Genomic DNA, 72089 nt, shown 5'->3' on the forward strand with positions numbered 1-72089 from the left:
ATTGCATTCTCACTTTCACAAAGTGATTTTTCTTCTTAAGAATTTCTCAGGCAAATTTTTTCCATCACCCTTTATATAGCATCACCTATAAACTCTTTTCCTATTTGGTTGAGGTAATGATTTACTTAGGGTGAAAGTTTATTCCAAAAATAAACTTCATGAAATATTTTATATGGAAATTCGAAATTCTATCTAATTGGCATCGTGACTGCCGAAATCAAGTCCAATTCCAATTGGAATACAAGTATCAATTAATATATTATATTAAAAAATACCAATCCCATTCTTAATGGGTTTGAATCAACCTCACGTCCTTCCTTAGACTTATTGGCAATCCAATCCTAAATTGTTTTTTCCAAATAAGTCTTCATCATTAATATATTATATACATCCTATATATATAAATAAATATTAATTTTATATTTTATATATATATATATATATATATATATATATATATATAAATTTTTTAATCAAGAGATAATTTAATTTTCTATTCCAATATTAATTTGTTCACAATATTAATTATATCCTCTGTGCTAGCAAAAAATATAATAATATTTTATTTGGACTAATAATTAAATTTGTTTGACTAATTAAATTCTTTAATTTAATTATCAAATAATAAAGTAATTAATCCTTTAGCAAAGATCAGAACACTCATTAGTGTGCGACCCCATAGGTTCAATACTAAACCGGTAGTAAATTGATCACATCAATATACTAATCAAGGGTGGCGTCTAGCAACACTTCTTAACGACCGGATAGAATGAAGTATACAATTTACTCTCAAGAACCAGTAAAAGAATAATATAGTAATTCCTTCTGTCCTTATAGCTCTTGGTCACCCTAGGATATGGTTCAACTGTCAAATCTTAATAGGCGACCAACTATGTGTTCATGTCAAATATAATCAACCATTGAATGACCTAAGAAACTATTTTCTTCTTTCATTCAATTACCTTGGCCAAGGTCTTAGTTTGGTTGTTTATAATTCATGATAATGTGGAGCTTAAACTCATTACCAAGAGTTGACAGATTCCATCTTGATCAATCACTAATTCTACAAGTATTTAATCATACCCAATATCTTTTCAACTATCGCCCTAGGACCATAGGTTTTTAGTATCAAAGCACAATAAATAACTTGTCAATTACTATGACGATTTCAGGTCAAAGGAAATTTTTGCATCACATTCTTCAAGAGAATATCCTACTGACAGTTTATGGTAATTCTAACCGTTAGGATTATCCAATGAGTCAGTTTAATGATCATATCTCTATATGCATCTTCTATCTATGTGGTTTAGTTAATGAGATCAACAAATCTTTATCCAATAAAGACGATCACATAAATATTGATCTAACCAGATTACTAATGTTCAAATTAATAATCTTATGATCAAAAATAAATTTAGATTAAATTATAAAAAACTTCACTCTCATTATCACGATCTCCATCACAATGTCAAGTCACAAAATTTAATCAAGGACCTTATCAAGTTAATCAGACAATTAATAATAACTATGATAAAAGAATATCAGATGTCATATATTTTTATATCAAATAACGTTTACAAAAATATGTTCAAATCATCAAATGTGAGGTTGGATCTAGGGCATATCTACTATATCCCTAACACTATTTTACGCTTATTTATGTCTTAAGATATAATCTCTTTTCATTGAATATTTATGTGTTATTTCCATCTTCAAGAACAATTATTATAAAGGGTAAAATGAGAAAAAGAATATAATTTATTTTGTCTTTAACTTCTAAAATGATAAATAATTTGAGACAATTATTTCTAGAAAGTACGACATATAATTTGAGATATAGGGAGTAACTATATGTGTTTGAAATAGTAAGTCAAATTTTTTAACATCTTCAGATTTAATTGAGAATAATCTTTCGATTTTTGTGCACAAAACTTACTAATATTAGTCCGGATCTTATCATTCTCGAACCAGTCGAATTGGTGAACAGTTTATTACAAGTTTCCAACTATATCATTTCCACCAAAAGTTACCGAATTTCGTATCTTATTGTATGAAGTGTGGCAAGAATGTAAACAAAGCCCGTGACTTTTAGAGGCCCATTAACTCAAACTCAAACGACGATACCACAATAAAGCCCGTTATATTGTCTTACTGGTTCATTGATAAGTAATGATTTCATGTAGAAATGACATCAGGTAGTCACTTAAAGGTCTGCTATTTAGAAATTAGTCAGTGCGTCCTTAATTTCAGTATTTCCGTATTATTTTTCAGGATAAAATACCCTGAATTTTTCTGAAGTTATGATTTTTAGTTTCAAATTTTCGGATAAAATAAATACTGGTTAATCTCTAAATAGCATCCCTGAGAATGGCTATCCGTGAATTTGCCCCATGATTCATTGGAATAATACAGATATAACTTTCCCTGCATTTCGAGGCATTCGCACAAATGGCCTTTTTCTTAATTTATTTAAATTTTGTCCCAGTTAGTCATTGGGTTACATTGTGTGCAAAAAGAAGAAGAAAATCCAACTTCTTCTAAAGACAAATTTAATCACTAAACGAATGGAGGTATCTAAATTTAAGGAGTGGCCTTAAAAAAGCCTTATTGGCAAAATCCAACCAATTCCTGTTCCTCTAGCAAAGAACCCCAAGAAATTGAATTGCCTTCTGTCTCCCTAAGTGCTCTCCCTTAATGGCTACATTAACATTTGACATCTCCCAACCAAAAAATAGAAAAGTTTCTTCTCTATACTAAGCAAATTTTCATTCGCCCCTCTTTCAATTAATTAGTTCAAGATTTATTTGGAAGTCTCTCAAACAACATACTCCCTTATTTATTTGAAAAATGACATTCAACAGATGCTCTCAAAATAATAGTTGAATTTTTTTTTTGTATATATATACATTTTGTATGTTATATACAAAAATTATATAAATTTTATATACTTTTTCGGCTACCAAATATAAATAATTTGATAAAATAAACAACAACAACAACAACAACAACCCAGTATAATCCCACTAGTGGGGTCTGGGGAGGGTAGTGTGTACGCAGACCTTACCCCTACCCTGGGGTAGAGAGGCTGTTTCCAATAGACCCTCGGCATCCTTCCCTCCAAGAACTCCCCACCTTGCTCTTGGGGTGATTCGAACTCACAACTTCTTGGTTGGAAGTGGAGGGTGCTTACCATCAGAGCAACACACCTTGTCGGGCAAGTAACTTTTAAATGATTAAAAAAAAAACATAAATAACTTTGATGTCCAATTATCCAAAATTAAGCGACCATCTATATCGGGCAAATAAATTAAGCTGCATGCAGCCAACACAAACTAGTGTCGATAGGTAATACTTAATTTGCTTGGAAGAGAAGGGCATTATGTGTTAGGTTTTTTCTCCACCCTACTTCTTTTTTTATTTTGCGGGGTATTTTAACAAAAGAAGTTTGAGACAACATACAATAAATTGAGAAATAATCCTTCAATTCTAATATATGAAGTATGTCCCTTAATTTACCACTTCGCACTTGTTCTATATTGAGATACTATTAAACTATGTTTTAGGCCATGGTATATATAAAAAGAATTATAATGCGAGCTCGAGTCTCTTTTTTTCCCTCAACAGAAATGTCTCGCTAGTTTTTTAATTTACTGTAAAGAATGGTTAGTGATTGATTAGTAATTTAGTAATAGTGTGAATAACACTTGACATCAAGATTTGCAATTTAGAGGGTGAATTGGTAAATGAAGTTGGACTTTTCTGATAAGTCTAAACCTTTGAGTTGAACAAGGAAAATTGGAAAATCTTGTGCAAGAGATATCTATGGATTGGCCGGCCTCAACAGTAGTATCTTGGGCAGCTACTATAGGATGATAATCGCTTCTACGGGTGTACAAAGAAAATCGATAAATCGTACCAAATCGATAATTCGAGTTAAACCGGAAAAAAAACCGATGTGGTTTGTTATTGGAAAATAAAATCCGACCATAATTAGTTTGGTTTGGTTTTAACTAAAAAGGTCAAACCGAAACCAAACAAACCCAATAATACATTTAAATAATTTTTAAAAATATTTTATACATATAAATATTTATTGTAATGTAATTTATAAATATTTCTTAAATTTTTTTACAGTTTTATCTTTTAACGTATTATTTTAAGTTTAGACTTAACATTCTTGAATGGTAAATAAATTTTATAGCTCATAAATGTAGTAACTCAAACAAAGTTCAAATCAATACTAATGCTAACAAAAGAATTCAATTCAATACTAGGAATGACGAAAGTGTTGAATAATTATTTTAGTTTTACATTGTTTATAATGAAAATGCATAACTTAGTTTATATTTTTCTTTAATGCTTAGTTATATAATTAATATTAGTACTTATTAGCTATACTTATTTTAGCATGGCCTATATAGTATTTTTAGATTATGTTAATTTTTATTATGGCTTATTAATTAGCAATATTTGTTTTATGTAATTTTATTATTTTATCTTTGTTATTGAATATTTTAATATAATGTTATGACTTATCTCATATTATTGTGTTAGTTTCTTGGAAAACACATTATATAATTATATTTTACTATGACTTAAGAAATATTTGGAGCACAAGTTACATATTTTATGCTATGAAGACTTTATCGGAAAAAGATAGAAAACCCGAAAACCCAGAGAAAAACCGAGATTGAAAAACCCGACTTTGTTGGTTTGGTTTGGTTTGGTTTATAAATTTAAAATTCCGACACCATTATTTGGTTTGATAATTGAAAAATCCGAACAAACCCGACCTATGTACACCCCTAATTGCTTCTATTTTCTTATGAAAAACGTGACTGCAAATAATACGATTTAATATGTATGAAGCATAATTATCGTCAAGTTGTTGTCGGACAAAATTTTCGAATAGATATCCTTCACGAATTATTCGTACTCCCTCCGTTTCACTCCTTCGTTTGGCATTATTTTATCATCAATTTGTGTTGAAAACAATGACACGTCTATATATATATTCTCACGAAGAAATTGAGTTCATTACTCAAATGGTCACTCAACTATTCAAAATTATCTACTAAAATCATTTTTTTGTCGTTTGTAACAGCAAAGTCATTTAACTATGCGTATAACACTCAAAATGTCACTCAACTAGATTTTTCAAACTTATGATTGTGTCACGACCCCAAATTCCCTCCGTAGGAGGTCGTGATGGCACCTAGTCTCTAAGACTAGGTAAGCCTAACAATGCGGAATAATCATAAATATCTGAAATAAATAAACTACAATTCAAATAATTACAACTCCCAAAACTCAGTAGAAATAAGTCACAAGCTTCTAAATATTTATTCTCAATATTTCTATGTATCAAGGTCTAAAGAAAAATAAGGAAGCAACATAAAATGATAGAAGGGAACTCTGGAGTATGCGGACGCTGGCAGATATACCTCGAAGTCTCCTTGCGCAGATAACTCACTGACGTCTAGACTGGTAAGATGTACATGGATCTGCACAAAAAGATGTGCAGAAGTGTAGTATGAGTACACCACAGCAGTACCCAGTAAGTGTCAAGCCTAACCTCGGTAGAGTAGTGACGAGGTCATAATATATCACAATTTGCACCTCAAGTGCCCAATATTTCAATTTTCCAAAAATAAATCAACAACAATATTTTTCAATAATAAAGAGCTCACAGCTCATGCCAAAATAATCCAACAATAATATTTTTCCACAATAAAGAGCTCACGGCTCCATCACAATAAGTACCAAAAATCTTACGAAAATATTCAGGAAAATAATATTTTAAAATATTTAATACGGTGCTTCGATATCAAATTTAGAAATGTCAAATACTTCATATTAATAATACTTAATTTAAAGAAAATCAACCTTCAAATAATGCACAATATAAAAGAAATCAAGTTTCAATTAAACGGGTAAAACAATTAGCAGAAAAAGGTCAAGCAAATTTAAGGTATACAAATCAAATCAATAATGGAGAATATAACAAGATTTAATAATTTAATTAATATGCAACAGTGATCTTCATAATTTGAGCACATAATCCTTCACATTTAGTCCGTGTACACACTCGTCACCTCGTGTACACGACTTTCATCACATTACAATTAATACCAATCCTAGGGAAAGTTTTTCCACACAAGGTTAGACAAGTCACTTACCTCGACTTGCTCCAATTTAACCAAGTAATATGCTTTTTCCTCGATTTTCAGATTCCGGTCGACTCATATCTAGTCATAAATAATTCGATACAGTCAACAAAAAATATAGAATTAATTCTATAAGAAAATACTACATTATTCAATAAAAATCCGAAATTAACTCAAAAAATCTCAGAATCCGGCGAAAGTTACGAAATATGAACGCCCATTCAACCACGAGCCTAACCATACCAAAATGACTAAATTCCAATAACAGTTCGACGCTCAAATCCTCAAATTATCCAAGAGGGTTTTCGAATTTTTTTCAACTTAAATCACCAATTAATTGTTAAAAACGGTGATAGATTCGGGTAACTAACAAAGATTGAGTTAAGAACACTTACCCCAACGTTTTCTCTGAAAATCTCTCAAATATCGCCACAATTCGAGCTCCAAATCGTTAAAAATGGAAAATGGGACGAAGTCTATTTTCTGAACTTAAACATTCTGTCCAGTGGTTTCTTCTTCGCGAACGCGACCTTTGCCTCGCGTTCGCGAAGCACAAAAATGTGCTGCCCAACTTTTCTCTTCGCGAACGCGGCCAACGCTTCGCAAACGCGAAGTTTTGCAAACTCAAACCTTCGCGAACGCATCCCTTATCTCGCGAAGCGTAAAACAAAAGACTGGGGTTCCCAGCTACCTCGCTCTCCTTCGCGAACACGACGCCACTAATGCGTTCGCGATGCACACACAGACCATACCTTCGCGTTCGCGTCCTCCCCTTCACGAACGCGAAGAACAAAACCTCAAACTCAGAAAGCACTCTTCGCGAACGCGTCCTACTCCGCGCGTTTGCGATGCTTCCACTGACCACACCTTCGCGAACGCGAAGAACAAACTTCTGCAACAAAAACCAGAAAAATCTGCTACTTCTCTAAGTCCAAAAATGACCCGTTGAGCTTTCGAAACACACCCGAGGCCCCCTGGACCTCAACCAAACATATCAACAAGTCCTAAAATACCATATGAACTTAGTCGAATCTTTAAATCACATCCAACAACACTAAAAACACGAATCACATATAGATTCAAGGCTAATGAACTTTGAAATTTTTAATTTCTACAAACAACACCGGAACCTATCAAATCAAGTCCGATTGACCTTAAATTTTGTACGCAAGTCATAAATGACATAACGGAGCTATGAAGATTTTCAGAATCAGATTCGACCCCGATATCAAAAAGTCAACCCCTCGGTCAAACTTCCCAAAAATTCAACTTTCGGCATTTCAAGCCTAATACGGACTTCCAAATAAAATTCCGATCACGCTCCGAAGTCCAAAATCACCTTACGGAGGTGTTGAAATCATCAAAATTCTATTCCGGGGTCGTTTGTACATAATTCGACATCCAGTCACTATTTGAACTTAAACTTCTAAATTTTTCATCAAAATTCCATATCTCGGGCTAGGGACCTCGGAATTTGATTCCGGGCATACGCCCAAGTCCCAATTCGCGATACGGACCTACAGAAACTGTCAAAATACTGATCTGAGTCCGTTTGCTCAAAATGTTGATCAAAGTCAACTCAGTTGAGTTTTAAAGCTCTAATTCATATTTTAATCTATTTTCACATAAAAACTTTTCGAAAAAATATACGGACTGTGCATGCAAGTCGAATAATAATAAATAATGCTTTTCGAGGTCTTAGATCACAGAATTAATCATTAAATTTAAAGATGACATTTTGGGTCATCACATTCTCCACCTCTAAAACAAACGTTCATCCTCGAACGGAGTTAGAAAAAGTACCCGAGCTGGTGAATAAGTGTGGATAACGGCTGTGCATATCATGCTCGGCCTCCCAAGTCGCCTCCTCGACTGGATGACCCCTCCACCGAACCTTCACGAAAGCAATATTCTTTGACCTCAACTTTCGAACCTGCCTATCTAAAATAGCCACTGGTTCCTCAACATAAGACAGGTCCTTGTCCAACTGAACCGAACTGAAGTCTAACACATGAGACGGATCGCCGTGATATTTTCGAAGCATAGAAACATGGAATACCGGATGAACCGCAGAGAGACTAGGTGGTAGCGCAAGTCTGTAAGCCATCTCTCCAACTCTTTCAAGAATCTCAAAAGGCCCAATATACCTAGGGCTCAACTTGCCCTTCTTCCCAAACCTCATCACACCCTTCATAGGCGAAACCCGGAGCAATACCCGCTCACCAACCATGAATGCAACATCACTAACCTTCCGATCCGCATAACTCTTCTGTCTAGATTGAGCTGTACGAAGTCGATCCTGAATCAACTTAACCTTTTCCAAGGCATCCTGAACTAAGTCTGTACCCAATAGTCTAGCCTCGCCCGGTTCGAATCAACCCACTGGAGACTGGCACCGCCTACCATACAAAGCCTCATACGGAGCCATATGAATGCTTGACATGTAAATGTTGTTGTAAGCAAACTCCGCAAGTGGTAAGAACTGATCCCAAGCACCCCCAAAATCTATCACACACGCACGAAGCATATCCTCTAGTATCTGAATAGTGCGTTTGGACTGCCCGTCCGTCTGAGGGTGAAATGCTGTACTCAACTCTACCCGAGTACCCAACTCACGTTGTACTGCCCTCCAAAATCGTGAGGTAAACGGTGTACCCCGGTCAGAGATGATAGATACCGGTACACCGTGAAGTTTGACAATCTCACGAATATATACCTAAGACAGCTGCTCTGAAGAGTAAGTAGTAATCACAGGAATGAAATGAGCTGATTTGGTCAGCCTATCCACAATCACTCAAACTGCGTCAAACTTCCGCTGAATCCGTGGGAGCCCAACAACGAAATCCATAGTGATCCTCTCCCATTTCCATTCTGGAATCTCTAACTTCTGAAGTAATCCACCCGGTCGTTGATGCTCATATTTTACCTGTTGACAATTTAGACACCGAGATACATACCCCACTATGTCTTTCTTCATCCGCCTCCACCAATAGTCTTGTCTCAAATCCCGATACATCTTAGCAGCACCTGGATGAATGGAGTACCGTGAACTGTGAGCCTCCTAGAGAATCAACTCATGCAAGTCGTCCACATTAGGCACACATAGCCTGCCCTGCATCCATAATACATCGTCATCTCCAATAGTGACTTCCTTGGCATCACCGTGTTGAACTGTATCCTTAAGGACAAGCAGATGGGGGTCATCATTCTGGCATTCCCTGATACGATCATAAAGAGAAGACTGAGAAACCACGCAAGCCAAAACTCGACTCGTCTCAGAAACATCCAATCTAACAAATTGGTTGGCCAAGGCCTGAACATCCAAGGCTAAAGGCCTCTCTGCTACCGGTAAATATGCTAAGCTGCCCAAACTCTCCGCCTTACGACTCAAGGCATCGGCCACCACATTAGCCTTCCCAGGATGATAGAGAATGGTGATATCATAATCCTTAAGCAACTCCAACCATCTCCGCTGCCGCAAATTAAGATTCTTCTATTTAAACAGATATTGTAGACTCCGGTGATCGGTGTAGATTTCACAATGGACACCGTACAAATAATGCCGCCAAAATTTTAAGGCATGAATAATAGCTGCTAACTCCAGGTCATGTACAGGATAACTCTTCTCATGCACCTTTAACTGTCTGGACGCGTAGGCAATCACCCTACCGTCTTGCATTAACACTGCGCCGAGACCAATACGCGACGCGTCACAATACATAGTATAAGATCCTGTACCTGTAGGTAATACCAATATTGGGGATGTAGTCAAAGATGTCTTGAGCTTTTGGAAGCTCTCCTCACATTCTTAGGTCCACCTGAACGGAGCACCCTTCTGGGTCAATTTGGTCATAGATGCGGCAATAGAAGAGAAACCCTTTACAAATCGGCGATAATACCCAGCCAAACACAGTATAAGATCCTGTACCTGTAGGTAATACCAATACTGGGGATGTAGTCAAAACTGTCTTGAGCTTTTGGAAGCTCTCCTCACATTCCTAGGTCCACCTGAACGGAGCACCCTTCTGGGTCAATTTGGTCATAGATGCAACAATAGAAGAGAAACCCTTTACAAATCGGCGATAATACCCAGCCAAACCAAGGAAACTCCGGATTTCCGTAACTGAGGACGGTCTGAACCAACTCTGCACTACTTCAATCTTCTTTGGATCCATCTTGATCCCCTCGCACGAAACTATATGACCCAAAAATCCCACTAAATCAAGCCAGAATTTACACTTTGAAAATTTTGCATATAACTTCTTTTCTCTCAAAATCTGAAGCACAGTCCTCAGGTGTTGTTCATGATCCTCCTGACTCTGGGAATACACCAAAATATCGTCAATAAACACAATGGCAAAGGAATCAAGATAGGGCTGAAATACACTATTCATTAAGTACATAAATGCTGCTAGGGCATTGGTCAGCCCAAAAGACATCACAAGGAACTCGTAATGACCGTATCGAGTCTTGAAAGCAGTCTTCGGGATATCTGGATCTCGAATCTTCAACTGATGATAGCCTGAATGCAAGTCAATTTTTGAGAATACCCTGGCACCCTGAAGCTGATCAAATAGGTCATCAATACATGGCAATAGATACCTGTTCTTCACTATAACCTTGTTCAACTGACGGTAATCAATACACATTCGCATAGAACCATCCTTCTTCTTTACAAATAAGACAGGAGCACCCCAAGGCGATACACTAGGCCGAATGAAACCCTTATCAAGCAATTTCTGTAACTGTTCTTTTAATTCTTTCAACTCTGCTGGGGCCATGCGGTATGGTGGAATAGAAATGGGCTGAGTACCCGGTAATAAATCAATACCAAAATCAATATCCCTGTCGGGTGGCATACTCGGAAGATCTGCTGGAAATACATCAGGAAAATCCCTTACTACAGGAACTGACTCTACAGTAGGAGTATCAACACTATCATATTTCACATAGGCTAGATACACAACACACCCCTTCTAAACCATTCGTTGAGCTTTAAGAAATGAAACAACCCTGCTAGGAACATGATCCGAGGTACCTCTCCACTCTAGCCGTGGTAGACCTGACATAGCCAATGTCACCGTCTTGGCGTAACAATCAAGAATAGCGTGATAGGGAGACAACCAGTCCATGCCCAAAATAATATCGAAATCCACCATACTGAGCAATAATAAATCAGCTTTGGTCTCAAAACCACTGATAACAATTAAATACAACCGATACATACGGTCCACAATAATAGATTCACCTACGGGTGTAGATACATAAACAGAAGAACTCAAAGAATCACGGGATACGCCAAAATACGGGGCAAAATAAGATGACACATAAGAATAAGTGGAGCCTGGATCAAATAAGACTGATGCATCTCTATGAAAGACCGGAATAATGCTTGTGATAATAGAATCAGATGCAACAACATCTGTCCTAGCAGGAAGGGCATAATATCTGGACTGGCCTCCCTCTCTAGGGCGACCTCTACCTGCCCGACCTCCACCTCTAGCTGGATGTGCAGGTGGAGTGGCAACTGGTGCAGTAATCATGGCCTGAGAAGCCTGAGGACCCTGTGGAATAGGTGGGGTCTGAGAAATCTGTGGAGGTGCACCCCTCCTAAATCTGGGGCAATCTCTCATAATATGACGAGTGTCACCACACTCAAAATAAGCCTTCGGAGGACGTGGCTGTTGGGACTAGCTCGGGCCTGATCGACTAGACTGCCCGCTGAAAGCACCCCGTACAGGAGGAACAGAAGACACTGGTGGTGCATAATATGGAACCTGAGGTCTAGGAGTAGTCCGAATACCACTGGAAGCTGGAAGTGCTGAATGAATAGGACGGCTCACATAACCTCTACCATGTCGGGCTGCAACTGGGGCACGAGAATTATTATATGTGCCAGAATCTCGTGGTCTCTTAGCTTCCCTCTTTTCCCTCTCCTGAGTCCGCATACCTTCCAATCTCCTAGAAATTGACACCACCTGTTGGTATATGATATCCATCTCTAGCTCTCATGCTATACTGTATCTGATACTAGGGTGAAGACCCTCAATATATCTGCGAACCCGCTCTCGAACAGTAGCAACTAAGGCTGGTGCATGCCTAGCTAAATCACTGAATCGGACCGCATATTCTGACACAGTCATAGAACCCTGGCGCAACTGCTCAAACTCTGAGCGCCATGCATCTCTAAGACTCTGAGGAACATACTCCCTTAAGAACATATCTGAAAATTGAGTCCAAGTGAGTGAAGATGCCTCAGCAGGACTATCCAACTCATATGCCCGCCACCACTGGTAGGCTGCTCCTCTAAACTGGAAGGCCGTGAAAGAAACCCCATTGGAATCCACAATACCCATAGTACGAAGGATACGGTGACATTCCTCCAGAAAACCCTAAGCATCCTCTGAAGCTAAACTGCTGAAAGTGGGAGGGTGGTACTTCTTATACCTCTCGAGCCTGAGTTGCTCTCCCTCTGAAACTGCTGTCATAATCTCAAGCCGAACTAGGACAACTGGCTACACTGGTATAACCTCTGGGGCATGGTCAACTTGGGCCCGTGGTTCTGGAGTACGGGCGGCAGGATTCTGTGCTCCTCCCCCGTCTTGAGATGTGGCAGGAACAAGTTGAATTAACCCTGCCTGAGCTAGAGTGCCAAACATGCTCAAAAACTGGGCACGAGTCTCCTAAAGTGCAAGAGAAGTAACAGGCGTCTCAAGTGCCTGTTGTCCAACTGGAACTACTGGTGGCTCTGGTGCAGCAGCTCGTGTGGGGTACTCTGGCTGCACCACGTGGTCTCCCTCGGCCTCTGGCTCAGCCTCGGCCCCGACCCCGGCCTATTGCGGCTCCAACAGGGGGCGCGAGTGTCTGATCATCAGATCCAGTTGTGTGTGTCCTCACAATCTGTGAGAGAATAGAAAGACAATTGTTTAGAACCTTGAAATCAACAAAGGCGCACGATAAAGAATCAAAGAAGTGAATATTTCCTAACAGTTCCATAGCCTCTCGAAGATAAGTACAGACGTCTTCGTACCGATCCGCAAGACTCTACTAAACCTGCTAGTGACTCATAACACCTATGAACCTAGTGTTCTGATACCAACTTGTCACGACCCCAAATTCTCTCCGTAGGAGGTCGTGATGGCACCTACTCTCTAAGACTAGGTAAGCCTATCGATGCGGAATAATCATAAATATCTGAAATAAATAAACTACAATTCAAATAATTACAACTCGCAAAACCCGGTAGAAATAAGTCATAAGCTTCTAAAATTTATTCTCAATATTTCTATGTATCAAGGTCTAAATAAAAATAAGGAAACAACATAAAATGATAGAAGGAGACTCCGAAGTCTGCAGACGCTGGCAAATATACCTCGAAGTCTCCGTGCGCAGGTAACTTCACTGACGTCTAGACTAGTAAGATGTACCTGAATCTGCACAAAAAGATATATAGAAGCGTAGTATGAGTACACCACAGTGGTACCCAGTAAGTGCCAAGCCTAACCTCAGTAGAGTAGTGACGAGGTTAGGTCAGGCCCTACTGGAGAATAGATAATGACATGGAAAAATGTTTAAACAATTTAATAAGATAAAATGACTATGGAAATAAATCATGTAGTATGTCACATTTAATGACACCAAATAATTGCAAATAATATCTCGTGGAATCAAAACATAATTTCCTTTCAGCTTTATGAAAATCACAACAATTAATCGAAGGCAACTATGGCCATAAATCAATATCAACAAGGGCACTACCGAGGTACCGCCTCATAGTCTCAAATCATAAATAAATTCGCAATATCTCATTTCTTTATATCACCGCGGGAGCCTTCATAATTTATTTAAAGAAAGTATTTTTTTCGAAATAGCATCCCGCGTTTTAGCCACCCTTATCACACCGCATGACTTCTAGTATTCACTCCTACTAGCCACGCGTATCAAGCCACCCTTATCTCACCGCATGCATTTCAATACCAAGGCCTTTTACCACCGCATGCATATCAATATCACAATATATCACAATTTGCACCTCAAGTGCCCAATATTACAATTTTCCAAAAATAAATCAACAACAATATTTTTCAATAATAAAGAGCTCACGGTTCATGCTAAAATAATCCAACAATAATAATTTTTCACAATAAAGAGCTCACGGCTCCATCACAATGAGTACCAAAAATCTTACGAAAATATTCAGGAAAATAATATTTCAAAATTTTTAATACGGCGCTTCGATATGAAATTTAGAAATGTCAAATACTTCATATTAATAATACTTAATTTAAAGAAAATCAACCTTCAAATAATGCACAGTATAAAAGAAATCAAGTTTCAATTAAACAGGTAAAACAATTAGCTGGAAAAGGTCAAGCAAATTTAAGGTATACAAATCAAATCAATAATGGAGAATATAACAAGATTTAATAATTTAATTAATATGCAACAGTGATCTTCATAATTTGAGCACATAATCCTTCACATTTAGTCCGTGTACACACTCGTCACCTCGTGTACACGACTTTCATCACATTACAATTAATATCTATCCTAGGGGAATTTCCCCCACACAAGGTTAGACAAGTCACTTACCTCGACTTGCTCCAATTTAACCAAGTAATATGCTTTTTTCTCGATTTTCCGATTCCGGTCGACTCGTATCTAGTCATAAATAATTCGATACAGTCAAAAATAATTATAAAATTAATTCTATAAGAAAATACTACATTATTCAATAAAAATCCGAAATTAACTCAAAAAATGTCTCGGAATCCGGCGAAACTTACGAAATATGAACGCCCATTCAACCACGAGCCTAACGATACCAAAATGACTAAATTCCAATAAAAGTTCGACCCTCAAATCCTCAAATCTATCCAAGAGGGTTTTCGAATCTTTTCCAACTTAAATCACCAATTAATTGTTAAAAACAGTGATAGATTCGAGTAATCTAACAAAGATTGAGTTAAGAACACTTACCACAACGTTTTCTCTGAAAATCTCTCAAAAATCACCACAATCCGAGCTCCAAATCGTTAAAAATGGAAAATGGGACGAAGTCCATTTTCTGAACTTAAACATTCTGTCCAGTGGTTTCTTCTTTCGCGAACACGACCTTTGCCTCGCGTTCGCGAAGCACAAAAATGTGCTGCCCAACTTTCCTCTTCGCGAACGCGGCCAACGCTTCGCAAACGCGAAGTTTTGCAAACTCAAACCTTCGCGAACGCGTCCCTTATCTCGCGAACGCGTAGAACAAAAGACTGGGGTTCCCAGCTGCCTCGCTCTCCTTCGCGAACACGACGCCACTCATGCATTCGCGATGCAGACACAGACCATACCTTCGCGTTCGCATCTTCCCCTTCACGAACGCGCAGAACAAAACCTCAAACTCTTACTCTTCGCGAACGTGTCCTACTCCTCGCGTTCGCGATGCTTCCACTGACCACACCTTCGCGAACGCGAGATCTTCTTCGCGAATGCGAAGAACAAACTTCTGCAACAAAAACCAAAAAAATCTGCTACTTCTCTAAGTCCAAAAATGGCCTGTTGAGCTTCCGAAACACACCCGAGGCCCCCGGGACCTCAACCAAACATACCAACAAGTCCTAAAACACCATACGAACTTAGTCGAATCTTCAAATCACATCCAACAACACTAAAAATACGAATCACACATAGATTCAAGCCTAATAAAATTAGAAACTTTTAATTTCTACAAACAACATCGGAACCTATCAAATCAAGTCTGATTGACCTCAAATTTTGTACGCAAGTCATAAATGACATAACGGAGCTATGAAGATTTTCAGAATCGGATTTCGACCTCGATATCAAAAAGTCATCCCCTCAGTCAAACTTCCCAAAAATTTAACTTTCGGCATTTCAAGCCTAATTCCACTACGGACTTCCAAATAAAATTCCAATCACGCTCCTAAGTCCAAATTCACCTTACGGAGCTGTTGGAATCATTAAAATTCTATTCCGTGGTCATTTGCACATAATTCGATATCCAGTCACTATTTGAACTTATACTTCTAAATCTTTCATCCAAATTCCATATCTCGGGCTAGGGACCTCAGAATTTGATTCCGGGCATACGCCCAAGTCCCAATTCACGATACGGACCTACCGAAATTATAAAAATACTGATCCGAGTCCGTTTGCTCAAAATATTGACCAAAGTAAACTCAGTTGAGTTTTGAAGCTCTAATTCATATTTTAATCCATTTTCACATAAAAACTTTCTGGAAAAATATACGGATTGTGCACGCAAGTCGAGTAATGATAAATAATTCTTTTTGAGGTCTTAGATTACAGAATTAATCATTAAATTTAAAGATGACATTTTGGGTCATCACATAAATGATGAAGAATATAACAAGATAAAATAATTTAATAAATGCACAACAATGATCTACACAATTTAAAAATATAATCTTCCATATTTAGCCCGTGTATACACTCGTCACCTCGTGTACACGACTTTCAATACATTTCAATAATCACATTCATATTAATTCTAGGGAAAATTTCCCCCACACAAGGTTAGACAAGTCACTTACCTCGACTTGCTCCAATTTAACCAAGTATTATGTTTTTTCCTCGATTTTTCGACTCCGATCGACTCGTATCTAGTCATAATTAATTCGATACAGTCAACAAAAATTATAGAAATCAATTTCATAAGAAAATACTATATTTTTCAATAAAATCCGAAATTAGCTCAAAAATTGCCTGTGGGCCCCACGCCTCAGAATCTGGCGAAACTCACAAAATCCGATAACTCATTCAATTACGAGTCCAACCATACCAGTTTCACTCAAATCCGACTCTGAATCGATACCGAAATCTCAAAAATTTGTTTCTATGAGATTTTCTAAAAGTTTTCAAATTTCAATCTCAAAACACTAATTAAATGGTGAAAACAATGATATATTTGTGTATATATACCAAATCCGAGTTGGAATCACTTACCCAAAATGTCTTTCCTTGAAAATCTGTCAAAAGTCGCCTCTGTTCAAGCTCAAGTTTGTCAAAAATGGCAAATGGGTCGAATGCCTCTGTTTTTATAACTTACAGATATGTCCAGTCCGATCAAGGAGCTCGATCAGGGAGCTCAATCAAGGAGCTCGATCAGGGAAGTTCGATCTTGGGAAGCTCGATCTTGGGAGCTCGATCAGGGGAGATCGATCTTGGGAGCTCAATCTTTGGGAGCTCGATTTTGGGCTAGAATTTTCAGCAGAAAGGAAAAATTGCAGCAGCTCTTTTTAATCCAACTTTTGATCCGTTAACCATCTGAAACTCACCCGAGGCCCTCGGGACCTCAACCAAATATACCAACAAGTCCTAAAACATCATACGAACTTAGTCGAACCTCTAAATCACATCAAATAACGCTAAAACCACGAATCATACCTCAATTCAAGCTTAATGAAACTAAGAATTTTCAACTTCTACATTCGATGTCGGAACCTATCAAATCAAGTCCAATTGACCTCAAATTTTGCACACAAGTCATAAATAACATAACAAAACTGTGAAAATTTTCAAAAGTGGATTCCGACCCCGATATCAAAAAGTCAACTCCCCGGTCAAACTTCCAAACTTTAAATTCCTATTTTAGCTATTTCAAGCCTAATTTCACTACGGACTTCCAAATAAAATTTTGATCACGCTCCTAAGTCCAAAATCATCATACGGAGCTGTTGGAATCATCAAAATTCCATTCCGGGGACATTTGCACATAATTCGATATCCGATCGCTATTTAAATTTAAACTTTTAATCTTTCTTCAAAATTCCATATCTAGGGCTAGGGACCTCGGAATTTGATTCCGGGCATACGCCCAAGTCCCAATTTACAATAAGGACCTACCGGAATTATCAAAATACTGATCTGAGTCTGTTTGCTCAAAATATTGACCAAAGTCAACTCAGTTGAGTTTTAAAACTCCAATTCATAATTTAATCCACTTTTCACATAAAAACTTTCCAGAAAATTTTACGGACTGCGCACTCAAGTCGAGGAATGATAAATAGTGCTTTTTGAGGTCTTAGAACACAGAATTAATTATTAAATTTAAAGATGATATTTTGGGTCATCACAGATTGCCAAATACCTATTTTACCCTCTAAGTTATCAACGTTTTTCTTCTTTTTATTTTTATTTTTAATATTATAATTTTTTCTATTTTTAATTTATATTATGGACTTACCCATATAATACATAAATTTTATTTATAAATTTATAAATAAAAATAGTATTTAAGCATATATAATGTTGGAATAATAAAATATTGAGCATAGTATAAAAAATTAATTAGAACAATTTGTTCGTACTAATAATTTTAATATTAACAACAAAATCTCAAAAATTTATTTACACAATTCAAAATGAAAGAAAATAAAAGTTTTAAAATAGATATTCCACGCACGTAATATAAAAACTAACTATTTAAAATAAAGGTATTGTATATTAATACATTATATATTCTTGAGTATTATGCTCAATTATATTATTATTTTGATATTATATATTCTAAAATATTAATTTTTTATTATTTATTATACAAATAAAAAAATTATTCTATAGGTAAGTCCATAATGTAGATTAAAGAAAGAAAAAATTATAATATTAAAAAAGTTAAAAAAAAGAAGAAGATAAAAGTTAATAATTTAAAGGGTAAAATAGGTATTTGACAATGAAAAGTTTGAGAAATTTAGTTGAGTGACCTTCTGAGTGCTATAAACATAATTAAGTAATTTTTCGTATAATTGAGTGACCATTTAAGTAATGGACTCGAAGAAATTTTTATAGCAACACAAAGACGATAACATACTTAAAATTATATGTTTCAATAGTTTTTCATTCTTTTAAATATCTTTCGAGTCAAATAATGCAATAAATTGAAATAGAGGGAGTAAGGGAACTAGGAAGTTCTTATTTTCCTGGCCAGCCTTGACAGTCCAAAAAGCATCACAGACCAATTAAGTGTTCCTAAAATTTCCAAAAGATAAAGACAGGTCAAATATATTTGAGGGATTTGACATATATTTTGGGTTGGGAAATGATTTCCATGTGGAAAGAAAACTCAGAGGGTAGGTTTATTTTTATAGTACCATGCTAATTATAAAGACATAGACTTCCTAATTCGCCCACTTACTATTATTTTTAGTTCTATATATCTATTTGCTGTGTCAAAATAAAGAGACACACAAAAAGCATGTGTAAGTTTTTTCCCTGTTATAAAGATGAATCTATATATTTAGATAACATTAAGCTAAAAATATATTCTCTCCACACATTGAAGTGAATCAATATAATGGACGTGGCAATATGTACCGACGTATGGATGCTACACATGGCCACCTCCAAAAGACCTCCGTCATCTACTTTTTTAATTTCCTCTTTCAGCCGAGGAAAGCCAAAAGCCAGCTGCCTCTCTACCAAAACTGAACCATCACCTAATCAGTACTCTGCTATTTCATCTTCAGATCAAAATCCCACTAGACGTTCAGGGAATTACCAACCTACTATGTGGGATTTTGAGTATATTCAGTCCATACACAATGATTATGCGGGAAAATAATTTGTTTAGCACATATTCATGTTATTCAATATAATTATATGCATAATTAATTCGTTGTAATATCATTCAAAAGATTACGTAGCTGATCATCAATTGTAAATGTGTTGCGTAGGGAGAGAAGTATATGAAGCGTTTTAACAAACTGAAGGAGGAAATGAAGAAGATGATAATGGCTGAGGGATAACAAGAATTAGAGAAGTTGGAGCTGATTGATAATTTACAAAGGCTTGGAGTTAGTTACCACTTCAAGCATGAAATCATGCAAATTTTGAGCAACATAAACCAGCACACTTCAGCCACAAGAGATTCATTATACGCCACAGCTCTGAAATTTAGACTCTTGAGAGAACATGGTTTTCATATCTCTCAAGGTAATGTTTTTGCCAAATCAATTTCCTTCTTCTTTCATGCATATGATATTTGGTCATTTTATTTAATTTCTTCCTTGTGTTTTAGATATACTGTACGATTTCAAGGATGAGCAGGGTAACCTCAAGCAGAGTCTCTGTAAAGATTCGCAATGTCACATCTACCGAATTATTATATCAAGAATGAATATAATAGGAGTAATCAAGACAATCCGACAGTCGCATTAGTGGGCCATGCACTGAAACTTCCTTTGTATTGGATGATGTTGAGAGTTGAGACAAGTTGGTACCTTAACATTTATGAGAATATTTCAAATGCTAATCCTCTTCTGCTCGAGCTGGCCAAGTTAGACTTCAACATTGTTCAAGCAACACATCAAGAAGATTTGAAAATCCTGTCAAGGTTACTAGATATATATCTTTTAAGTGACTAATCTTTATATATTTATGAGAGTTGTTCTCATTTTGCACCCCTAAGTTATGTCCTCTTCTATGATTCGCACCATATCCTAGTATTATTTTTAATGAATTAAACCTTATTTTCTTGAAAAATAATAATATTATTTTCAAATTATCTGCAAGGTCAAAACAAGAAAAATAGTTATACAGAAGAAAAACGCAGGTGAGAATGTATGAAATCTGGATGGTGAAAATTATATTAACAACAACAACAACCCAATGTAATCTCACAAGTGGGGTCTGGGGAGGGTAGGATGTACACAATCTTACCCCTACCCTGGAAGGGCAGAGAGACTGTTTTCGATAGACCATCGGCTAAGAAAATATAGAAGAAGTACTGATAGCAAATAATAATCATACAAGATATATATTTAGAAAACTAAATCCAAGAATGCAAAAGAGAAGATGACAGGAGTACTGGTACCAAGTAATAACAGTACAAGATATGTCGTGATAATAAACTAAGGGAGTACTGATGGCAAGTAAAAAAAATACATGATATGTGGTAATAATAGACCAAGGATAAAAGGGATACCATACTAACAATAAAACTATTGAACAAAAAGAAAGATAAAGGGAACTACCTACTAACCTTCTATCCCTAATTCTCGTTATCCACATCTTCCTGTCAATGATCATGTTCTCGGTTAGCTCAAGCTGCACCATGTCCCGCCTGATCATCTCTTCCCAAGACTTCTTTGGCCTTTCTCTACCCTTCCTCGCATCCCCCAAGGCCAACCTCTCACACCTTCTGACTGGGGCATCTACGCTTCTCCTTTTAACATACCCGAACCATATTAGCCTCGCCTCTCGTATCTTTTCCTCAACATGGGTCACTCCCACCTTATCCCGAATAACTTTATTCCTAATTTTATCTAACCAAATATGCTCACACATCCATTTCAACATCCTCATTTCAGCTACTTTCATCTGCTGAACATGAGAGTTTTTGTCTGGTCAACACTCTGCCCTATACAATATAGTCGGTTTAACCATTACCTTGTAGAACTTACCTTTAAATCTCAATGGTACATTCTTATCGCACAAGATATCGAAAGCGAGCCTCCACTTCATCCACCCTGCTCCGATACGATATGTGATATTCTCATCAATCTCCCCATCACTCTGAATAACAGACCCAAGATACATAAAACTCTCCCTCTTAGGAATGAGTTGCGTATTAAGCGTCACATCCCCGTCCGCTTCCTGGGTAACACCGCTGAACTTGCACTCCAAGTATTCTGTCTTGGTTCTGCTCAACTTGAAACCTTTAGACTCAAGGGTATGCCTCTAGACCTCCAGCCTCTCGTTAATACCACCTCGCGTCTCATCAATCAGAACTATGCCGTTTGCAAATAACATGAACCAAGGCACCTCCCCTTGAATTATATTAAGTCGATCTGAAATAAAGGGAAGCCCTTTTTTTAATTTCTACAATACATTTTATTACTTATATTTTGATGTTATTTCTCTTTCCAAGGGCGAAGAATATGTTTTAATTATTATTTTCACAAATGCCTCTGGTTAGTGTTTTATCCCTTAATGTGGGATGTTCCGGCACCAATCCAAATTTAGCCGGGCCTAATGCGGATACTAGAAAGTGGATAGAAAAAAAAGGTTTAATTTGGAGGAGTTGAGATACTCTCTAATACCTTGAATATTTATCTAAGAATATATGAAATATATTCGGTCCAATAATTACTTTGGTAGTTAAAGATTTATTATATTATATAGGTTTAAACCTGATTATTTAGAAATTAATATGCCTGATAATTTCTCTCATACAACATTAGTTTTCACGTAAAGATGGTGGAAGAGCACACGCCTTGTAGAAAAGTTGCCATTTTCAAGGGATAGACTGGTGGAGGCTTTGTTTTTTGCAGCGGGGATAATATTTGAGCCTCAGCACAGCTACTGCCGAAGAACGTTGACAAAAGTCATTGCTTTTGTTGCAGTCATAGATGATATTTATGATGTTTATGGTATACCTGATGAGTTGGAAGTCTTCACTAATGCTATTGAAAGGTAAACTTTAGGGAAGCAGTAAATTTGATATATTCATTTGCTCATTGGTTAACTATACTAATTAATTAATTGCTTCGCTGTCTAAAACGGTTTAACGAAAGATAGGTGCCTGTCCTTTAATTACGACTTTTACAAAGGAAATTGGAGAAATTGCTCCATTACTGGTTTTCTAATTAAATATAAATTCAGATGGGAGACTGCAAAAGCAATGGAACAACTTCCAGACTATATGAAAGTATGTTATGTTGAGCTCTTCAATACTACCAATGAAATAGCTTATGAGGTTCTCAATGAGCAAGGGATCAACGTTCTACCCTACCTTATAAAATCTGTAAGATTCATTCTACTTAAGAGTTATTCTAATTTCTTCATTCTCCTTCTCGTTTTCTGAACCACTTGCATTTTTTAAAATCATGGGTTCATTAGAATTTGATGTTCGTTGAAATTTCACATTTATATTTATGTTTTATGTCAAAAATGATAGTTTTAGTTGAACCTATTAAACTCATGCTACATCTTTTATTTGAGACATGAAGTTATTAATTAATGGACAGATTTGTGCAAATTTTACCTACAAGAAGTAAGGTGGTACTACAATGGATATATGCCAACTCTGGAAGAATACATGGATAATGCATGGATCTCAGTTGCAGCTCCTATGGTTTTAGTCCATGCATTTCCCCTTGTTACCAATCCAGTTCCCAAAGAGGCATTTGAATCCTTAAGCAAATATCCTGACATAATTCGCTGCTCTGCTATAATTTTTCGTTTCGCCGACGATTTAGGGACATCATCAGTATGCTTTTATACCTTTCTCTCAGATAAAACTTACACTTATATTTGACTCCTGAATTGACATTACTTTATGATATATTTCAATGGAGACATTGTGATTGAAAAGGAGATTTCTAATTTATAAACTTTAAGTTTGAAGAATTAATCCAAATAGCCGTTCACTCAATTACTTAAATTAAAAATAGCAGGTAAAGTATAATACAGTATGCATAATTTATGCATTATATATGCATAATTATGTATAATCAATGTATAATTGATATATATGTTTTGGAAAAAATAAACAATGAATATGACCGCCTATTAGTGTAAAGACACCTTTTAATAATTTTCAAAATCGAGTGTACCTTTAGCAAAAGAGCCCTTAAAAAAAAATAAAAAATAGCGAGATTTATAATTAATAATTGAAAAATAGCCACAGTTTCAAAAGTAATAGAAATTTAGTTACTTTTTCATGTAAAGATAAAATCTAAACAAAAACACCCTTAAAAGTCTTGAAAAATTCCAGCATAATATGCTGGAGTTCGAATTTTTTCACATATGAGATTCCAACATAATATGCTAGAGTTCCAACATAATATGTTAGAATATGCAGGAGCTCCATAATTCATGATATTATGCTGGAACTTTTTGGGTGCTGGAGTTCCAACATAATATGCTAAAGTTTATATGGAGGAGATCCATAATCCAGCATATTATGCTAAAGCTTTCTGTGTTTCAGCAAAAAAGTGGCTAATTTTCAATCACTTTACGAACACTGCTATTTTTCAATTACCAGTCCGAAAATTACCTAGCCCGTGCTATTTTCAAGGGCAAAAGTATACATATGAATCTCGTACAACGCTGAAATTGTTTGGCCTTCAAAATAAATATAATAAATAGATATAACAAATTCTATATGTCTCGATTCATTTAATTTATCTATTTCCTATAATTAATTCAGGAAGAATTGAGGAGGGGTGACGTTCCCAAGTCAATTCAGTGTTACATGAACGAAAAGGGAGCTTCAGAAGAAGAGGCAAGAGAACACATAAGACTTCGTGAAAAGGAGACATGGAAACTCCTGATAAACACAGCTCAAAGGGAGAACTCATTATTTTCTTAGACATTCATTAGATGTGCAGTAAATATTGCAAGAACGGGTCAAATCATTTACCAGCATGGAGACGGGCATGGAATTCAAAATTTTGAGATTAAAAATCGCATTTCCAAATTATTTTTTGAGCCTATCAGAATTCAATTCCATGAAGTCCTATCCTAATTTTGGTTTTTTTATCTTTAAATAAATAGCTAGTTATATTTATTGTTTACTTTTTTTAGCTATATACATAAATTTTACATTAATTATACACTATTATATACATATAATACAAAACTTATGCATATATTATATCTTTACTGCTATTTTTTGACTGGGTGAACGATTATTTGGGTTAATTCTTTAATGCATTTCTTATCAAGAAAGATCACTGTGAACAAAAAAGGACAAAAAACACTACGTATCTAAACTATTATGAATGGAAGGGCCAAAACAGCTGTATTTTGGGTAGCTGGATGACAAGTGTGTCTATGTTATGAGAAATGTGACTGCAAATAAAGCGCAGCCTAAAGAAATGAAGACGTGATTTATCTTATGAGAAACGAAGACGTTATTTAACATGACGAGGGGCTACTCAACAAGTTTGGGGGCCAGGCAAATTTTAATCTGAGGCCCTTTTAAAAAAAATTCTATATATTTTTAGTTCAAGTAGATTTTTCTAGTTTTTTTAGTATAAAATTACTTCAAATTTTTCGCATAAACCATTTAATCTCTCATGTGCAATATCGATCTTAAGTAATAGAACCTGATTCAAGAAGTAGATAAATTTATATTAATTTCTTTTTAATGTTTCAATATACTTGTTGCAATGATGAAAACCTGAGGAAAAAAATAGAGATTAAAAGTGTATTACGTATTTTCTAATGATTAATGTAATCCTTTTTTTATATAAAATATTTTACTTTTCTACTTTGAAATACTTAATATTTTCTTAAAAAGATTTGGGGCCTCACGAGAAGAGTTGTGGTGGGATGAATAGTATATCTCCTTTTTTAACCGAAAGTATTCGGTCTCAGTATTTTGAATGAAAACAAATCCCTTCTCAGGAACAGTTCTCACTTTAATGAAGTTTATACTGTACGAATTCGAATTAATCAATGCCTAAATACCGGACATCAAATAAAAATTGAAAAATAAAAATTGGGGCCCTAAAAATTCTGGGGCCTAAACCCACCGCTTTAGCGGCTTTACCCTCTCACCGCCCCTGAACATGATTTGATACATAACACGTCCACTATAGAGAAAATCAATTTTATTTTAGTAAGAAATATTGAAAGGAGTAACAAGCCCATTAATTCTTAACCTCAGTTTAATTCTTGATGAGACTGTTTCTATATGTCTCGCCTCTTAAGTCTCTTCATCAGAAGCAAATTCTATTTCAGTCCTTAGGATCTAAGGGCCCTTGAGTACTTTAATTGAGCCAACTTTGTATCCACAAAATGGATTCAAGAATTCTCTAATTTTCCCTAGCTAGGCTAGCCGCTAGCTATTTGAGTACTTGAAAACGAAATGCAGAATAAATTATAACAAAATTTGGAAAATTTCCTAGAGGAACATGATATGATGAACTACTCCAATTTGATTTCGCTTTCGCCCTTTTCACCGAAGTTATAAATAGTTTTTAATTTAATTTTTTAACCGATGTCCAATATCCGTATCGGGACCGACTAATTTAGACTCGGAAAGTCTCACATTTGGGGTTAAATGCCGTTTTAACAAATGCACTCGATATACGTAGGGCTAGAACTTGAGACGAGGAAAAGTACTTACCACTCTATCACGAACCTAAAATTCTATATTCGTCACCGTTGACGAATGTACATTTATAGCTAAAATGTGCTTCACATTTTTCCTTTTTTGAATTTTTTTTGCCAAATTTATATGGCTCTCCGTGAATTTTATATCTTTATGTATGTGGCTCACGAAAAATAAGACGTGCTATATGTCTACTATATTGAATTAAGATTTAAGGTCATGCCTATACATACATGGTCATGAACTTAGAGAAATAGATATACTATATGTATATATACATATCTGCACAGTTGGAAATTGGGTCCAACCATCTAGGAAATCATCTAGATGGATAAGTATATGTAATAATTTCCTTTTTCAACCATCTAGGAAACCTTGGACAATCAAAAATTCTAATTGATCAATCAATGGAGGGCAATTAATAATTTCACCAATTAAGAGCCTGTTTGGCCAAGTTTTTGGGAGATCAAAAATATATTTTTTTTGGGTAAAAAAATTACTTTTTGAAAATTTAAGGTGTTTGACCAAAATAAAAAAGTACTTTTTAACAACAGCAAAATCAGTTTTTCTGCTTTTGGGGAAAAGCTACAAATTCTAGCTTCTTCCAAAAAGTAGAAGCAGAAGCAAAAAATTAATTTATTCAATACAAAACTAACCTTACAATAAATTTATATTTCAGTTTTTCTGTTTTTGGGGAGAAACTACAAATTCTAACTTCTTCCAAAGAGTAGAAGCAGAAGCAAAAAAATAATTTATTCAAGAAAAAAATAACCTTACAATAAATTTATGTTTTTCAAATTATCCCTCATTAATTAATCATTTTTTTTATTTTTCTTTTTCTTTTCCTTTTCCTTTTCCTTTGCCTTTCTCTTTTATTTCTACTATATATTTCTTCTCTTTTTGTTTTTAATCATAGTTTTATTCTCAATTTTAAATTATATTGAATGATATATTTTGACACATTTAAATTATCATGTAAACAATAAGTAATACCAAACACTCAATGTTATTGCTTTGGAATAACTATATTTTATATTGATTGAAAATTTTAATTTATATTTTTACTTAACGTTTTACATTTTAATTGAATTCTTTTATAATAAATATTTAAATTTATTTTTATTTCCTGAATGATACTAATGGCAAATTAAACTTCAACTGTCCTTTTTCATAATTTGATACTTAAAAGTATTTTTTAAAAGATTGGCCAAACACAATGAACTTATAAAAAGCATTACTCAAACGAATAAGTCAAACACAAACTGCTATGCAAAAGTACTTTTTCAATAAATACTTATAAATAAAAATACTTTTTAAAATATTGATAGCTTGGCCAAACATTGGTACCCATGCCAACCCTTAAAATACATGTTTTCCTCTTTCAACGGCAGAAAGTCATCACTTTCAATCAAAAGCCGACATCTCTACAACTGTTGTTGCTACATGCACATTTTAAGATTTGAATATTATGAGTTCGAATTTAAGATTCTATTATAATATATTTGTACTTATCTAGTAGATTTTCAACACATATACAAAATTTATGCAGAAAACTTCTAGATTTGGGGTGTGTTTGGTATGAAAGAAAATATTTTTTCAGAAAATGTTATCAAATTTTTTTATGTTGGTTGACTTAAATGTTTTGGAAAACAATGTTTTCTCCGACAAAAGAAGGGAAAACATTACCAAAATTCTTTTTTAACCTTCTCCACTCTATTCCCCATCCCTACCAACTCCCACCACCCCACCCCCAAATCACCACCCTACCCACCACAACCCTCTACCCCCACCACACCCACCCACCTCTTTCATTTCAACAAAATGATACTTTTTTAATGATGTAAAATTAGTATTTTCTTTTATTTCAACAAAATGAGTATTTTTTTTTCATGATGTAGAAAAAATATTTTCTTTTATTTAAACAAACACAAGTACTTTCTTTTCATGATGTAAAAAAAATTAGTTTCATTTATTTCAACAAACTAAGTATTTTCTTTTCTTGTAATAGAAAAATATTTTTTTTCCAACAAAATAAATACTTTCTTTCAAGATGTAGAAATTTTTTTTTCTTTTATTTCAATAAAACAAGTACTTTCTTTTCATGATGTAGAAAAAATAGTTTCTTTCATTCCACAACTAAGTATTTTATTTTTCTGAAATAGAAGAATTTGTTTTCCAACAAAATAAGTACTTTCCTTCAAGATGTAGAAAAAATATTTTCTTTCATTTTAACAAAACAAGTACTTTCTTTTCATGATGTACAAAAAATATTTTCTTTCATTTCAACAAACTAAGTATTTTCTTCCTGAAATAGAAACAATATTTTTTCCAACAAAATGAGTACTTTATTTTCGTGATTTAGAAAAAGTATTTTTCATTCATTTAAAAAAAGAGTACTTTCTTTTTATGATGTAGAAAAAGTATTTTTTTTTATTTTAACAAAGTGAGTATTTTCTTTCAGTTTTCATGATGTTGAAAAAGTATTTTCTATTTCATTCAACAAAATGAGTAATTTCTTTTCACTTTGTAGAAATGATACTGTTTCAACAAAATAAAGTATTTTCTTTTTAGTTATCGAACTCAAATTTCAACGTTGTTCTTGTGCAAAAAAATAAAGTAGCACATTAGTTCCTTTTGATTTGTGTGAATTTTGAAAAGAATAATTAAATTGTTAAAGAAAATAGAATTGGAGGGGGGGGGGGGGGGGGGTTTACAGGAAACATGAAAATTTTTGGGAAGGTGGGTTGAGGAGAGTAACATAAAAAATTATTTTCCTAAAAATATTTTATACTCTCTAATCAAACATTAGAAATTACTTTCTGAATAAAGCTTTTCACTCGCCAACCAAACAAGGGAAAACACGTGATAAAATAACTCATTTTTCATGAAAAATATTTTTCTTCGTACCAAACACACTCTTGATGAACCCATAAATTCTAGATTGTATCCCCTTGGCTGGCCGGTGGAGAAAAAAAAAAGAACCCTCGGGTTCACTCTACTATTTCAAGAAAGCTTTCATATATTTTTATGGCAGTAGTGCACCGAGTATTTATTACCTCTTATCAACATATGTATCCGGAAACATTTACTATTAGAAATTCGGCAAAAACCGACCAATTTTGGTCGGTTTTTCAAAAAAAAAAAAAATTTATTTTTTTTTACGAAACCGACCAACTTTGGTCGGTTTTCTTTGGTGCAAAAATGTATTTTTATGTCCTGCGAAATTTATGTTTCAAGAAATCGACCAACTTTGGTCGGTTTTTCAATTAAAATAAATAAAAACTAATATTAAAAAAATCGACCAAAATTGGTCGGTTAATTCGGCCGGTCATTTAAAAAAATCGACCAACTTTGGTCCGTAATTTTACTTTTTAATAAAATCGACCAACTTTGGTCGGTTATTTTCATGCGAAAATATAATTAAAGAGTATAAATCAAATAAAAGACAGTCTTAAAATAAAATTTATCAATGGTCTAGTGGTAGAATAGTATCCTGCCACAGTACAGACCCCGGTTCGATTCCCAGATGGTGAATTTTTTTATTACATAATTAAAATACCGACCAACTTTGGTCGGAAAAAACCGACCAATTTTGGTCGGTTTTTTTTGCAATATCTTTTTTTAAAATTTAATTGACCGACCAAAGTTGGTCGGTAATTTCGGACCAACTTTGGTCGGTATGCCTTTCCGACCACAAAAATACCGTCCACACGTAAATGGTCGCGTTTTGGTCGATTTTTGGCCATTACCGACCAACGTTGGTCGATTTTTTTGGTCGGTTTTTACCGGATTTCTAGTAGTGATTATTCATTAATGCTACTATGTGTGATTTTGGTTTTATTCCGTCCATAAAAAAATGAATATATGGTAAATTTGTTTTGCAGGCAATCTTTTATAATTGTTTCTGTAATTCAAAGATCTGAAGTTCAGAACAATATAGTTAGTGTTTGGATATAAATTTAGTTGAAACTTGAAAAATAAGAGTTTTTGAAAGTTGATCGAATTTGTGTGTTGGACATGTATTTTACTTGAAAAAATATTAAAATTTTGTGAGTGAAAGATAAATTTTCACCCAATAATAGGCCCAAACCAATTTTTGAAAATTTCAAAAACTTTCTCATAGTTCTTTCAAATACCACAAACAAATAATGTTTTCAAATTTGTTTTTGAAAAAAATAGCCAAATTCAATATCCAAACGGGAGATAATTTGACGATTCAGAATTGGGCTCAACAACTTGGTAATCTCACCGAGGTGCCGGATCTATAACCACAACGTCTTACCCATCGGATCAACCATGATAGCTATTATCGCGTCGGATCTGTAGCCATGATGCCTTAACACAATTTTTTATTAGTTCATTCCAAAAAGAATGACATGTTTTTATATTTAAAAATAATTTTATTTTAAACTTTCTATTTTATATATTTTATGAGAATTAACTGCCAGTATATTTGTCTCCAATCTCCATCTTGAGGATTCTGATGACCTGCTCCAAGCCTTTCTAAATGAAGCAACCACAATCATTTTTAGTCTAGGACCAGATGACTCGCACACAAAAGTTCTTTGCTCTAAAACTAAAGTTTAACTGAAAAGCCCTGTTGATTTAACTACGGTGTAAAAACAAAAACAAAACTCAAGTATAATTAATTTATTAGACCGCCGTTTGTCCACTGTGGATATAGTTAGCAAAATAGGGATGACATTCTAGTAGAAGTCTTACTCATAGGAATGAATTGACCAGTCCATCGCCCACTTACCAATATTCAAAGTGAAATTATTTTAGTTGAATTCAAAGTCTACTGCAATAATTGCTAATGTCTGTGTTATGCTTAACATTCACAATCTTTTGCTGCCTAAGAAGATCGACGCCTCCTCAAAGCCCTCTGCTGATGAGGATTAATTAGATTGGAGCGATTTGGAATCGGGCTATATGTTTCCTATCATTAGTCCATATAGAGTCAATTTTATGAATCTTTTAATAGTCAAAATTTAAGTTAGCTTAAAGTCTTAAGTCATTAAATAATTAAATGATAATTTTGTCCGATATATAATTTATTTTTAAAAGATAATCAATTTCGATAGGAATATTTCAATCCTATACCATGCATGAACGCGAGATACTTTATGCACCGAACTGTCATTTTTTCAATTCAAAGTCTACTTTAATAATTACAAATTCATCCAATATAAATTATTAGTCATCAAAGTTCTAGTTATTTCAAAGTCCAATAATCCAGGAAGAAAATGATAGTACTACTAATGAATATAACACGTCCCATTCATAATAGACGAATCTGCGACCTCTCTCTCTATATATAGCAACTTTTATTTGGGGGATCCAACCAAATAAAGAATCTTGTAAAACATAGAACTGAATATATCAATGGAGGCAGTATTCAACAACGTAGGGATACAGTCCATGGCCACCTTAATAGGGTTAAGAAGACCTTCAGCTACTCTTTTTTCCTCCTTGAGCCGTTTAGGACAGCCATCACTACTTGTATCAAAAGCCTGCCTCTCTAGTGGCACGATAGCTGAACCAAATCCCATTATTATTAGACGTTCAGGGAATTACAAACCTTCTATGTGGGATTTTGAATATATTCAGTCCATACACAATGATTACGTGGTATATATATTTTGTTTTTGTTATACACACATTCTTTCATAACTGTTCTTGTTAATTATTCAAAAATCTGCATATATTGTATAGTTAATTGTATCATTAAGATAAGTAACCTTTGCATAGGGAGAGAAACCTATGAAGCGGTTTGACGAACTGAAGAAGGAAATGAAGTTAATGATGATAGAGGTTGAGGGATTAAAAGAATCAGATAAGTTGGAGCTGATTGATAATTTACAAAGGCTTGGAGTTAGTTACCACTTCAAGTATGAAATCATGAAAATTTTGAGGAGCATACACCTAAATGCAGCCACCGGAGATTCATTATATGCCACATCTTTGAAATTTAGACTCTTCAGAGAACATGGTTTTCATATATCTCAAGGTACGTAGTAATACAATTTTTGACAATCTTTGATCTTCTTTCATTATGATAGTGGTTAGTTAACAGTATTTCTTAAAAGCAAATTTTGGTTAATGTGGAGGTTGCCACATACAGTTGTTTTACATGTTTGATTGTTAATGTAGGGACATACATATATACATACAAGCAATAGTTACTTTAAGAATGTAAAATAATTTTTCTGTACATAATTTAGGAGATACTATGTATGTTTGAAAGAATATCTAATGAAGTCAACCTTCTAGGATTTGACCATCATATATATTTTCTCGTGTTCTAGACATATTCAACGACTTCAAGGACGAAAATGACAATCTCAAGGAAAATAGTTGTAAGGACACAAAAGGTTTGTTACAATTATATGAAGCTTCGTTTCTCGCTACAGAAACTGAAATCACTTTGAAATATGCAACAAGATTCACAGCGGCACATCTAAAGAATTATCTAAGCAATCATTGTGATCATAAAGACAATCGAATGGTCGCATTAGCGCAACATGCCTTGGAACTGCCTAGGCATTGGATGATGCCAAGATTAGAGACACAGTGGTATATAAGCATTTACGAGATTATGTCAAATGCTAATCCTCTGTTGCTCGAGCTTGCTAAGTTGGACTTCAACATTGTTCAAGCAGTACACCAACAAGATTTGAGAATTCTATCAAGGTGAGATATATTTTAATTAAGTGGATTAAAGTTAAATAAGATGATTTGGTTTTATCCTATAATTTTTCTTCATGTAAAGGTGGTGGAAGAGCACATGTCTTGCAGAAAAGTTGTCATTTTCAAGGGATAGACTGGTGGAGAATTTATTTTGGGCAGTGAGGATAGAATTTGAGCCTCAACACAGCTACTTCCGAAGAATGTTGACAAAAGTCGATGCTTTTGTTGGAATAATAGATGATATTTATGATGTTTATGGCACTCTTGATGAGTTGGAAGTTTTCACTGATGCTATTGAAAGGTTAGTTACTTTTGGGAAAGGCAGCTATATATATCTCTAGTTAATCACCTTTCTCTTCTGTTTGTCACGTAAAATTAATTTGATATATGATAATATAAATTCAGATGGGAGATAAAAGCGATAGAGCAACTTCCACACTATATGAAAGTATGTTACCTTGCACTCTTCAATATTACCAATGAAATGGCATACGAGATTCTCAAAGAGCAAGGGATCGACGTCCTACCCTACCTTACAAAATCTGTATGATTCATTTTACTTAAGATTTTTCCTTCTTTTAGTACGTACCCTTAATTTCATCTAGCTATTGTTCTCTCTTCCCAAACCGCCTCTAATTCTCTCCTGAGGCATTTTCAATATTTAAATTTGATGTGTTTAACTTTTAAGCTTTTCATCATAAGAATCAATTGTATTTTTGAAATTACGGGTTCAAAATTTAATATACATTGAAAACTTACCGAAATTTCACATATATAGCTATGCTCTAACCTATTAAACCCATGCGACATCTGTCTCAGCCTTTGCAATATCCCCACCCCACCCCCAAAACAACAACAAAAAAAGAAATACTACAAATTTTAAAAATAATCAATTTATTTGCACTACTAATTATTTGAGACATGTTATTAGTGGGCAGATTTGTGCAAATCTTTCATACGAGAAGCAAGATGGTATTACAGTGGATATGTGCCAACTCTGGAAGAATACATGGACAACGCATGGATCTCAATTGCAGTTCCCATGGTATTAGTTCATGCATTTTTCCTCGTCACAAATCCAGTTCCCAAAGAGGCATTGGAATCATTAAGCAAATATCCTGACTTAATTCGCTGCTCTGCTATAATTTTTCGTCTTGCTGATGATTTAGCGACATCATCGGTATGCTTTTAAACCTTTATTCTCTCATATAAAATTAATTTATACGACTCCTGATTTATAATTATAAACAATATCTGTGTCTCATTTATTTATTTATTTATTCTTATAATTAATTCAGGATGAATTGAAGAGGGGTGATGTTCCTAAGTCAATTCAGTGTTACATGAACGAAAAGGGTACTTCCGAAGAAGAGGCGAGAGAACACATACGTTTCTGTATTAAGGAGACATGGGAACGGATGAACACAACTCAAAGGGAAAACTCGTTATTTTCTGATACATTCATCGAAATTACAAAGAATATCGCAAGAACAGCACATTGCATGCATTTGCATGGAGATGGGCATGGAATTCAAAATGGCGAAGTTAAAAATAGTATCTCCAAAATACTTTTTGAGCCTATCACTCCATTATATTAAGAGGTCCCAAGTACTTCGGCGCCTAAACAGTCTTCTCATTACTATTAAGTGTGTATGAAAATTATTATGTACTGCATCTATTATCAAAAAATAAGACTCTAAACCTATGCTTGTGCAAAAATAAAATAAAAAACAGCATCTCAACGTAAGGCACCTCTGTTGCCCAATTATTTTTATGACTGATGTGTTTTTTCTTGTGCGTCCAACTGCGATATAACTCCTATAACGTTAAAAATTGGATTTGTTCATGGATTAATTTTGCTTTGCAAAACTCTATCAGGCCAATTCTCATGTGCCCGAACTCCACTCTTTATTCATTAGCTCATTAATAGATTAACTTCTTTTGAAGTGCATGAAGATGAAGTTATTCCCTTTTATCTCAATAGAAAAGAGTCCGTCATTGTTAAAAATATATTCACTTTCTTCCTCAACACAACTTACGGGTAAATTGGTAAATTAATGAACTTGGACGTGCCTATCAGACCAAGTCCATCGACGGTTAACTAAAATATCAATAGCTTGAGCATAGGCGGATCCATCATTTATGCACCACTACCTGACCAACGTTGATTTGGTCCTATAAAGTCACACCTTTTTTTTTTTTACCTTACTACCTCTTTAAAAGATACAAAGTGGTTTTCAAGTTCAAAAGGGTTTTCAAACCGAAAGTGATAAAACATTGTGTTGATTTTTTCATAGTCGCCACTTGACATTTGGTTTCGGTGAGCCAAGTCACCGTTTTAAGAAAATAATTTTTCCTCTTAAAACACATTTAGATTCCAAAACTAGTTTGCACCATAGATTCTAAGTAAGGTGTTCATTTGACTCCGGGAGAAAGTGTTAGGTATTCCCCAAGTTCCGTAACTAGTACGGTTACGTATGTGATCAAGTTAGCTTTAAAGAGTACTCTAATTAAGGTAAACACACAAAAGAAAATAAATACAAAGAGGTTTAAGGTTGTCCTCGCCTAATAAAAGAAAAAAAAAAGGAAAGAAAAATCCTAAACTAACCTACACTATGCTTCCTCCACGACGCTCACCACGTCCTCCAAATACATGTACTACGGCGCATTCCCTAGATAAAATAATAATTAAGGGACAACCTCTCACCTCGAATATAATAAAGGAAAGACCTAAAATTTGCTTATCCAAATGTGGTCGGCCTAATCAAGTAAAGTAAAATAATTAATATGATAAATTCAATTTTTCATCCTAATGTACAAACCCCCGTATTCAAAGCAGCGAGAATTCCAATAGATTTACTTAATTATGTTAAATTAATTCTTTGTCATCAAAATAGTAACTGTGAAGCCTTAAACAATCATCTCTTAATGCTGCAGTGAAACATGGAATCAAAACCTCATTTTAACCATCAAAAACCCATCGAAAACGTATTTAAACTAAACAACATACAAACAATAATCATCAACAAAAAGCAAATAATACTAAGACATTAAAAAACAGAGCAATGATATATTAATTCATACGATCAACAAACACAACAATGTGTTTACCCAAAAAACGGATAACAATTGAATTTATATACATTTTTAAGGATACGTGATATAACTTGACACAAATTGAGAATATATATATATATATATATATATATATATATATATATATATATATATATATATATATTAATATTGAAATTGACTGTGAAAGAAATAAATGCAAACCAAACGAATCGAATAGCCTTGGCCCTTGAGTTCGATCACCCTCAAACCAAGTGAAGTTTCAAATGATATAAGAACATAGTAACAAGATATTGAAAGTTAAAAGGAGGTAGTATATTAACTACGAAAAAAACAGCATTTAGCGACGGACGTATTCCGTCGCTAAACATGTTCTTTCTGTCGCTAAAACAGTTTAGCGACGCATTAGCGACGGATTTAGGTTGGTCTCTAAAATGCTCGTAGCTAAGATCACAATGACGGAAAATACCAAATCGTCGCAAATATAGCGATAGATTAGCGACGCAATATACTCGTAGCAAAGTTTAGCGACCGAAAAAACTGTCACTATTTTGGTTGGTTTCGTCGCTATGTTGACTAATTTTGTCGCCACAATTCATAACAAAATTCGTCGTTTGTTCTTATTAGCAACGAAAGAATTCGTCGCTAGTTTTTCCTGCTTTTAGCGATAAAAATCTTTTGTCGCCAATCCGTCACAAGATTTAATTTAATGCGTTAATTTTAACTACGAAAAATAACTGTCGCTAATTCTTTTTAATTTTTTTTTTATTATTTTAAATGTACCCTGTTCAAGCATATTACATAAACGCGATTAAATACACTTAATTAAAAGTGACTGACATTAATATAAATTACATTCAACAAGGTCCAAAATCTATAGCATAATGCATATAACTGTATCGTTAAGTACAAAACATCCACAAGTACCAACAATAAAGTCTAAACAAAATAGGCTAACTATGCGAGGCTAGAGAGTCACGGTCATCATCAGAACCCAATGCATGAACCTCATCAATGTTAGCAGTAGTAGAAGAGGTAGGAAGTGCCACATTTGATGGGTGATTGGTAAGATCAATATTTGGCTGATGTGAGGGTAAATAAACTAATTCACATACCCGCTCAACAATTACAGGAACTATATAATCTGTCAGTACAGGAATTAATCATGTCACTAACTCATCCAGATTCCCTATCAGTGTTGATTGAGCATTTTGAAGGTGTTGCTGAGGATGTTGCATCAAATCCAAAAGAGTCACGAAGATTCGGCTCGTAGTAGTATTTTGCTTGAGATCCAAGACCATATACTCTTCTTTTCTTTTCTCCTCCCGCAGCTTCGTAATATGCTTTACACTAATCAATATCAGATTGACACTGTGTTTGTTGCCGTAATATTTTCTGATATTTTTCCTATAGAAGAGTTAATAATTAGTGAAATTGAAACATTAAAGAATATTGAGTATTTAATTTACAAAATAAAAAAAGATATGAAAGTAAAGTCAATAAAATTATTTTAAAAGTTGACTTACATGTGCGATTCGGGATTTCTCACAAACAAATAATTTTCCATCATTACCATGTGTATGGACATGCAAATATATCTCACTTGGTGTTGGATCTCGATAATTTTTAACAGCCTTTACAAAATATATTCAATTCAAAAGATTGGAAAAAAGACATTTGTATAAAAATGAAATTGAAAAATAACATAGAGAAAAGGAAGCAACTTAAGTAGAACAGAAAAACTAAAAACTAAACACGTTCCCACCTTCAAAATCTTGTTAGTTTAAGGAGATAACCAAAGGAATCTTGATTATTGAATTCACTAGAACTTTTCTCACTTTTCTCCACTACGCTTAATATATAAATCTTGGATTGGGACGGCAAAATTAATAAATTTATCAAGTGCGCTTAGGGATGTTTCTTTCCAGCACACAACAGAGCACCTGGAAAGAATATTTTAATTTGTTTCTTGAACTTCCATGTAAATTAAAGACTTTCCAAACCTCATTAGTCATATAGCTAGTTTTAGATTGCAAAGAAGTCTCCAAACTGGTTTTGTGATGACTCAAAAAGTCATCTTATGTTTAAAACTAAATTCTGCGCTCTTAAACCTTAAAAATCTCATTATTACCCTCCTCAATTTGCGTGCGCAGTCCGGGCGTATTTCCGAAAAGCTTTTATGTTGAAAATTGATGAAAATAAGAATTTTTGCCTTAAAAGTTAATTTTAGTTGATTTCGGTCAATATTTTTGGTAAACGGGTTCGGATCCGTATTTTGACAATCCCGGTGAGTCCGTATTGAATTATGGAACCTGTGCATATGCCCGGAATCGAATTCGGGGGTCCCTAGCTCGAGTTATGAATTTTGATGAAAATTAAAAGTCTAAAAATTATTTATTTTTAAGAATTGAGTAATGTTTTGCATTGTTAGTACCGGGTCCGTATTTTGGTTCCGGAGCCCGGTACATGTTCATTATAATATTTAAGACTTGTTTGTGAAATTTGGTGCGAAACAGAGTTGATTTGACGTGATTCACACGTCTAGTTGAGAAGTTAGAAATTTTAAAGTGTTCTTGAGAATTTCATTTGATTTGGTGCTAAATCCGTAGTTTTAGGTGTTATTTTGGTGATTTGATCACGCGAGCAAGTTCGTATGATATTTTTAGACTTGTGTGCATGTTTGGTTTGGAGCCCCGAGGGCTCGGGTGAGTTTTGGATAGGCCACGGGATGTTTTGGACTTTGAAAAATCTGGTTTTCTGCAGATTCTGGTGTTTTGGCATGTCCTTCTTCGCGTTCGCGAAGGTCCTCTCGCGAATGCGAAGAATAAACTAGTGAGGCAGAAAATCTCTTCTTCGCGAACGCGAGGTGATGGGGGATTTACCCTTCGCGAATGCGACCGGCTCATCGGGAACGCGAAGCACTTGGGGACCTGAGGGAGGATTGGTCGTTCCTTCATCGCGAACGCGAGCAATATCTCGCAAATGCGAAGGCCGGGGGGAGGGGGAGGGGGGAGGGGGTATCCTACGCGAACGTGAACAAGGTCTCACGAACGCGAAGGCTTGGCAGCCTATACCCTTCGCGAACGCGACAGTGTTCTCGTGAACGCGATGAACACTGTCGCCCAGCACTTAACAGAATCCAAACACGGGATTTAGCCAAAAAATTCATTTTCTCATAAACCAAACGGTGAGAGGCAATTTTCAAGAGTCACTTTGTTCCTCAAAGTGCTGGTAAGTGATTCTAAACCATTTTCTTTCAATTACCTATTACATTTCATGAATATTCAACCTAAAATCTAGAGTTTTCATGGTAGAATTAGGGGTTTGGGTAGAAACTAGGGATTTTCAATTTGAGATCGGATTCCAAAACCAATTACATATTCTGGATCGGGGGCGAATGGGTAAATAAATTTTGGTCCGAACCTCGGGTTTTTGACCAAGCGGGCCCGGGGTCGATTTTTTGACTTTTTGGAGGAAAATTTAGAAAATTTAATTTATGCAATATAATTGATTCCCTTAGCAATATTTGATATTATTGAGTCAGTTTTGAATAGATATGAGTGGTTTGGAGGCGAATTCTAGAGGAAAAGCTGTGATTGAGAATTAAGTGGCCTTCGGAGCGAGGTAAGTATTGTGTCTAACCTTTCTTGAGGGAATTAGGAACCTTAGACTATTTGCTATGTGAAATTCATATGAGAGGCGTATATGTGAGGTGACGAGTACTTATGCGCTGCCAATTTATCCATTTTCCATGTTTCTTTTGCTTTTCTTATATTGTCTCTTTCCTATGCCTAATTGCTACGTGTTTATACTAGTGTTGTTAAATGGATTGTTCTTATCATATTTATGGATTTTCTGGTGATAATTGAGAATTTATTTCAAAGTTGAGATTGATATTGTGGAACCAAATGTTGAAGTAAGGCTTGTACATATTATTCTATCTCCCTGTTGTTATTTATGCATTACATTATGGTAAGGGAGAGTGTAAAAGCACGAAGAGTGATGCCGTGCATTTTTTCTTTACTGCATTCGTGTTCCTGTTGATTCATAATATGTTGGTTGTTCCAGTTATCTTTCTGTTGTAGTTCTTTATCTTGTATTTCCCCCAGCATGTTTCCCCCTCCCGATATCTCCTGTCTAATTCTTCATTACTATTATTTGTATATACATTGTTAAACTGTACATGTTGATTTGTAGGTGCATTGCCTTAGCCTCGTCACTACTTCGTCGAGGTTAGGCTCGACACTTACCAGTACATGGGATCGGTTGTATTGATACTGTACTCTGCACTTTCTGTGCAGATTTTGGTATTGGCTCGGGTTGATCGAGATTTTGCTATCGGACCGCTATCCGGAGACTCAAGGTAGATCTGTCGGCGTTCACAGACCTTGAAGTCCCCGTCTATCTTTTCTGTTCTACTGTTTCTTTCATTCAGACAATTGTATTTCTTTCAGAATATTACTTGCAGTAAATTCTAGAATGCTCGTGAATTGTGACTCTAGATCCGGGTGGTAGTAATTGATATAGTCTTTATATTATTCCGCACTTACTATATTTTATCTTAGCTAATTATTGTTATTTACTAAATGGAAATAAGGATTTGGGTTAATGATTCTCTAACGTTGGCTTGCCTAGCAAGTGAAATGTTAGGCGCCATCATGGTCCCGACGGTGGGAGATTCCGGGTCGTGACAAGTTGGTATCAGAGCACTAGGTTGCCTAGATCTCACGATTCACGAGCAAGCTTAGTAGAGTCTAGAGGATCGGTACAGAGACGTCTGTGCTTATCTTCTAGAGGCTATGAAGTTAAGGAACAAATTTCACTTCTATTCTCCTCTGTCCTGCGATGTTGTTTTCTCAATACTGATTGAACTCTTATACTCTTGTTCTCTCACAGATGGCGAGAACACATACCGCTTACTCAGTTGAGCAGCAGCCAGAGCCTCCAGTGGCAGCTCCTACGCGGGGTAGAGGTCGAGGCCGTGCCAGAGGCTGAGGTAGGGGCAGGGCTCAGTCCAGAGCCCGAGCAGCAGCCCCAGCAATGGAGCCTCAAATAGAGCTCGACGAGGAGGTTCCAGTCTAGACTGTTCCTACCGGACCAACTCAGGTTCCGGAGGGGTTCATTGCGACCCTAGTACTTCAGGACGCTTTGGTCCTTTTGGTGGGCCTTATGGAGATTGTGGCCCAGACGAGCACATTTCCCATGGCGCCAGGAGTCTCTTAGGCTGGAGGAGGAGCCCGGACTCCTACTACTCCCGCTCAGGAGCAGATAGCTCCCCAGTATCAAGCTTCAGCAGCTCAGCCAGTCAGAGTAGTTCAGCCGGTTGTTCCGGCACAGGTCGGAGATGGGCCAGCTATGTCTTTTGAGGCTTTGTAGAGGTTGGACAGGTTTACCAAGCTCTTCCCAGTTCACTTCAGTGGTGCTCCTTCAGAGGATCCCCAAGAGAATCTTGACAGCTGTCATGAAGTTCTACGGAACATGGATATAGTGGAGACCAATGGGGTCGATTTTGCTGCATTTCAGATGACTGGTTCCGCCAAGAAATGGTGGAGAGATTATTTGTTGACCAGACCAGTTGGGTCGCCTGCTCTTACTTGGGACCTATTCTCTCAGCTCTTCATAGAGAAGTTTCTGCCTATCACATTGAGAGAGGAGTGTCGCCATTAGTTTGAGCGTCTCCAGCAGGGCAGTATGACTGTTACTCAGTATGAGACCCATTCTATGGATTTGGCCCGTCATGCTATTCTTCTGCTTCCCACTGAGAGAGAGAGAGAGAGGGTGAGGAGGTTTATTGATGGACTTGCTCAGCCAATCAGATTGCAGATGGCTAAGGAGACTAGGAGTGAGAATCCTTTGCAAGCGGTTGCTAATGTCGCCAGACGAGTCAAGATGGTTCTTACTCAGGGAGGTCAGGGGTCTGACAAGAGACCTCGTTATTCTGGTGAGTTCAGCGGTGCCCCATCTAGAGGCAGGGGTACTTTTGGTAGAGGCCATCCTCCCAGGCCGTTCCATTCAGCACTCTAGGCATCCCATGGTGCCTCAGGTGGTCATGGTCCTCATATGCCTTATTCCGACCAGCTAGCTTACAGTGCACCACCAGCTCCTATTAGTGCACCTCCACTCCAGAGTTATCAGGGTGGTTATTCAAGTCGATAGGGTCAGTTTCAGGGCCAGCAGTCATGGCAGCCAAGGTTATGTTATACTTGTGGTGATCCGAGGCACATTGCTAGATTTTGCCCTCGGGCAACAAGCGGCTCACAAAATTAGAGTTCTCGTGCCATGGTTCCGTCACCAGTTTCTGCACCACCTGCTCAGCCAGCCAGAGGCAGGGGTCAGGCAGCCAGAAGTAGGGGCCAGACTATTAGATGTGGAGGTCAGGCAGTTAGAGGTGGAGACCAGCCAGTTAGAGGTCATCCCAGGGACGTAGTTCAGGGTGGTGGGGTCCAGCCCCGGTGTTATGCTTTCCCAGCCAGGCCTGAGGTTGAGTCGTCTGACACTGTTATCACAGGTACTATTTCAGTTTGTAGTAGAGATGCTTCAGTTATATTTGATCCGGGGTCTACTTACTCCTGTGTGTCATCCTATTTTGCTTCATATTTGGTTATGCCCCGTGATTCCTTGAGTGCTCCTATGTATGTGTGCACGCCAGTGGGGGATGCTATTGTTGTAGATCGTATTTATCGTTCGTGTGTGGTCACCATTGGGAGTCTTGAGACACGTGTAGATCTTCTACTCCTCGATATGGTTGATTTTGATGTCATACCGGGTATGGATTAGCTGTCACCTTATCATGCTATATTAGATTGTCATGCTAAGATGGTGACCTTAGCCTTGCATAGGTTGCCTCGATTAGAGTGGAAAGGGACTCTTGGCCATTCTACCAGCAGGGTTATCTCTTATGTGAAGGCTCGGCATATGGTTGAGAAGGGGTGTCTAGCTTATTTGGCTTATGTCCGCGATCCTAGCGCGGAGGTTCCTTCCATGGATTCAGTACCAGTTGTTCGTGAGTTTCCAGAGGTGTTCCCTGCAGACATGCCGGGGATGCCACCCGACAGGGACATTGATTTCTGCATTGATTTAGCTTCGGACACTCAGCCCATTTCCATTCCTCCATACCGCATGGCCCCGCTAGAGTTGAAAGAATTGAATGAACAGTTACAAGATTTACTTGATAAGGGCTTCATTAGACCTAGTGTCTCGACCTGGGGTGCACCTGTGTTATTTATGAAGAAGAAAGATGGATCGATGCGGATGTGTATAGACTATCGGCAGTTGAACAAAGTCACCATCAAGAACAAGTACCCATTTCCTAGGATTGATGATTTAGTTGATCAGCTTCAGGGTGCCCATGTGTTTTCGAAGATTGATTTGAGATCTAGCTACCATCAGTTGAGGATTAGGGCATCTGATGTCCCTAAGACAGCTTTTCGGACTCGGTATAGGCATTATGAGTTTCTAGTTATGTCATTTGGGCTGACAAATGCCCCAGCAGCATTCATGGATTTGATGGACCGGGTGTTCAAGCCCTACTTGGATTCATTTGTGATTGTGTTTATTGATGATATCTTGGTCTACTCCCACAGCCGAGAGGAGCATGAGCAGCACCTTCAGATCATTTTTCAGACTCTGAGCGACAGCCAGTTATATGCTAAATTTTCAAAATGCGAGTTTTGATTGAGTTCAGTTGCTTTCTTGGGTCACGCTGTATCAGCAGAGGTATTCAGGTGGGTCCTAGGAAGATTGAGGTAGTACATAACTAGCCTAGACCCACATCAGCTACAGAGATCCGTAGTTTCCTGGGTTTGGCGGGCTACTACCATCGATTTGTGGAGGGGTTTTCATCTATAACAGCCCCGTTGATCAGGTTAACCCAGAAAGGTGCCCCGTTCAGGTGGTCAGATGAGTGTGAGGCGAGCTTCTAGAAGCGTAAGACAGCTTTGACTACAGGGTCGGTATTGGTGTTACCCACAGGTTCAGGATCTTATACAGTATATTGTGACACATCTCATATTGGTCTGGGTGCGGTATTGATGCAGGGTGTCAAGGTTATTGCATATGCTTCACGACAACTGAAGGTTCACGAGAAGAATTAACATGTTCATGATCTAGAGCTGGCAGCCATTGTTCACGCGCTGGAGATTTGGAGGTACTATCTTTACGGCATGCCATGTGAGGTATTCACGGATCATCGGATCTTGCAGTATTTGTTCAAGCTAAAGGAACTCAATTTGAGGTAGAGAAGGTGGTTAGAGCTATTGAAAGATTATGATATCACCATATTGTATCATACCTGGAAGGCCAATGTGGTGGCCGATGCTTTGAGTAGAAAGTCAGCTAGTATGGTTAGCCTTGCTTATATTCTACTTGGTGAGAGACCACTTGCATTGGATGTTCAGGCCCTGGCCAACCAGTTCGTGAGGTTGGATGTTTCTGAGCCTAGCCGTGTTCTTGCTTGTACAATTGCTCGGTCTTCCTTGTTTGAGCGCATCAGAGATCGGCAGGATGACGACCCTCATATACTTGTCCTTAGATACACAGTGCGACACGGTGGTGCCAAGCAGGTTACTGTTGGAGATGACGGAGTTTTGAGGATGCAGGGTCCTATTTTTGTGCCTAATATGGATGGACTTCGTGAGTTGATTCTTGAGGAGGCCCACAGTTCCCGGTATTCTATTCATCCGGGCGTCACCAAGATGTATCAGGACTTGCGGCAATATTATTGGTAGAGGATGATGAAGAAAGACATAGTTGCATATGTAGCTTGGTGCCTAAATTTCCAGCAGGTAAAGTATGAGCATTAGAGACCTAGTGGTTTACTTTAGAGGTTAGAGATTCCTGAGTGGAAGTGGGAGCGTATCACTATGGATTTTGTTGTTGAACTCCCACGGACTCAGAGGAAATTCGATGCAGTTTGGGTCATTGTGGACAGGCTGACCAAGTCAGCGTACTTCATTCCTGTGGCAGTTACCTATTCTTCGAAGCGGTTGGCAGAGATTTACATTCGTGAGATCGTCCATCTTCACGGTATGCCCGTGTCTATAATTTCTGATCGAGCTACGCAGTTCACCTCGCACTTCTGGAGGTCAGTACAGCGTGAGTTGGGTTCGCGGGTTGAGTTAAGCACAACATTCTATCCTTAGACGGACGAGCAATCTAAGTGTACTATTCAGATCTTGGAGGATATGCTCCGCGCTTTGTGTTATAGACTTTGGAGGATCGTGGGATCAGTTCTTGCCCCTTACAGAGTACTCCTACAACAACAGCTACCAGTCGAGCATTCAGATGGGTCCTTATGAGGCATTATATGGTAGGCGATGCCAGTCGCTAGTGGGTTGGTTCGAGTTGGGAGAGGCTCGGTTATTAGGCATAGACTTAGCATAAGATGCCTTGGATAAGGTCAAGATTATTCAGGATCGACTTCGCACAGCTCAGTCCAGGCAGAAGAGTTATGCCGATCGCAGAGTTCATTATGTTGCATTCATAGTCGGAGAGAGAGTGTTGCTTCGGGTATCACCTATGAAGGGTGTAATGAGGTTCGGAAAGAAGGGCAAGTTGAGCCCTAGGTATATCGGACCTTTTGAGATTCAAGAGATAGTGGGAGAGGCGGCTTACAGGTTTGCGTTGCCACCTAGTTTAGCAGCTGTTCATCCGGTATTCCATGTGTCCATGCTTCGAAAGTATCACGGCGATCCGTCCCATGTGTTATATTTCAGCTCTGTCCAGTTGGACAAGTATTTGACTTACGAGGAGGAGCCGGTGGCTATTCTATCCTGGCAAGTTCGCCAGTTGAGATCAAAGAGTAACCCTTCAGTTTGAGTGCAGTGGAGAGGTCAGCCTGTTGAGGCACCTACTTGGGAGTCCGAGTCCTATATGCGGAGTAGATATCCCCACCTTTTCACCAGCTCAGGTACTTTTCTATGTCCGTTCGAGGACGAACGATTGCTTTAGAGATGGAGAATGTGATGACCCAAAAGGTCATCTTATGTTTAGAACTCGATTCTCCGCTTTTAATCCTTAAAAATCTTATTATTACCCTCCTCGATTTGCATGCGCAGTCCGAGCATATTTCCGAAAAACCTTTATGTTGAAAATTGATGAAAATAAGAATTTTTGCCTTAAATGTTGATTTTAGTTGACTTCGGTCAACATTTTTGGTAAACGAACCCGAATCCATATTTTGACACTCCCGGTGGGTCTATATTGAATAATGGGACTTGGGCGTATGCCCAGAATCATATTCGGAGGTCCTTAGCTCAAATTATGAATTTTGATGAAAATTAAAAGTCTAAAAATTATTTGTTTTTAAGAATTGAGTGATGTTTGGCATTGTTAGTACCGGGTCCGTATTTTGATTTCGGATCCCGGTACAGGTTCATTATGATATTTAAGACTTGTCTGTGAAATTTGGTGAGAAACGGAGTTGATTTGACGTGATTCAGACGTCTAGTTGAGAAGTTACAAATTTTAAAGTGTTCCTGAGAGCTTCATTTGATTTGGTACTAAATTCGTAGTTCTAGGTGTTATTTTGGCCATTTGATCACACGAGGAAGTTCGTATGATATTCTTAGACTTGTGTGCATGTTTGGTTTGGAGCCCCGAGGGCTCGGGTGAGTTTCGGATAGGCCACAAGATGTTTTGGACTTTGGAAAATCCGGTTTTCTACAGATTGTGGTGTTCTGGCATGTCCTTCTTTGCGTTCGCGAAGGTCCTCTCGCGAATGCGAATAGTAAATTAGTGAGGCTGAAAATCTATTCTTCGCGAATGCGAGGTGATGTGGGATTTACCCTTCGCGTACGCGAAGCACTTGGGGACCTGGGGGAGGATTGGTCGTTCCTTCATCGCGAACGCGAGCAATGTCTCGCGAACGCGAAGGCTGGGGGGGGGTAGCCTACGCGAACGCGAACAAGGTCTCGTTGACATGAAGGCTTGGCAGCCTATACCCTTCGCGAACGCGACAGTGTTCTCGCAAACACGATGAACACTGTCGCCTAGCACTTAACAGAATCCAAATACGGGATTTAGCCAAATATTCATTTTCTCAAAAACCAAATGATAAGAGGCGATTTGCAAGTCATTTTCTTCCCCAAAGTGTTGGTAAGTGATTCTAAACCATTTTATTTCAATTACCCATTACATTTCATAAAATTTCAACCTAAAATTTAGAGTTTTCATGGTAGAATTAAGGGTTTGGGTAGAAACTAGGGATTAGGGATTTAGACTTCAATTTGAGGTCAGATTCCAAAACCAATTACATATTCGGGCTCGGGGGTGAATGGATAAATAGATTTTGGTCCGAACCTCAAATTTTTGACCAAGCGGGCCCGGGGTGAATGATTCGACTTTTTGGAGGAAAATTTGGGAAGTTTTATTTATGCAATATAATTGATTCCTTTAGCAATATTTGATATTATTGATTCATTTTTGAATAGATACGAGTGGTTTGGAGGCGAATTCTAGATGAAAAGTTGTGATTGAGAATTTAGTGGCCTTCGGAGCGAGGTAAGTGTTGTGTCTAACCCTGACTTGAGGGAATTAGGAACCTTAGACTATTTGCCATATGAAATTCATGTGAGCGGCGTATATGTGAGGTGACGAGTACTTATGCGCCGCCAATTTACCCATTTTCCATGATTCTTCCGTTTTTCTTATATTGTCTCTTTCCTATGCCTAATTGCTACATGTTTATACTAGTGTTGTTAAATTGATCGTTCTTATCATGTTTACGGATTTTCTGGTGTTAATTGAGAATTTATTTCAATGTTGAGATTGATATTATGGAACCAAATATTGAAGTAAGGCTTGTACTTATTATTCTATCTCCCTATTGTTATTTATGCATTACATTATGGTAAGAGAGAGTGTTAATGCACGAAGGGTGATGCCGTGCCATATTGTGAGTTTTAATGCATGAAGGGTGATGCCATGACATATTTTGAGTGTTAATGCACGAAGGGTGATGTCGTTCCATATTGTGAGTGTTAATGCACGAAGGGTTATGCCGTGCCATATTATGAGAGTTAATGCACGAAGGGTGATGCCGTGCCATTTCTATTGATTTATGGTGGGATTGAGAGTAAAAGCACGAAGGGTGATGCCGTGCATATTTTCTTTACTGTATTCGTGTTCATGTTGATTCATAATATGTTGGTTGTTCCAGTTATCATTCTGCTGTAGTTCTTTATCTCGTATTTCCCCCCAGCATATTTCCCCCTCCCGATATCTCCTGCCTAATTCTTCATTACTGTTATTTGTGTATACATTGTTAAACTGTACAGGTTGATTTGTAGGTGTCTTGCCTTAGCCTCATCACTACTTCATCGAGGTTAGGCTCGACACTTATCAGTACATGGGGTCGGTTATACTGATACTGCGCTCTGCACTTTCTATGCAGATTTTGGTATCAGCTTGGGTTGATCAAGATTTTGCTATCGGACCGCTATCCGGAGACTCAAGGTAGATCTGTCGGCATTCATAGACCTTGAAGTCCCCGTTTATCTTTTCTGTTCTACTGTTTCTTTCATTTAGACAGTTGTATTTCTTTCAGACTATTACTTGTAGTAAATTCTAGAATGCTCGTGAATTGTGACTCCAGATCCGGGTAGTAGTAATTGATACGGTCTTTATATTATTCCGCATTTACTATATTTCATCTTATCTAATTATTGTTATTTACTGAATGGAAATAAGGATTTGGGTTAATGATTCTCTAACATTGGCTTGCCTAGCAAGTGAAATGTTAGGCGCCATCACGGTCCCGACGGTGGGAAATTCTGAGTCGTGACAGTTTTGAAGCTCCCAATCTCAACTCCCACCTCCGAAATCAACTCCAATGTGGGCAAGGTATTTAGAGCAAGACAACGTAAAAGGCATAAGAACGTTTTTCTTAAAAGACATAAGAACTTTTTTCTTTCAACTTTCTAATCAACATTCTAACTTGTCAAACACGGTACTATGGACTCCAGCAACTACTCGTGTCGCTGCACTTTATGCTGCTATTGATGCTTATGTCATGAATTCTCAGGTGAGCCTTCACTACTCTATCTAACTTAATTACAGCTCAGTTTCAGGAAATGTAGAATGACTAAGTTTTTGTTAGATATTAATATTAAACAGTTTATGTAACAGTGAAAAGGTGACAAAGTAAGAAATATTAATATTAAACAGTTTATCCAACTGCTAACTTCAATTTCGGCACACATTGACAAAAAAGATTTTTTGAAAACAGAACAAGAGACAATCTGGAACTCACAACTTACCGAACTTAAATAAGATTTTCATATTCGAATTAGTGCAAACTTAAATGAGATTTTCAGATATTTTATATACACTTACAGGTCTCTTGCGATGCTCCCCAACACTAATAGACCCACCCGTGTGAGTCCAGTGGTAACTCCGCTCCCACCACCACAACGATGTTTTGTATTTATTTATGACTTTTCAACACAATTAGGATCTTTCCAAAGTCTCATCCAACTTTGCCACACATCATTTGGAATAGATTTCCGTTGCACCTCATTTTCTTTTAGTTTGCTAATGAAATCACTGTATCTTTTTGCTATCCTATGCCCCCATTGGTTCCACATAGCAGTATCAATTGAAGAATCTTAGTAGAATACCTTCTAAAATAATTTTGTAAAGTAATAACATTAATAAGTTATATATAAAAGTTAATATACTCTCTAAATTCAATTGTGATGGATTATACCTTGAATTCTCCAAAATAAAATCTTTTTGTCTCATCCGAGATGCTTTTCCAGTTGATTCCATAAGGATCATGTTCATGTGTGATGACCCAAAAGGTCATCTTATGTTTTAGAACTCGAATTTGCGCTCTTAAACCTTAAAAATCTTATTTTTACCCTCTTCAATTTGCGTGCACAGTCCGGGCAGGTTTTCGGAAAGCTTTTATGTTGAAAACTAATAAAAATAAGAAATTTTGGTTTGAAAGTTAATTTTAGTTGACTTCGGTCAACATTTTTGGTAAACAGGCCCGGATCTATGATTTGACGGTCCCGGTGGGTCAGTATCGAATTATGGGACCTGGGCATATGCCCAGAATCGAATTTGGAGGTCCCTAGCTTGAGTTATGAATTTTTGATAAAAATTAAAAGTTTGGAAATTATTTATTTTTAAGAATTGATTGATATTTGACATTATTAGTATCGGATCCGTATTTTGGTTCCGGAGCCCGGTACAGGTTCATTATGATATTTTAGACATGTCTGTAAAATTTGGTGAGAAATGGATTTGATTTGACGTGAATCGGACGTCCAGTTGAGAAATTAGAAGTTTTAAAGTGTTTTTGACAATTTTGTTTGATTTGGTGCTAAATTTAGAGTTCTAGGTGTTATTTTGGCGATTTGATCGCGTGAGCAAGTTCGTATGACATTTTTGGACTTGTGTGCATGTTTGGTTTGGAGCCCCGAGGGCTCGGGTGAGTTTCGGATAGGCCACGCGATGTTTTGGACTTGAGAAAAATCTGGTTTTCTGCAGATTCTGGTGTCTGTCATATCCTTCTTCGCGTTCGTGAAGGTCCTCTCGCGAACGCGAAGAGTAATCTGATGAGGCTGAGACTTCTTCTTCACGAACGCGAAGTCTTGGTCACGAATGCGAAGTGATGGGGAATTTACCCTTCGCGAACGCAACCCGCTTAACGCGAACGCGAAGCATGTGGGGACCTGGGGAGGGGGGGCTTCCAGGGGGGAGTAACCATCGCGAACACGAGCTGGGTCTCACGAACGCGAAGGATTGGCGGTTTGAACCCTTCGCGAACGCGACAGTGGCCTCGCGAACGCGATGCACACTGTCGCCCAACACTTAACAGAACCCAAAACGGGATTTTTGCCAAAACAAAACTCATTTTCTCAAACACCAAACGGTGAGGGGCGATTTTTCAAGAGTCACTCCTTCCCCAAATTGTTGGTAAGTGATTCTAAATCATTTTCTTTCAATTACCCATTTTATTTCTTGAATTTTCAACCTAAAATCTAGAGTTTTCATGGTAGAATTAGGAGTTAGGGTAGAAAGTAGGGAATTTGGGGATTTAGACCTTAATTTGAGGTCGGATTCCCAAACTAATTACATATTCGGGCTCGGGGGTGAATGGGTAAATGAATTTTGGTCCGAACCTCAGGTTTTTGACCAAGCAAGCCCGGGGTCAATTTTTTGACTTTTTGGAGGAAAATTTGAAATATTTAATTTATGCAATATAATTGATTCCTTTAGCAATATTTGATATTATTGAGTCAGTTTTGGATAGATACGAGTGGTTTGGAGGTGAATTCCAAAGGAAAAGCTGTGATTGAGAATTAAGTGGCCTTCGGAGCGAGGTAAGTGTTGTGTCTAGCCCTGACTTGAGGGAATTAGGAACCTTAGATTATTTGCTAAGTGAAATTCATGTGAGCGGCATATATGTGAGGTGACGAGTACCTATGCGCCGCCAATTTACCTGTTTGTTTTTCCATGTTTCTCTATTTTTCTGATATTGTCTCATTCCTATGCCAAATTACTACGTGTTATACTAGTGTTGTTCAAATTATCGTTCTTATCATGTTTACGGAATTTTCTGGTGATAATTGAGTTTTTATTTCAAGTTGAGATTGATATTATGGAACCAAATGTTGAAATAAGGTTTGTACTTGTTATTCTATCTCCCTGTTGTTATTATGCATTGCATTATGGTAAGGGAGAGTGTTAATGCACGAAGGTTGATGCCGTGCCATATTGTGAGTATTAATGCACGAAGGGTGATGCCGTGCCATATTGTGAGTTTTAATGCACGAAGGGTGATGCCGTGCCATGATATGAGAGTAAAAGCACGAAGGGTGATGCCGTGCCGTTTCTATTAATTTTATGGTGAGATTGAGAGTAAAAGCACGAAGGGTGATGCCATGCATTTTTCTTTACTGTATTCACTATTCCTGTTGATTCATGGTATATGGACTACTCCGGTGATTATTTTGTTGTAGTTCTTTATCTTGTATTCCCCCCAGTATGTTTCCCCTCCCGACATTTCCTGTTTAGTTCTTTATTCTTATTATTTGAGTATACACTGTTAAATTGTAAAGGTTTATTGTAGGTGCCTTGCCTTAGCCTCGTCACTACTTCGTCGAGGTTAGGCTCGACACTTACCAGTACATGGGGTCGGTTGTACTGATGCTGCACTCTGCACTTTTTTTCATATTTTGATACCGGCTCAGGTTGATCGAGATTTGCTATTGGTACGCTGTCCGGAGACTCAAGGTAGGTCTGTCGGCGTTCACAGACCTTGAAGTCATCGTCTATATTTTTATGTCCTACTATTTTCTTTCATTCAGATAGTTGTATTTCTTTCAGACTATTACTTGTAGTAAATTCTAGAATGCTCGTGAATTGTGACTCCAGATCTGGGTGATAGTAATTAATACAGTTTTATGATATTTCGCACTTATTATATTTTATTTTAGTTAATTATTATTATTTACTGAATGGAAATAAGGAATTGTTTTAATGATTTTCTAACGTTGGCTTGCCTGGCAAGTGAAATGTTAGGCGCCATCACGGTCCCGTCGGTGGAAAATTTCGGGTCGTGACTGTTGGTATCAGAGCACTAGGTTGCCTAGGTCTCATGATTCACGAGCAAGCTTAGTAGAGTTTGGAGGATCGGTACGGAGACGTCTGTGCTTATCTTCCAGAGGCTATGAAGTTTAGGAACAAGTTTCACTTCTATTCTTCTCTATCGTGCGATTTTTCTTTCTCTATACTGATTGAACTCTTCTACTCTTATTCTCTCGCAAATGGAGAGAACACGTACCGCTTCCTCAGCTGAGCAGCAGCCAGAGCCTCCAGTGACAGCTCCTACGCGGGGCAGAGGTCGAGGCCGAGGCCGTGCCAGAGGCCGAGGCAGGGGCAGGGGCAGGGGCAGGGCTCAGCCTAGGGCCCGAGCAGCAGCCCCAGCAGTGGAGCCTCAGATAGAGATTGACGAGGAGGTTCCAGCCCAGACTGTTCCTGTCAAACCAGCTCAGTTTTCGGAGGGGTTCATTGCTACCCCGGTACTTCAGGACGCTTTGGTCCGTTTGGTGGGCCTTTTGGAGAGTGTGGCCCAGACTGGCGCATTTCCCATGGCACCAGCAGTCTTTCAGGCTGGAGGAGGAGCCCAGAATCCTTCCACTCCTGCTCTAGAGCAGATAGCTCCCCAGTATCATGCTCCAGTAGCTTAGCCAATCGGATTAGTTCAGCCGGTTATTACGGCACATGTCGGAGATGGGCTAGCTACGTCTTCTGAGGCTTTATGGAGATTGGACAGGTTTACCAAGCTCTTTCCTGTTCACTTCAGTGGTACTACTTCAGAGGACCCCCAGGAGTATCTTGATAGCTGTCACGAGGTTCTACGGAACATGGGTATAGTGGAGACCAATAGGGTCGATTTTTCTGTATTTCAGATGACTGGTTCCGCCAAGAAATGGTGGAGAGATTACTTGTTGACCAGACCAGCTGGGTCGCCTGCTCTTACTTGGGACCTGTTCTCTCAGCTCTTCATAGAGAAGTTTCTGCCTATCACATTGAGAGAGGAGCGTTGCCGTCAGTTTGAGCGTCTCCAGCAGGGCAGTATGACTGTTACTCAGTATGAGACCCGTTTTGTAGATTTGGCCCGTCATGCCATTCTTCTGCTTCCCACCGAGAAAGAGGGTGAGGAGGTTTATTGATGGACTTGCTCAGCCAATCAGAATGCAGATGGCTAAGGAGACTGGGAGTGAGATTCCTTTTCAAGCGGCTGCTAATGTCGCCAGACGAGTCGAGATGGTTCTTACTCAGGGAGGTCAGGGGTCTGACAAGAGGTCTCGTAATTCCGGTGAGTTCAGCGGTGCCCCATCTAGAGGCAGGGGTACTTTTGGTAGAGGCCATCCTCCCAGGCCGTTCCATTCAGCACTCTAGGCATCCCATGGTGCCTCAGGTGGTCATGGTCCTCATATGCCTTATTTCGACCAGCTAGCTTACAGTGCACCACCAGCTCCTCTTAGTGCACCTCCACTCCAGAGTTATCAGGGTGGTTATTCAGGTCGACAGGGTCAGTTTCAGGGTCAACAGTCACAGCAGCCAAGGTTATGTTATACTTGTGGTGATCCGAGGCACATTGCCAGAATTTTCCCTCGGGCAACGGGCAGGTCACAATATCAGAGTTCTCGTGCCATGGTTCCGACACTAGTTGCTGCACTACCTGCTCAGCCAGCCAGAGGCAGGGGTGATGCAGCCAGAGGTAGGGGCCATACAGTTAGAGGTGGAGACCAGCCAGCTAGAGGCCGTTCTAGGGACGTAGTTGAAGGTGGTGGGGCCCAGCCCTGGTGTTATGCTTTCCCAGCCAGGCCTGAGGCTGAGTCATCTGACGCTGTTATCACAGGTACTATTTCAGTTTGCAGTAGAGATGCTTCAGTTCTATTTGATCCGAGATCTACTTACTCCTATGTGTCATCCTATTTTGCTCCCTATTTGCTTGTGCCCCGTGATTCTTTGAGTGCTCATGTGTATGTGTCCATACCAGTAGGAGATGCGATTGTTGTAGATCGTGTTTATCATTTGTGGGTGGTCACCATTGGGAGTCTTGAGACTCGTGAGATCTTCTACTTCTCGACATGGTTTATTTTGATGTCATACTGGGTATGGATTGGCTGTCACCTTATCATGCTATATTAGATTATCACCCCGAGATAGTGACCTTAGCCTTGTAAGGGTTGCCTCGATTAGAGTGGAGAGGGAATCTTGGCCATTCAGCCAGCAGGGTTATCTCTTATGTGAAGGCTCGGCATATGGTCGAGAAGGGGCGTCTAGCTTATTTGGCTTATGTCCGCGATTCTAGTGCGGAGGTTACTTTCATAGATTCGGTGCCAGTTGTTCGTGAGTTTCCAGAGGTGTTTCCTGCAGACCTGTCGGGGATGCCACCTGACAGAGATATTGATTTCTGTATTGATTTGGCTCTGGGCACTTAGCCTATTTCCACTCCGCCATATCGCATGGCCCCGCCAGAGTTGAAAGAATTGAAGGAGCAGTTGCAAGATTTGCTTAATAAGGGCTTCATTAGACCTAGTGTCTCGCCCTGGGATGCACCTGTGTTGTTTGTGAAGAAGAAAGATGGATTGATGAGGATTTGTTTAGATTATCGGCAGTTGAACAAAGTCACCACTAAGAACAAATATCCATTACCGAGGATTGATGATTTATTTGATCAGCTTCAGGGTGCCAAGGTGTTTTCAAAGATTGATTTGAGATCTGGCTACTATCAGTTGAGGATTAGGGCATCCAATGTTCCTAAGACAGCATTTCGGACTCGGTATGGGCATTATGAATTTCTAGTGATGTCATTTGGGCTGACAAATGCCCCAGCAACATTCATGGATTTGATGAACCGGATGTTCAAACCCTATTTGGATTCCTTTGTGGTTGTGTTTATTGATGGTATCTTGATCTACTCTCACAGTCGAGAGGAGCATGAGCAGCACTTTCGGATCGTTCTTCAGACTCTGAAAGATAGCCAGTTATATGCTAAGTTCTCTAAATGCAAGTTTTGGTTGAGTTCAGTTGCTTTCTTGGGTCACGTTGTATCAATAGAGGGTATTCAGTTGGATCCCAAGAAGATTGAGGCAGTCCAGAATTGGCCTAGACCCACATCAGCTACAGAGATCCGTAGTTTCCTAGGTTTGGCAGGCTATTACCATCAATTTGTGGAGGGGTTTTCATCGATAATAGCCCCATTGACCAGATTGACCCAAAAGGGTGCCCCGTTCAGGTGGTCAGACGAGTGTGAAGCGAGCTTTCAGAAGCTCAAGATAGCTTTGACTACGACATCGGTATTGGTGTTACCCACAGGTTCAGGATCCTATACAGTATATTGTGATGCATCTCGTATTGGTCTGGGTGCGGTATTGATGCAGGGTGGCAAGGTTATTGCATATTCTTCACTGCAGTTGAAGATTCACGAGAAGAATTACCCTGTTCATGATCTAGAGCTGGCAGCCATTGTTCACGCGCTGAAGATTTGGAGGCACTATCTTTACAGCGTGCCATGTGAGGTATTCACTAATCATCGGAGCTTGCAATATTTGTTCAAACAGAAGGAACTCAATTTGAGGCAAAGGAGGTGGCTGAAGCTATTGAAAGACTACGATATCATCATATTGTATCATCCCGGGAAGGCCAATGTGGTGGCCGATGCTTTGAGTAGAAAGTCAGTCAGTATGGGTAGCCTTGCATATATTCCAGTTGGTGAGATACCGCTTGCATTGGATGTTCAGGCCTTGGCCAACCAGTTCGTGAGGTTAGATGTTTCTGAGCCCAGCCGTGTTCTAGCTTGTACAGTCACTCGGTCTTCCTTGTTTGAGTGCATCAGAGTTCGGTAGGATGACGATCCTCATTTACTTGTCTTAGAGACACAGTGCGACACGGTGGTTCCAAGCAGGTTACTGTTGGAGATGACGAAGTTTTGAGGATGCAGGGTCGTATTTGTGTGCCTAATGTGGATGGACTTCGTGAGTTGATCCTTGAGGAGTCCTACAGTTCCCGGTATTCTATTCATCCGGGCGCCGCCAAGATGTATCAGGACTTGAGGCAGCATTATTGGTGGAGGCGAATGAAGAAGGACATAGTTGCCTATGTAGCTCGATGCCTAAATTGCCAGCAGGTAAAGTGTGAGCATCAGAGACCTGGTGGTTTACTTCAGAGGTTAGATATTCCTGAGTGGAAGTGGGAGCGTATCACTATGGACTTTGTTGTTGGATTCTCACGGACTCAGAGGAAGTTCGATACAGTTTGGGTCATTGTGGACAGGCTGACTAAGTCAGCGCATTTCATTCTTGTGGCAGTTACCTATTCCTCGGAGCGATTGGCAGAGATTTATATTCGTGAGATCGTCCGTCTTCACGGTGTGCCCGTGTCTATCATTTCTGATCGAGGTACGCAGTTTACCTTGCATTTTTGGAGGGCAGTTCAGCATGAGTTGGGTACGCGGGTTGGGTTGAGCATAGCATTTCATCCTCAGACGGACGGGCAGTCCGAGCGTACTATTCAGATCTTGGAGGATATGCTTTGCGCCTGTGTTATTGACTTTAGAGGTTCTTAGGATCAGTTTTTGCAGTTAGCGGAGTTTGCCTACAATAACAGCTACTAGTCGAGCATTCAAATGGCTCCCTATGAGGCATTATATGGTAGACGGTGTAGGTCGCCAATTGGGTGGTTCGAGTCGGGGGAGGCTCGGTTATTGGGTACATATTTAGTTTAGGAGGCCTTGGATAAGGTCAAGATTATACAGGATCGACTTCGTACAGCTCGGTCCAGGCAAAAGAGTTATGCTGACCGTAAAGTTTGTGATATTGCATTCATGGTTGGAGAAAGAATATTGCTTCGGGTATCGCCCATGAAAGGTGTTATGAGATTTGGGAAGAAGGGCAATTTGAGCCCTAGGTATATCGGGCCATTTGCGATCCTTGAGAGAGTGGGGGAGGTAGCTTATCGACTTGCGTTGCCACCTAGTTTAGCAGCTGTTCATCTGGTATTCAATGTGTCTATGCTCCGGAAATATCATGGTGACCCGTCCCACGTGTTAGATTTCAGCTCTGTCCAGTTGGACAAGGATTTGACTTACGAGGAGCCGGTAGCCATTCTAGACCGGCAGGTTCGTCAGTTGAGGTCAAAGAATTACCCTTCAGTTCGAGTGCAGTGGAGAGGTCAGCCTATTGAGGCAACTACTTGGGAGTCTGAGTCCGATATGCAGAGTAGATATCCCCACCTTTTCACCAGCCCGGGTATTTTCCTATGTCCGTTAGAGGACGAACGGTTGTTATAGAGGTGGAGAATGTGATGACCTAAAAGGTCATCTTATGTTTTAGAACTCGAATCTGTGCTCTTAAGCCTTAAAAATCTCATTTTTACCCTCCTCGATTTGCGTGCACAGTCCGGGCAGGTTTACGGAAAGCTTTTATGTTGAAAACTAATGAAAATAAGAAATTTTAGTTTAAAAGTTGATTTTAGTTGACTTCGATCAACATTTTTGGTAAACGGGCCCGGATCCGTGCTTTTACGATCCCGGTGGGTCCGTATCAAATTATGGGACCTGGGCATATGCCCGGAATCGAATTTGGAGGTCCCTAGCTTGAGTTATGAATTTTTGATGAAAATTAAAAGTTTGGAAATTATTTATTTTTAAGAATTGATTGATATTTGGCATTGTTAGTATCGGGTCCGTATTTTGGTTTCGGAGCCCGGTACAGGTTCATTATGATATTTTAGACATGTCTGTAAAATTTGGTGAGAAATGGATTTGATTTGACGTGAATCGGACGTCCAGTTGAGAAATTAGAAGTTTTAAAGTGTTTTTGACAATTTTGTTTGATTTGGTGCTAAATTTAGAGTTCTAGGTGTTATTTTGGCGATTTGATCGCGTGAGCAAGTTCGTATGACATTTTTGGACTAGTGTGCATGTTTGGTTTGGAGCCCCGAGGGTTCGGGTGAGTTTCGGATAGGCCACGCGATGTTTTGGACTTGAAAAAAATCTGGTTTTTTGTAGATTCTGGGGTCTGTCATATCCTTCTTCGCGTTCACGAAGGTCCTCTCGCGAATGCGAAGAGTAATCTGATGAGGCTGAGACTTCTTCTTCATGAACGCGAAGGCCTGGTCTCGAACACGAAGTGATGGGGGATTTACCCTTCGCGAACGCGACCGTCTCAACGCGAACGCGAAGCATGTGGTGGTAGGGGGGGTTGGTCGTTCCTTCATCGCGAAGGCCAGGGGGGAGTGAGCTGGGTCTCGCGAATACGAAGGCTTGGCAGTCTGAACCCTTTACGAACGCGACAGTGGCCTCGCGAACGTGAAGGCTTGGCAGTCTGAACCCTTCACGAACGCGACAGTGGCCTCGCGAACGCGATGCTCACTGTCGCCCAACACTTAACAGAACCCAAAACGGGATTTTTGCCAAAACAAAACTCATTTTCTCAAAAACCAAACGGTGAGGAGCGATTTTTCAAGAGTCATTCCTTCCCCAAATTATTGGTAAGTGATTCTAAACCATTTTCTTTCAATTACCCATTACATTTCTTGAAATTTCAACCTAAAATCTAGAGTTTTCATGGTAGAATTAGGGGTTAGGGTAGAAAATAGGAATTTCGGAAATTTGGGGATTAAGACCTCAATTTGAGGTCAGATTCCAAAACTAATTACATATTCGGGCTCATGGGTGAAAATATTTTGGTCCGAACCTCGGGTTTTGACCAAGCGGGCCCGGGGTCAATTTTTTGACTTTTTGGAGGAAAAATTAAAAAAATTAATTTATGCAATATAATTGATTCCTTTAGCAATATTTGATATTATTGAGTCATTTTTGAATAGATACGAGTGGTTTGGAGGTGAATTCCAAAGGAAAAGCTGTGATTGAGAATTAAGTGGCCTTTAGATCGAGGTAAGTGTTGTGTCTAACCCTGACTTGAGGGAATTAGGAACCTTAGATTATTTGCTAAGTGAAATTCATGTGAGCGGCGTATATGTAAGGTGACGAGTACCTATGCGCCACCAATTTACCTGTTTGTTTTTTCATGTTTCTCTGTTTTTCTGATATTGTCTCATTCTTATATCAAATTGCTATGTGTTATACTAGTGTTGTACAAATTATCGTTCTTATCATGTTTACGGAATTTTCTGGTGATAATTGAGTTTTTATTTCAAGTTGAGATTGATATTATGGAGCCAAATGTTGAAGTAAGGTTTGTACTTGTTATTCTATCTCCCTGTTGTTATTTATGCATTTCATTATAGTAAGGGAGAGTGTTAATGCACGAAGGGTGATGCCGTGCCATATTATTAGTATTAATGCACGAAGGGTGATGCCATGCCATATTATGAGTGTTAATGCACGAAGGGTGATGTCATGCCATATTGTGAGTTAACATGCACGAAGGGTGATGTTGTTCCATGATATGAGAGTAAAAACACGCAGGGTGATGCCGTGCAGTTTCTATTAATTTTATGGTGAGATTGAGAGTAAAAGCACGAAGTGTGATGCCCTGCATCTTTCTTTACTGCATTCACTATTCCTGTTGATTCGTGGTATATGGACTGCTCCAGTGATCATTTTGTTGTAGTTCTTTATCTTGTATTCCCCCCAGTATGTTTCCCCTCCTGACATTTCCTGTTTAGTTTTTTATTTCTGTTATTTGCGTATACACTGTTAAATTGTACAGGTTGAGTGTAGGTGCCTTGCCTAGCCTCATCACCACTTCGTCGAGGTTAGGCTCGACACTTACCAGTACATGGGCTCGGTTGTACTGATGCTGCACTCTGCACTTTCTATGCAGATTTTGATACCGGCTCAGGTTGATCGAGATCTGCTATTGGTCCATTATCCGGAGACTCAAGGTAGATCTGTCGGCGTTCACAGACCTTGAAGTCCCCGTCTATCTTTTTATGTCCTACTGTTTTCTTTCATTCAGACAGTTGTATTTCTTCGAGACTATTACTTGTAGTAAATTCTAGAATGCTCGTGAATTGTGACTCCACATCCGGGTGGTAGTAATTAATTTAGTTTTATGATATTTCGCACTTATTATATTTTATTTTAGTTAATTATTATTATTTATTGAATGAAAATATAGAATTGGTTTAATGATTCTCTGATGTTGGCTTGCCTGGCAAGTGAAATGTTAGGCGCCATCACGGTCTAGTCGGTGGGAAATTTCGGGTCGTGACATCATGCTTGAAAGAATTAGTTATACACTAAGAGCATTCTCTTGAAGGTTCTAACCTGAACAAATTAGAAGACAGTATTTCAAGGTATACCATATATACCCCGAGGCATATCTACAAAATATATAAAAAATAAAGAAGGACATGATACAATGCATATCTAACTGTATTATTCATCTAAAATTTATTAACAAACAACATGTTCAATCACTTTCTTTCAATGCAAAGTCAATCTGCTAGATATTATTACAAGTAGTTTATGGATACAATCACACTCTAGATTATCCATGTTCCTATTTAATATTGAAATAAATAAATTATAGGTAAAGTGAATGCTTTCAGTATGGTATACAAAGAACAAAAGTACTGATCGACTAAGTGTACTCCTTACAAATTTGAACAATTTAAAAGATGTCAACATACGATTACACTAAGATCATGCTGCATCTAGTGCAGAAACTGAGTAACATCAATTAGAAGAAATTGCCAAAAACAACAAAGATCTCATAAAACTTCTATTAAACAAGATAAATGATCACCTTTGCAAATCCGAATCTATCTTTTCCAATGTTAGGAATGTCAGGATTGTTAGCATCCATCTTGCGGTGACATAAAACATATCAGGAAGGGATAAAAAAGAGCAATACGTTTACAATATCATAACTATAGCTTACAAAGATCCTTAATAATTTAACAACTCTAGTACAAAGAGTGTCTCAAGAAAATAAAGCTAATATGTTAAGAGTTTATTTTTATAGTATCACTATTGTAGTACTCGGAAAGGCCTTGTGAAAATTGATAAGCTAATTTGCTTTCTTCTAACAGATGAGGAGACAAATAAAATCTAACATCATTGATTTTAAATGGTAAAAAGAATATATGATCAAGAAGTTTTCATACACTCTAAGGTTACAATAATTCTTTAACAATAGTTACTAGTATAATATACAAAGAATCTCAGAAATGGATAAGCTAATTTGCTTTCTTCAACCAAGGAGGAGCTAATCAAATATAAAATCATTAACTAAAACGAGTAAAACAAGATATGATAAAGAGTTTTTATAAATTCTGATGTTACCAAAATTCTTATACAATATATATAACTCACAACATCTACACCAATTTTAACAGCATTATTGGGGCATCCAATTATAAAAAGGTATACCAATTCTCTTTAATAATAACAAACTGAACCTTTCAAATATTTATAAATTTGATGTAAAACATTCAAGGCTAAATGGTGTCTCAAAACATCACTCTAGGTCTATAGACAAGTTGGTGAGAAAAATTGGTCTAACTAAAATGTAACAATAAATTTAACAAAATCAAACAACTAAACTCAATTGACCTTATGGAACTATTCAACGTCTGCAAATTCTTTAATAACACCAAAAGCAACTAAAGAGAAAAGAAAAAAATTTGATTAACTATTAGCTTACTTTTGGAAGGAGTTAAAATTGAAATAGGCCTCACGAACAATAGATTGAACAATGCCAATATGTAACGAAACAACCACAATAATATATATCAAAATACATGCATCTAAAACCTAGAACACATACCGTGTAATTTCCAACGGCAAAGCCTATCATTCTAAACATCAAATATTCAACAACAGAAGTAATTAGAAAGAAACGGAATGAAAATAAAAACATATAAAAAATAAATCACTGAACGAATTATTTAGAAATATTCGGATAAACTTGATAGTTGGTGAAGAAATATATATAGGAGTAACAAAGACAACAAAAGTTGGTGAAACCAGAATCACCATGGTAGCAGAAAAAGATATAGATATAAAAATTAATGTGGAGATAGAGAGAGATGAGTTAGGATTACCTCAAGACGGTGGCCGGCGATGGTGGAAGAGAAGGGAAAGTGTGGCAATGGTATATGAGCCTTAGGTTCACACCCAACTTGTTGTATTGGAAGAAAGAATCTCACATTGTTGAAGATGAGAGAAAGTCGTCGAGTTTGATAGAGAGAGAGAATGTGAGTCTGTAAGCAGATTTGTTCCCTAGATAAACTTTAATTTTAAAAAGGTATAGCGACGAAAATACTTTTGTCGCTAATAATAACTTGGGAAAAATTATTTTTAAGAATCGAACGACGGAATTTCCTTCGCAATTAAATTTTGGAATGTTTTGATAAGTAAAATAAACGCAGCGACAAAGTTTCTGTCATTAAATCCATCGCTATATTTTACTACCTCTGTTTCAAATTAGATGAGGTACTTTCCTTTTTAGTCTGTTCCAAAATAAATGACACACTTCTAAATTTGGAAATAATTCAACTTTAAACTCTTAATTTTACCCATTATACCCTTAATGAGAAGCTTTTATAACCACCGAAATGTCATGGCCCCACAAAGCTTTTACCCCTTAAGCTTTTAAGACCACAAGTTTTAACAGTCTTCTTTTTTTTCTTAAACTCCGTGCCGAGTCAAACTATCTCATCTAAATTAAAACGGAGGGAGTAATAATTTTTGTCACCCCACTTTTGTCGTTAATTTTGTAGGTAAATAAAGGCGCCAATATTTAGCGACGGATGTAAATATTTGTCGCTAAACCATCGCTATATTTGGTACTAAATCTTTTGTAGCTTATTTTGACGACAAACAATAAAATTCGTCGCTAAATTGTCGTTATTTAGCTACGGAATATGGCTTGTCGCTAAAATTCGTCGCTAAACGCTGTTTCTTTTTGTAGTGATTGCTTTGTATTGCGTAAATATGATATTCCTTACAAATGATCAGACCCACATTATATAGTAGGGGAGTCCTACTCTTGATACAATTCTAAATATAGTAAGGAATTCCATGATAGGCTAATTAATCGGCCTCTCCTTGATACGTTCCGGGATTTCTGCCGCGATCCTTGCCTGATTGCGGTTATTTAGGCTTTCCATTATTTGGCTTGGTAATATTACCTTGGTCTCGTTCGATCTCTATCTTGCTCGGTCTCGATCTTGCTCGGTCTCAATCTTGCTCGGTCTCGATCTTGGCCAGTCTTGATCTTGGCCGATCTCGATCTTGGCCGATCTCGATCTTAATCGATCTCTAGGTCACGAGCTCGGCAATCTAACTTCGCACCATGGTTCGATATAACACGAGTTTGAACCTTGCCCTATCATGTTCTAGTCTCGATCAGTCATACGAAAGGCAAGCCCGATTTTGACTGTATACAGATTGTCCCCTCGTTTCTCGGAGAGACGATCACGAGAAATGATATGAATTTCTGAGCTCCGTCTCGATGGGTAATGACGTAAACAATGAACGTCACCGGTACACCCGATCATGACGTAAGCAACAACTCGAAATTTCCCGTCGGTCCAGTTATCAAGGTATTAAATGACTGCCAGCCGCTGGTCGGCCACCACCAGTTCTGAATCATCACCAGCAAGATATAAGTACCCTAGCTTTTTCTCATTCAAACTTTTTACGTTCAAAGCTCTTCCTACTCTTGATTTTTTTCAAAAATCCCTTTGCTTTACAACTTTTTCACCCAAATTTCTTGAATTCTCATCAATCCACATACTATCTTAATTCTCTTTTCTCATGTTATTCAATGGCAAAAACTTCTAAGAATGGACCGCAAAAGGTTCTTCATCACGGCCCGCCGGCGGTGAGGATGCGGCGGAACCCCACCCTAAGGAATTCATTCTAGTAAGGTGCCTGACTGTTACTGATTTTAGGGTCGAAAAGGTCTCCTTGGTAATGGGCCGATGTGAGCCGGTCTCGAGGTACATATGCACAATCACCGAAAAACTCATCGCTAGGGTTAAATAGGGCTGCAACTGTGTCAATAAGCATGTGGTGGTTCCTTTGCCCGAGGAATCGATCACTACCCACGTGGAGGGATTTCTAAGTGTTTACACTTACCCCTTTACATTGGGTCCCTTAGACCCCATCATCATTGCCTTTTGCAAGAGGTATGATGTGATCCTCGGCCAGATCCACCCCTCATTCTGGAGAATTATGATTCTCCTCTGATTTTTTGTAAGCAAAATTGAGGGATGTGTCTTTACCCTCGACCACCTTATGCTCCTCTATAGTCCCCGACTCTATGGAGGGGGGCTGATCAAGCTTGCTCGCCGAGCCAGTAAGGCTCCGTTATCGAGCATATATGAAGGTCAGGACCGAGGTTGGATGGGCCGATTTGTTCGAGTAAGGACTTTGGAATTGATCCCTACTGAAGACATGCCATTTCCCGAGAAATGGAACATGAAACGTAAGTAGTACTTCGCTTTGAAGGTTTAATCTTATTTCTTTTCTTCTTATTTATTTCTTCATTGATATTTTTTGGTGTCGCAGCTGTGGCCCAGATGCCGGACCTAATTTCGAAACTTAAAAAATAGGTCGAAGGCCTTGTGTTACAGAGGCTGTACTCAGAGCATGCTTGGATGAAGTTATCGAAGGGTCGGTGGGAGGCCCGCAATCATGGTAAGTTTCCTTCTTAGAACGGTGATCGTTCGGGCCTTTTCTCGAGCTTACTCATCTTTTTCCTTTGTAGGCCTCAGAAAGGATGTTGAAATGAGGCCCCATCTGGTGTCAAAGAAGTCTTTACCCACCCCCCTGCTCCGAAGCAGGACAAAGAGAAGAAGAGGAAATGGGCTTCGAGTTCCCGGGGCTCGGAGAAGAAAAGACCAGCGAGGAGGTCTTGCAAGCCTAGGGGGGACACCGGTGCTATGTCTTCGGATTCAATCCATCGATTAAGGGACGATTTCAAAGAAGAAGAGGAAGATAATTCCAAATTTGTGGCTCGTGTGTGGGCCGATGTCATCGTACAAGAAGTTATCGAACCGGCGAACGTTGAAGTTGAAGCATACCGACATGACAAGGTCGGTGAGAGAGCTCTAGTTGAAGCTTCCAAGCCAGAAAGGGTCAAGCCCATTCCATCCCAAGCTAGAGGGGCTGGGGAAAGTGCCACAATAGACGATCTTGGAGATGTCAACCTCAGCGGGTCTCCTCAAATTTCGGATGCCAAGATCCGTGAGGCCGGCATGTTAAATCCTCAGGGGATGACCGATATCCACGACTTCTTGAATGGGGTTGAGTTTGCTGCTTTGGAAGACGTCACCGGGCTTGGTGACCTACCGATATCAACGAAGAAATCATCTTCGGGCGCCACTAATCTATTCAATGAAGCCTGACAAGCATTAAATTGGTTAAATTGGCGTGCCTTTTTTCTCATATATTCTAACTTTTAAAGTTGTAAATAACCATAACATCTTATCTTATGCTTTTAGGCTTCGGTGCTGCATCACTAGGCTTTCCTCCGATATCGGGAGGATTTGACTCATCATAAAGCCGAGGTGCGGGACCTCACTGAGAAAAGTGACACCTACAAGCTTCTCAGTGAGAAGCTTCAGGCCGATTTAGTAACGGCTAGGGACGAGCATGCCGAGATGGCCGAGCAGGTATTCCGAGTGCTTCACGATAGTGAAGATGAATTGAAGATAGTAACTAATGATCAGATCTTGCAGGTCCATCAGAGGATCAAACAGATCGGGGAGCTTAAAAACAAGTAGATACAATACAAGCCAAGGCTAAAGATTTCAATAAGAAAATGGACATTTTAGCCTCGAAAAAGGAAGCCGTCTAAGCACAACTGGAGTCGGCCGAGACCCAGCTCCAAGCTGCAAAAGAGAAGGCCTCGGTGCAGGTCGAGAAAATCAAGGTGCTTCAATCTCAATTGGACTTGGCTATTTTTGATAAGGCAAACTTGGCTAGCGAACGCGAAGTGGCCAGATCTGAGGTGGCCGTGGACAACATCAAAGTTGATGCCGAAGTGGCCCAATTTAAGGTCGATAACGAGGCCATCCAGGCGAAGGCTAAGAGCATGGTGGATCATGCAAAATGGCAAGCTCGAAGGGAAGTCCTCGAGGGAGTTCATGCTCAGGGCTTGGTTGTTATGGCCGAAATCGAGAATGCCAAAGTAGAGGAAAGCAGGGCCCGGAAGATGGCCTTTCCTGCGGAAGACTCTAACGGCTTAAGCGAGTCTGAAGACGGGAAAGATTCCGAGGATGGAGACGTTACCCCCAATGAAAACCAGGCCACTTAGGCCTTTATAATTTTTCTTTGTTTTTCATATTTTCTTTATGTTAGGCCAATCTGGCCTTTGTAAAGATTATATATATATATATATATATATATATATATATATATATATATATATATAAGGCCATTCTTCCCCTTTCGACTCTCAAATATTTTCTCTACTTTATTACTTGTATTCACAAAGGTCGAAATGCCTTAGCATGAAATAATGAGGTTGTGTTCAAAGGTTCGAACAAATCTTACTTTTATTGCCTTTTTGGGTTAAGGCGTTGTTGGGGTTCGATGTTACCAAAGACTTTTTCCCTAAAAATATCTTAAGTTTATGATTTTGCCGAGGGCAGTCTTTACAATCGGTTGTGAAATTGTTTTTCTTTTTCGAAGGCTTGTTTTTTGTTACGGGTTTCGGACATACTCGAGCCGTGTTAAATTGGTCGTAGCCTTTTAGTTCGGGAACTGCCCATTGGGCTTATTTTCCCGAGTCATCTGAGCTTGCTCGATATAGAGTTCCCGAGTGGGGTGGCCGTGGACTTTAGAAACCGGGGAGTTGCAATAGGTCTTTTGTCCCCGAGGCTCGATGACTTGGGTTGTTTGGGTTGGACGGCAGTCCCCGAGTGAGGGGGTGGTCGTTCTCATTTTGGTTATGTATTGACCTTAGGCTTGTTATTTTCGGAAGTACGAAGTTCTTTAAGGGGATATAAAGAGGAAAAAATTTTAAAACATAAAATGATTGCAAGGAAAGTACTTCTCTTTATTCTCGATCGAAAAAATCATACATGCGTACATGTTTTATGCCGGGGCTCAAGCAATCTACATTGGCACAGTTCGTTTTGACCATTTGGCCCTTACAATAAATCCTTCCTATCGAGACCCTCTCTTTATGAATCCCTTTATGAAGTAGTTTCCTCGCTAGAGTTGATATTCGAAAACAATGCATATCCCGAAGGTAGCCCCACAGTATTCGAGGTTGATTGCAAAGGAACCTCGGATATTGTTGCAAAGGCCCTTACAATGCATATCCCATCATCCAAAATCTTGAGATTCATTGTTGCCTCGATAAAAACCTTACCGAAAAACCCCTTTTGGGACAAAACCATTCTAAGGGAAAAAGAGTGCAACATGTGCTTTCAGACTTAAAGAGTTCATGTTGTTCACCAAAACTCCAGCGTCATTTCTTGTTGACCACCTGCAAGTGTTAGTCTGAAAAAAACAAGTAAATGGAAAGGGGTCGTACCTTAAGCAGTAATACCGTTTTAGGTGAGATATGTTCTAATTGCTCGGTAGTTGTTCTCCATTCATCGTTCCGAGCTTGTAGGACCCTTTTCCGGTAACCTCGAGAATTTGGTATGGTCCTTCCCAATTTGGACCCAATTTCCCTTCATTTGGATTTTGGGTGTTGAGGGTGACTTTCATTAGCACTAAGTTCCCGATGTTGAAATATCGAAGATTGGCTCTTTGATTGTAATATCTCTCGATCTGTTTCTTTTAGGTGGCTAACCGGATGAGGGCGGCTTCACTCCTTTCATCCAATAGTTCAAGGTTCGTATTCATGGCCTCGTCATTTGATTCCTTTTTTGCATATCGAAACCGGATACTCGGCTCTCCGACTTTGACCGATATTAGGTCTTCAGTGCCATAGACTAATGAGAATGGGGTAGCCCCGGTACTGGACTTCGAGGTTATGCGGTATGACCAAAGAACTTCGGGCAGAATTTCCTTCCACTTTCCTTTGGCGTCGGTTAGACTCTACTTAAGATTTTGGATGATGGTTTTATTGGTCGATTCGACTTGCCCGTTCCCTCTAGGATGATAAGGTGTTTATAGGATTCTTTTGATCTTATGATCTTCGAGAAATTTGGTTACTTTGCTGCCGATGAACTGTTTCCCGTTATCACACACAATTTCAGACGGCATCCCGAATCGACATATGATGTGATCCCAAATGAAGTCGATGATTTCATTTTCCCTAACTTTCTCGAAGGCCTGTGCTTCAACCCACTTAGAAAAATAGTCAGTCATAACTAAAATAAATTGACCTTTACCTGGTGCCCATGGAAGAGGGCCAATGATATCCATTCCTCACTTCATGAGTGGCCATGAGGACAAGACCGAATGGAGTAGTTCCCCGGGTTGGTGAATCATCGGTGCATATCTTTGGCATTTGTCACATTTTCGAACGAACTCCTTCGCATCTTTTTCCATGTTTATCCTATAATAGCAGGGTCTGATTACCTTTTGAACCAATGATTCGGCATCAGAATGATTTCCGCAAGTGCCCTCGTGAACTTCCCTCAGAACATACTCTTTGTCTCCTGGTCCCAGACATATCACTAGTGGACCATCGAACATTCTTCTGAACAAGGTTCCGTCTTTGAATAAGGTGAATCGTGCTGCCTTCGTGCTCATGGACCTCGATTCTTTTGGATCCGGGGGAAGCTTTCGGGTTTTCAAATACTCTATGTATTTATTTCTCCACTCCCAGGTCAAGCTTGTGGAGTTTATTTCGGCGTGGCCTTCTTCGACTACTGACCTCGTGAGTTTCACGATGGCCCCCGAATTGAGCTCGTTGTCTTCGACCGATGACCCTAAGTTTGCGAGGGCATCAAACTCACTATTCTGATCTTGAGGCACATGTTGCAAAGTCCACTCCTTAAATCGGTGCAAAGTTATTTGTAACTTATCTAGGTATCTTTGCATTCGTTCTTCCCTAACTTCGAAGATTCCATTAAACTAATTCACCAGGAGGAGGGAGTCGCATTTGGCTTTATCACCTCCGCTCCTAAGCCTTTGGCTACTTCAAGACCTGCAATCATGGCCTCATTTTTGGCCTCGTTGTTAGTCAATTTCACTGTTCTAATAGATTGTCTAACCATGTTTCCTGTGGGCGGTTTAAGTACGATACCGAGTCTGGACCCTTTTGCGTTTGAAGAACCGTCCGTGAAGAGGGTCCAGATTCCCGAGGACGTACTCGAGTTTACCAATAACTCTCTTTAAACCTCGAGTACTAGGGCCGGCGTGAAGTCAGCCACAAAGTCAGCCAAAATTTGAGATTTAATTGCTGTTCGGGGTTGATAATTGATATCATACCCGCATATTTCCACGGCCCATTTAGCCAACCGCCCGAAAGCTCGGGTTTATGCATAATATTTCGAAGTGGATAAGTTGTTACAACGCATATAGGGTGACATTGGAAGTACGATTTTAGTTTCCTAGAGGCGCTTATCAAAGCGAGCGCCAAGTTTTCTAGGTGGGCATACCTAGTTTCGGCCTCACCTAAGGTCCGGCTAATGTAATAAACTAGAAATTGCATACCTTGTTCTTCCCAGACTAAGACTCCACTTACCGCTATCTCCGATACTGCCAAATATAAGTACAGCTATTCGTCTGTCCTCGGTGTGTGAAGCAGCAGAGGACTCGATAAGTAACATTTAATATCTTCAAAGGCCTGTTGGCATTCTGGGGTCCATGTGAAGTTATTTTTCTTCTTCAACAAAGAGAAAAATCGATGGCTCTTATCAGAGGACCTCGAGATGAATCGCCCCAAGGCGGCTATGCACCCAGTTAACCTCTGCACCGCCTTTACATTGTCTACTACCATGATGTCCTCGATATATTTGATCTTGTCGGGGTTGATCTCGATTCCTCAGTTGGATACCATGAATCAGAGAAATTTGCCTGACCCGACCCCGAACGCGCTTTTTTTTCGGGTTCAAATTCATGTTGTATTTCCTCAATATACTGAAGGTTTCCGGCAAATGCTTTAAATGGTCCTCTTCTCGCAGGGACTTAACTAACATTTCATCTATGTACACTTCCATAGATTTTCCTATTTGTTCTTCGAACATTCGGTTTACTACGCGTTGGTATGTGGCACCAACATTTTTTAATCCAAATGGCATTACGTTATAGCAGTATGTTTCATATTTAGTGATGAACGAGGTCTACGAGGTCTTCTTCCGATCATTCGAGTTCATTTGTATTTGGTTGTACCCGGAATAGGCATCGAGTGCTCAAATATTACAACATATCAACGATTTGCACATCAAGTGCTCAAATATTACAATTTATCACATATTGCACATCAAGTGCTCAAATATTATAATTTATCACAAATTGCACATCAAATGTTCAAATATTACAACTTGCCACAAAAATCAGCAATACATTGTTTTCCACAATCAGGAGCCCATGGTTCTACCATAATTTACACAAAATCTTAACAAAAATATCCGGGAGTGAACAACTCAACAAAATAATATTTCACATAATAATCAAGGTGACAATAACACAAAATCATCATATAAAAACAAATCCAACAAAACAAGGATTTAGGCAAGACAAATCAAAGGATTTAATAAGTACCAATAATTTTCAATATAATACATAAGAGCTTTCGTGCTTTTAATAAAGTATAGATATAGATAGGTAGATTTGGTGTGTCAAATTAAAGTGACACATAAAAAGCATGTGAAATCCCCCTTGTTGATCAATACACTGTGTTATAAAGATGAAGCTATTTAGATAGCAACTTCCAACATTAGTCTAAAACGTCTCTCCACACGCATTGAAGTGAATCAATGGCAATATGTACCAACGTGAGGATGCTACTCATGGCCACCTCCAAAAGCCCTCCGCCACTAGCAGCTACTTGTTTAATTTCTTCTTTCAGCCATGGAAAGTCGTCACTTGTATCAAAGGACGTCACTTGTATCAAACTCCTCCCTCTCTATCACAACCCAAATTCCATTATAGGTCGTGATGGCGCATAACACCGCCGTCAGGCAAGTCAACGGTGATTTATCAACTTAATTATTATTTCTTATTACTTATGAAATCATAATTTCCATTAGTTAAATAGTATAAAATAGAATTTATAGAGTAAAATGATAATATTACGTGAACTACAATAATGAACACCCGTAGGAACCCCCAAAATACGGTGTCACAAATGCATGAGCATTTTTCTAAGGAGTACAATAATAATAATAATACAACATCTGTTCAGAATGTAAATAGACAGGATAAAATACATAGTACGATGGAGACTCGGTGGCTGCGATGCGTAGCCTAGAATGCAGCTCACATGAAGTCCCCTCAACAGGTGCGCCTATGCGCCAAAATGATCACCAAATGACTTGTCAGATCCTGCACATTTAGTGCAGAAGTGCAGCATGAGTACATAAATCAACGCGTACCCAGTAAGTATCTAGCCTAACCCCGGAGAAGTAGTGACGAAGGGTCGAATCGACACTTACTAGAGGTCCAAATAAATAATATGATAAATCATAAGCAGATATAAAGTACACAACAATAA

General features: G+C 38.3%; 1 protein-coding gene and 2 pseudogenes across 1 annotated transcript; 2 read left to right on the top strand and 1 right to left on the bottom strand.

Moving 5' to 3' along the window:
* Nucleotides 1–19356: 19356 nt before the first annotated feature.
* On the top strand, nucleotides 19357–24744 carry LOC104105827 ((R)-linalool synthase TPS5, chloroplastic-like; annotated as a pseudogene).
* Nucleotides 24745–31622: 6878 nt separating this feature from the next.
* On the top strand, nucleotides 31623–34685 carry LOC104117038 ((R)-linalool synthase TPS5, chloroplastic-like). The gene is made up of 7 exons (XM_070183643.1): nucleotides 31623–31887; nucleotides 32008–32266; nucleotides 32565–32949; nucleotides 33029–33247; nucleotides 33352–33490; nucleotides 33878–34126; nucleotides 34245–34685. Exons 1-7 carry the CDS (start codon nucleotides 31642–31644, stop codon nucleotides 34542–34544), a joined length of 1797 nt encoding a protein of 598 aa, XP_070039744.1. The 5' UTR covers nucleotides 31623–31641; the 3' UTR covers nucleotides 34545–34685.
* A 2192-nt stretch (nucleotides 34686–36877) lies between these two features.
* Nucleotides 36878–49825, bottom strand: LOC138904163 (uncharacterized; annotated as a pseudogene).
* Nucleotides 49826–72089: the final 22264 nt, after the last annotated feature.

Source organism: Nicotiana tomentosiformis, chromosome 1 (assembly GCF_000390325.3).
Source record: "Nicotiana tomentosiformis chromosome 1, ASM39032v3, whole genome shotgun sequence".
NCBI lineage: Eukaryota > Viridiplantae > Streptophyta > Magnoliopsida > Solanales > Solanaceae > Nicotiana > Nicotiana tomentosiformis.

Bases quoted from the DNA above. Each gene is read 5' to 3' on its own strand.
- LOC104117038 (XM_070183643.1), top strand. From the start codon at position 31,642: ATGGAGGCAGTATTCAACAACGTAGGGATACAGTCCATGGCCACCTTA. The intron at 32,950-33,028 runs GTGAGATATATT...CTTCATGTAAAG, and splicing joins GATTTGAGAATTCTATCAAG to GTGGTGGAAGAGCACATGTC. The intron at 33,248-33,351 runs GTTAGTTACTTT...ATATAAATTCAG, and splicing joins TTCACTGATGCTATTGAAAG to ATGGGAGATAAAAGCGATAG.